This window comes from Gastrolobium bilobum, unplaced genomic scaffold (assembly GCF_033153095.1).
Source record: "Gastrolobium bilobum isolate Gb01-03AN ecotype WA unplaced genomic scaffold, APGP_CSIRO_Gbil_v1 utg1487, whole genome shotgun sequence".
Classification (NCBI taxonomy): domain Eukaryota; kingdom Viridiplantae; phylum Streptophyta; class Magnoliopsida; order Fabales; family Fabaceae; genus Gastrolobium; species Gastrolobium bilobum.
In genome coordinates, this window is record NW_026899081.1 from 613,271 (window position 1) to 664,193 (window position 50,923).

The window sequence follows — 50,923 nt, forward strand, 5'->3', positions numbered from 1 at the left end:
AATATGTTATTCGTGGAGGTTATTTTGTGGAGGTTTATAAAACCCCCAACAATTATGTATATAGTGGCATTTTCAGAGGACGCCACATTTTATTTCCATCTTTTTAAAGTTTTTATAATTTTCTAGCACGTTCTGACCTCCACACTATTTGTATTCTCAAAGTTTTTAAATTTTTTTCCATTATAACTTTTTTTAACGGATAATAAAATTCCCAAGTTTCAAAGAACGAATGGTTACATCCTCTCTGCTTCTTCACACGATGCCTCCTCCTCCCTCGCTTTCTACTCCAAAGTAACCTTAACAAGCTCACACACTCTCTCGTTCATTCTTGCCTCTGTTATCTTCGTTTTGATCTTTTCTTTGTTTTTGCGAATTTGTTGCTTTGAAGGTTCAATTCCGATTCCAACGATCAGGTTCTAGAGAGAAGCAGTAGTTAGAGTTTCAGAGAGAGCTCTGTTTCCAGCACTTCCAATAAGTCTTCCTCTTCCTCACTCACAAACAAAGACGGTGATTCATCGGAGGATGATGAGATCAGATCACGAAGCGTATCGTTCTCTGCAGTCGCTCGTTACCATCAGATGAAGTTCAAGGTTCCTTCTATATATCTTCTCATGGATTCTCTTTTATAATTTGTTCTTCTTCATTATCTGGAATAATTTGTGGAAGGCTACGAGGCGTGTTGAATCTCAGATGTTGTATGAGATTGAATTAAGAATTGATATAGAACTGGTAATTTTAGCTGTGCCTTCCCCTATGTGTTTTTTTTGCTTGTGAACGTGACTTGATTTTGGGTATTTTCTTCAATTTTTATGAAACTTTAATCAATAATATGTTCTCTGTTTTATTTGGTCATGACTCGTAGATTGTTGCTCTGATCCAATACTTTAACTTCTGACTTTGATGCAAATGCTGCATTCTTCTGCAACACTCTTTCTTACCTATGATGATGGGTTGTATGAAAGGTTTGTTATTATTATTATTATTATTATTATTATTATTATTATTATTATTATTATTATTGTAGTGACATTATTATTATTGTGGTAATGAGGTGGTAGTGCAGATGGGGAAAGCACCATGTTTTGATAAACATGGAGTGAGGAGGGCAGCTTGGACTCCTGAAGAAGATGAAGCATTGGTTGAGTACATTAAGAAGCATGGCCATGGAGGTTAGCGTACACTCCCCAAGCAAGCAGGTGCAAGTTCCTATCCCCTTTCATTCTTGTTCTTTTTCTTCTACGCATCTGTATTATGCTTGTTTTCTTTCTTAGTTTTGAGCTTTTGGAACTTTTGAAGGTAGGGGAAAATAGGGCTTACGGTAGAAAATCTTGGTAGGTGTCTTTTATTTTGATATTGCTTTGCTGCTGTAATGTCTGATCAATTTTGTTGGCTCTCCTGCATTTCCACTTTCCACCTCTCCAACACTCATCATGATTGGGCTGTAATTACAACATCATGGGGACACATACATCAATTGTTGAGTGCTAACTGCTAGGTACTAAGTTCTAATGCATAAAAGAGACTTTCAATTTCAATCATGAATTGATTGCTAATAAATATAACTGATGCATTCTGTGGTAGTATAGGTATTTTAGTAGGGGTTAGTATTAGTTTAGCAATAACTCACTTCATTCCCATCTTAGCAAAAACAAGTTCGCATTGGAAAGATTTTCCTTGACCTTTGCCTCCCCAGATACCACGGATGCGAGGAACCTGTAAAAATAATGAAACATGTTAAATGTGTTTCCCTATTTTATAAAAGTCTTAGGATAGTATGTGTGGGAATCGTATAACTAATTACATGCCTTGATGTTGGGCAGGGACATGAAGTTCTTAGTGATGTGAACAACGAGCTTGTCCATAAAACTGATTGTTTTACAATCATTTGTTCACATAATTAATAAGTGGATTCTGTTTTACAATATGCATCTATTAAAGCCCTCACTTTATTGATTATAAATTATTAACAGGCCTTTTCAGTATCAATAGCATCAAAATTATGGTCATAAGGTTAAAGGAGGGTGGCTGCTCTTCCTCTTTGGTTTTATTCTAACACCAAAATTTAACTTATATAAATTAGGTCTGCAACTATTTACCAAATTCCTCAACTACTCCAGCCAAATTCCATATTAACCTCCCCTATGTTGGATTCCTTTTTTTATTAATAGTATTTGATTCTTTTTGGACTCTGCATTACCTACGAGGGACATATATCTCTATTGGCAGACAGATACATCATGACCAATTCCATTCAGGTATTCCATGCCTTGTCCATTTAATTGGTTCAGTTTGGATTGTTATATTCATGGGTCAATTTGACAGATGAACATCCTTCCTTACCATGATGGGTAAGTTTAGCCCATTCTGATTTAATTTTTGAGATAATTTTAATTTAATTTATTTGATTATTTATGGTTCATATAAATAGGTGGTGGGCCCCTTCAAAATTTGACCCTGTGAAGTCACCTATGCTTTTCTTCAAGGCAGGCCAGCCGGTGATCCCTCCATTACTACCAGATCGAGGCCTGGATATGGTTTTGGAGCACATGGTAATTTCTTTGCATTCTATTCCTCTTCAATGTTAGGAACTAGGAACTGATGTAATCTATAGCTCTTAAGTTAACTTGATTGAGTATGAAACAATTACCAATTACAAGTATTGTGTTAATTGACCCTATAGTTTTTTGCTTCTGCTGAGTTTTGTACATTTAGTTCTATAATTATTTTTCCCGGCAATGTATAAAAGTAAAAACAAAAACAAAAGAACATGCTCATTTTTTGTTGGAGAAGGTGAGGTGAGATGCTTATGACAATTAGAGATCGAGTTTGTTCTCAATTGTTTGTTGGAGAAGGTGCTTTCCTCATTGTTGAAAGGAAAAGAAGATGCTCATTTTTTTGGTTTTGGAGGGGGGGGGTCCCTAGTTCTATAAAAAAATAAAACTATTGTTGCCATCGATTCTCTCGTGATTACATGGCTGCTATGATCTTGAATGTCAACCTCATTTAGCCTCCATCTGGTCTTTTTACGAAAGGACAGGCATGAGCACAAACATCTCTTGTTGATACTTGATTAAAGTATATAACTTTACTTCAAAAAACATGTATAAATGACCTCTTTATTGAAAAAGATCTATAGTTGACCTCTTTATATGATAGATAAAGGAAATTAGCACTGAGAATATAGATTGGTCAACATGCTCTTCCCTTTTCAATTGATTTTCAATTGATACATCTGTATTTGGGAACTATCTCGAGTATTAGCAGAATATTTATAAGTATCTCCTCGTTTTTTTCTTTTTTTTTGTTTCCTAGCCCCTTTTTTACCCTTGTGCGATGGATGAGAAAATTTTGGACTTTGATTTACCCGTGAAAATAAGATGTGAAGATCCTGGATGCGAAAGTTGTTAAGTAGAAGAGAAAAAATTAAAATAAATAAATAAATAAAATTTGATTTGATTTTCTGAGATTAATAGATTTTTATTGCTTTTGTTATTAATTTGTTTAATGAAAGATCATATTTTAGAAACCAAAGGAATTAATAGCGTAAAAGAGAATTGTTTATTGGGAATTTATGTTTGACATGATAAAGCTATTGAATTCCTAATTTGCATTCTATTCACTTCCAAGCTATTGATTGAATTAAGAGAACCGGTTATTTTAATGGAGTTATGTATAAGCTGGATTGTTTGAGCAGGGGTGCTGGTTTAGGATATCTTCATTTTGAGAGTTATACTGCATTGGCACCTAAAATTTGTATGCTTTCTATGTTTGAACAAAATCGTTGTTTGTTCTCACGACTCAGTATTTCCTGCATGTATGCTCCTTTTTTGTAAAATTATCAAGTTCTTCTGATCTGTATGGTTAGATTGTGAACGAATTGCTTATTTTTTTATTTTTTTGCAATCAGGTTCATTTACACCTTTCTTGGCCTTGGAGTTACGTTCTGTGTGATCACTTGTTCCGGTCACATTGCTGCTGAAACTGCTAATGGTTGTTGCCTGTATGGATAATTTGTTTGGATAATTTGTTTGGTTTTCGAAATAAATTATTGTTGATGAGATTCATTTTGGGATAAGTAAATTTTAAGTGTGGCTTGAATTTTTTTCAAATAATAAATAAATTTATACTTGAGAAGGTTGTCTTTTATTATTCAAATAAAATCATTTCTCGTAGCTCATTTTTTATTTTTTTTTAAATATAATAAACAAATTGTGGAGGTCTATGTCCTCCAGGAAGTGATAAATGTTGTGGAGGTCTATGAGTGACAGAAAGTCAAATATATTGTGGAGGTTACTAAATCCCCACAAATAATACAACATTTGTGGGGGTCTTAAATCTCCAAAAAGTGTAATATTTGTGGGGGTCTCGAACCTCCAGAAAATACTTCAACAAATTGTGGCCCTGCACAAAAACCCCCCACAAACTATGTTGTGGCGAAGGCAGAACTGGGGGTTTGGGTGAATGCCACAAATGTATTTTGTGGGGGTCAAAGACCTCCATAATATGAAAATATGACCCCCACAAAATGCTTGAATTTTTGTAGTGGCAGCATCCACATTCAACTTCCACCACCCTATCTGAGGAGGTTTCCAAAATGGGTTGTGTTTTGTAACACCCCGTGTATACCCGGTTTGTTAACATGTCATCGTATTAAGCCACGCTCTATGTAGCACCGATACGGACACGTGTCACGTGACACGACACGACACGACACGACACTCTGACACGTTAATTCTAAAAAATGTTAGATTTCGACACGTTAGGACACATTTTGATATTAAATAATATTTTTAATTTATGTAGTGTATATTCATCAATTTATGTAGTGTATTTTTAATATTATATTTGATATTCAATAATTTAACAAAAAAATGAAACTAATCTTATAATATTCATCAATTTTGCAAAGAAACATAAGATATCCTAAATATTTATATTAAACTCAATAAAATAGTAATCGTAATCCAACAAATCTACCAGTTGAAACTAAAAACTCAACGCAACGCAACATTTGAATCTTCTTTTGAATTTCTATAACGCGTGTTAGAGTGTCGAAAAGTGTCGGAGTGTCAGAGAGTGTCGGACACGACACGTCATAGTTTTTGAAGTGTCGGTGCTTCATAGGTCACGCTTAATTAAAAATGCGGAATAACTTTTTCTTTTCAATTATGACGTCATTATCAATTACCAAGTTGATTACTTAATCACTTTCAAAATATTGCATGTATGTAAATTGCAATTAGACAGCAATCTCCACTGAATAACCTCAGAATATAAATATGTGAGTATCTAAGTCACGAATCTACAACACGTAGTCCGGACATAATCCTGATACATTAATATAGCACGAAAGCAAATAAGACATAGTCAATCAATGTGGCATGGACAACTCCCATGCTCACCAAATAAGGCAACAAAGCCCAACAGAGTCTCAGCTCAATAAACAACATAAAGACAGTAAACATAAACAACATCCAATCATATCATCATAGCAGATATACAACAGTCAACTCAGCTCCGGTCTCCTGCTGCCCGAGGTTTCAACTCCCGAGTTACCTGAACCTGAAATATGTGCCCCAAACGTAGGGTGAGATCTCTAAACAGAAATATCAGTAAGGCAAGGGGTCTTCAAGGATTTTTCCACCCCAAGCTCACTTACATGTGAAATATAAGTTCTAAAAGCAGTAAAACAGTATAAGTTCCAAAATCAGTGCAATGCAGCAGAATAATCATGTCATGTGTGTCATCTATTCTACTGGCCAGAGAGATGCAGGACTTAAATACGTCTATTGCCTACATTCAGTGCAAGTACTACTTACACCCACCCACAGAATCACCCTATGGCATGTCTACTACATACACATGCTTACCGTCTAGGTGGAACAACACATGCATTTATAAGCAGTTGCACAATAATAGCTCAACAGCAACTCAAAATCAATACATGAAAACACATCATTCATATGAACCATCCCCCATGGGGTATGGTGGAACCAACAATGGCTAAACCGAGGACAGGAAAGCTTACCTCGCAAGCTAACTACCCAAGCCAAGCTCACACTAGCTCAATGCCCACAAACAGCACAATCAAAATCTGTTTATACAATAATTAATCATCAATAATCATTGCTCAAGATTCCATTAAGTGATTAAGGCTTTCTAACTCATTCTAAGTCATTTCATGCAATTTCTGCAGGAGGTATTCGAATACTCCTCGATGAGTATTCAAATACTCCAAGTCTCTAGAAAGTATTTGACTACTTTCACTTAAGTATTCGAATACTACAAAGTATCTGAATACCTTTCCCCCAGTATCCCAATACCATCAGGTATCCGAATACAAACACAACAGTATTCGAATACTTAATCACAAGTATCCAGATACTTTTCTTCCCAGAAAAGTATCCCCATACTCCGGCAATGAGTATTCGACTACCAAGGGATAAGTATTCGAATACTACACGAAAAGTATTCGAATACTTATCAGACAAAATGCAGAAACTCGAGCTGTTCACTGCATAATTCCATTTTTAAGTGTTCAAATGCGATTGGGAGTCTAATGACTCCCTAAACAGATGTTCATTAACATATTATGAACTCAGAATCTCAGTCCTTAACTCAAATGATCCAAGTTTTACTTTTTAAAGGATTAAACAAGCTTAAGTCATGAAAATAACAAAGAGGTGGTCATGGTATACTTCCAAAGCTCAAAACTCCGAAAATGAGACACACTAGGGGTCCTCTACACAGCACCACAACACTGACTTTACCAAGATACGAATTTGATCATCAAGCTTGACCCTTTATGCCAAAAGGTGGCTTCTTGAAGCTCAAGAAGCCAAGAACAAGGCCACACAAACCCAAACCCAAGAGGACAGCCCCCAAGTCAGCAACTCCAGAAACTAAAACCCAAAATGGAGCACCTTTCACTCACACAAACCTTGCACTCACTCCCTTAAACCACAATGATGAAGGAACAAGGAACAATGGTGGTCATTTAGGTAGAGTTTATGAAGAAGAAGGCTATGAAAGAGTAGAGGGAAGGTGGCAGCTGAAGAGTGTTCAAAAATCTTCACGTAGGCAGCCTCAATATGGCCTAGAATTTTGTGCAAAAGGATTATTTATAGCTTATTTAATTTTAAACACACTGTATTAGCTCCAATAGCTACACTTAGCATTTTAATCCCAAACTTAGAATTCTGAACCTAGCCATTTTTCTAATATTTGTCATATTTTTATTTTATTTTTCTCAGTACTTTTTTGGTACACGCTTTTGCTTAGCCAGTATCAGTTCTGGCACCAGTTCTCATTATTTTGACCCGAGACTTGTTATGCTAGCCCTATATATTATTCTAGTGGCATATACATACTTTTCATAATTTTTCAGGATACTTCAACGCTCCACATTTATACCGTGGAGCAGAACCGGTATCTGCACTTTTCGTCTGAAAAGCGACTTTCAACAATATTAATCACTTACCATGATTATTTAAACCTTCTCATAATTATTAGGGTCAATTATGAAATTATCTCATTAATCACATAATTAATTAATTAAATTCCTTAATTAACGGTGCGGGTTCTTACATGTTTCACACGAATAGGCTTTCCTCTAGTATTTAAAAGGAACGCCAATTTTATCTGGGAAATATACAAAGAAATCACCATGCCTGGATTAGAAGGACGAACAAAATCATTGTCATGAATAGAGTTATTCTTCCACTTCCAGAGAAACCAGCAAGAAACCATAAATATGTCTCTCCAGTCAAGCGCTTGTACATGATACCATTTCCTTTCCAGATTACTCCTAATCCACTGTTGTAGTGATGAGGAGTAAAACTCATTAGTGTCCCCATGCCCCAACCAATCCGTTCAGAGATTTTTAGCGTGTAAACAATCACGCATAACATGTAAAGTATCTTTCACTTTATTAGGGCAATTTGGACAGAAATATTTTAAAACAACTTAATTAACAAAAAAATGATCTGTAAATCGTCTTTCCTGGTACAACTTCATTATAACAATAAAAAATTTATTAACCCCAAATTTTTTGTTTAAGTTAAAAAACTTGTTTATATTAAGAGCTCGTTTGGATGGGTTTTTTTTTTTCAAAATCTATTTTTTTTCTTGAAAAAAAGCACTTTTCAGTTTTAGTTCATTTGGATATCTGCTTTTAAAAAAAAGAAGTCATAAAAAAAGTAAAAACCTACTTTTTTTAGAAGCTAAAAATTTTAACTTCTAAAAAAACAGAAGTCAAAAGCTAAATATTTTTTTCAAAAACTAAATATTTTTATAAAAATATAAATAACTTTAACTTTTATAAAAAAAAACTTCTAAAATAAGAAAGACGACCTTAAAAAGATTGGTTTATTAGAATGAAGTTGTACCTGTTGATTAAAAAGACGACCTTAAATACTGCATAGAGTAGATGATGTATGTGTTGCATCACTTGCTTGCTACAGGCTGCCATCTGGAAATAAGCCTTTTTTTCAACAACAAAAAAAAAAAGGCCTTGTAGGAACCTTTGGTTAAAGATTCTTAATCTTAAAAAAGTCTTTATATATATATATATATATATATATATATATATATATATATAAATATTTTGAGGTTTCAATTTTCTTATGCTATAGATATATCTTGTGTGAGACTCATGTTAATTGAAAAAAAAATATTGCACAAAAATCAAAAAGTCACTAATAAGAAAAATAATTCTCCTATAACATAAGAAAATTGTTTATATATATATGGGAAAATTGTGTGTCATTTTAAACGATGTAAAGTTGTGTCATTTTAAGTGAGAGAAAGAGATAAATCAAGAGGAGAGAGAATAGAAAAAAAAATAAAGGCGTGGATCTCACTTCTTTGTGAGAGTGAAATGACACAAATTGTGTCATTTAAAATGACAAACATTTTTTTCTTATATATATATTGGTAAAATCCTTTCTACAACCGCTTTATGTACAACAATGATAGGTATATGATTATTATTTTCCACGTTTAATGCTTTTATCTTTTGTATGGTTATGATTTCTCACATTTAATACTTTTATGTATATATATATATATGATAAATATTTGATTGCTACACAACAGCTGCAGAAATATAAACCCTATATACATTTCAATTTTCTGATGCAAAAGTAGGAGTACACAACTTAGGAACTCTATCTCTAGGAGGGAAATATTTAATATGATTCAGGACCACTGAATCTTTTGATGCTCCCTCTCATATCATTAATTTTTTCTTTTCCTTTTTATTCCTATTATTTTCTCTTTTCTCCAATTTTACTCTCCTATTTACACTAAGAGACCACATAAAAAATGATGTTCCCGACACACAATAAATAATCTCCTCTAGGACAATGCACGAAAAGTCAGACCTAACACATGCTGTGAGGCCTTCATATAGTAAAGTTGTTAGAGGAGCAATAATTAAGTTGAAATACGCTTACTAAAATTAGTAATTATTCATTCATAATGTAATTCATTAATCACTAATCGATAATGATTAATAATTACATGTCACATCACCAGTTATTAATATTATTAAAATAAAATAGGTTTTCATAGCGGATGGGAATAATGATATAAGTGGCAAAGACGGAGTTCTGAATAATATTTAATAATATCAAGTCTCATTAATCAAAACGGCAAAATATTAATTTCATAGATCCTTCCACGCGCGATCTTCATTTATTTATCCCTAATTATATAATTGTTAATCTACAAATTTTTTTATAATTGTTATTGTAACGACTCTTGATCAAATTATATAGTAATTGCAGCTTTTGAAGTGGTGAATGGATATTCAATAGGATTCCTTCTGTGTATACACTGACGAGGCTGCTTCTTCTACTACCAACACTACCCAAACCACTCATGACTCCACTGGCAGACTTAGGTGGGCATTTATGTTTGTAAGTGTGGACATAAGATTTTGGATTTTAATTTTTTTTTTTGTAGTTATGTAGATTCTTATTTGTCTTTTGGTTCAATATTTATATTAAGAGAAAATATCATTTTAAGTTTTTAACAAAAAATATAATTTTCACTTTAGTCTCTTATCAAAAATTAGTCTTGATGAGGTTCCTAAGAAATTTAAAGTGGATCAATTTAGTTAAAATCGTGGTCCTTCACAAATTCAAAAAAGAACTGCATTAGTCTCTCAAAAAGACTAAAATGAGTCCACTTTAAATTTCATATGGACCAAGTGACTATATTTTTTTATAATGGATTAAAGTGGGGACCAGATTTTTTTGTTAGAGACCAAAAAAGATATTTATTCTTATATTAGTTAGCAACGTAGCAACGTACAGAGATGATTAAAACAACGTAGCAAGGCAAATTGAGTAGAGAGAAAACTTATTCTTCCACCCGTGTCACGTACCCATTCCCATGATTTCTTCATCCTTTGTTATGGAAGTAATTAGATTATTAGCTATTCAAGCGTTAATTTAATCTTTATTTAAAAAAAATATTTCGGAGGCGCTGCCCCCGAATTCTCGCCACTAAATGTACGGACATAAAGAAATTTTTCTGAGTCCATGACTCAAAGACAAGTACTAGCATTATATTACATTATGATACGGAAAATTAAACTATAAATCGTCTGTCTTAAATAACACTAAGAAAAGTTTATCATAAACGAGTTTAATATTTTTTATGTCATAAATTGCCCCAAAATGATATTATTTTTATGGTCACAGGAGAATTATGCGAGGAAAGAAACATTAAACTCATCCTAAATTATGTGTTAAGTATGCAAGTTGATAAATGAAATATTTTAAAACAACTTAATTAACAATAAAATGATCTATAAATCGTCTTTCATGGGCCGGGTACAACTTCATTATAACAATAAAAACTTTATTTAACCCAAATTTTTTGTTTAAGTTAAAAAACTTGTATATATTAAGTCTTGTTTGACGTCAAGATTTGTTAATGCTCACGTCAAGATTTGTTTATGATTTTATATTATTTTTAAAAAATTAAATAACAACAAATTAATAATAGTAGAATGAAGTTGTACTTGTACGGTTGTACCTATTGATTAAAAAGACGACCTTAAATACTGCCTAGAGTAGATGATGTATGTGTTGCATCACTTGCATGCTACAGGCTGCAATCTAGAAATAATCCTTTTTTTTCCACACACAAAAAAAAGCCGCCTTATCAGAGCCATTGATTAAAGATTTTTAATATATATATGGATAAATTATTCTGCCTACTCTTATTTTACCTATTTTTGCCTTTCAATACCCTTTGATTACAACATAATTCAACGGTCCATATTTACGAAATAAAATAAACCATTTTTTCCCCTTTTTTTCTCTTTACTTTCTCCCACATCCTTTCTCTCTCCCTCTATGCCAATACATATACTTATTTCCCCCCTTTCTCGCGAGGTCTATATAGTTATGGTCAGAAGCAAATGTTTATAGTTGAAATGAACCTTCCATAAAAATGAAAGAATATAATTTTTCCAAAAGCTTAAGTTGACTGAAAAATGGGTACATACCCAACAAAGGGAACCCAAATCCACACAGGATGTACCATGAAACACTCATTTCTTAAGAGACTTACACCAATGAATTCTTCACCCCCATTTTTAATCCCACACTAGACTGACCCTTAATGTTAATTTAATACACACTCATCTCAAGAAATGTTATTGACCTAATAGGTAAAAACTTTGGGTTCTCGTTTACTAGCAACTCCGTATTAATTTTACCCATCAACATCACTATAGAAAACTTAATAATCGCTCAGGAATATAAATATGCAGATTTCCTTCAGAGAATACGATCCCCAATAGTTTTCATTAAGAACAAAGAAAATCAGATTTACCTATACCTATTTTTTTTCCCTTTCTCGCTGATGTCTGTAGAGGTATTGGTCGTAGAGGAAGAGAGAAAGGGGAGGAGAGAGAAAAGGTGTGGGAGGAAGTGAGGAGAAAGAAAGGGAAAAAATGGATTATTTTATTTCGCAAATATGGATCGTTGAATTAGATTGTAATCGAATGGTATTGAAAGGGGTAGGCAAAAGTAGACAAAATAAGGATAGACAGAATAACCTATCCCGTATATATATATATATATCAAATTATTTCACAAGTTGTTAAACATCCAACTAGTAATCCTGATCGTTGATTCTCATTTATTCATTGTATTTAATACTTTTATCCACTCATGTATGGTTATAATTCCTAACTTGACGTCCACCAACTTCTGAAATCATAACCCAATATATATATAATGATTTGTAATGTCATTTGAAATAAGGTTTGGTGCAGTAAAAAAATTTGCACTATGTATTCTCGGGAATACATAGCACAAATGTTAAAGTGATTTTTTTCCTTCAAAATTGTAACTATGATTCCCAGGAATACATAGTTATAACATTAAAGTTGCTTTTTTTCTCTATCTTTCGAACAACTTTTTAGACATTGTCGGGTGATGTAGAGAGAAAAAAACTTTAACATTGTAACTATGTATTCCCGAGAATACATAATTATAATTCTGAAAAGAGAAAAAAAAAAACTTTAACATTTGCAGTATGTACTCCTGGAAATACATAGTGCAAAAATTTTGATCGCACCAAACCTTACATCAAGTGACATTATATATATTCGACAAACCCATACACACACACACACACACACACACACACACACACACACACACACACACATACATATATGGGGGATAACATTTCTTCAACCACTTGAGATAAGCTTAATTATCTCAAGCTACCTTTTTTAACTATGTACTACCCGTAATAAATAGTTGAAAGGAGTAGATTGAGATAAACTTATCTCCAGTGACTGGAGAAATATTTTATAAATATATATATATATATATATATATATATATATATATATATATATATATATATATAAGGTGTTCATGATATTTTCATGCTTCAAATGGCTAATCAATTAGCATATCCCTACAACAACCAATCCAAAGATTCATAAACACTATTAACACATGATTAATTGAAAATACTTCAAACACCCTTTTCAACATGATGGCTGAGATGCATAGTCATAGGGATCTTGAAATTTTACAACTTTAATGCAAGCTCATGGTGGTTTCCAACTCTTAACCAACCAATGAACATATTGATATGCCTTCAGCATATAATGTTTTCTTGGCTTAAATGAGCAAAGATTTGATCTAATTGAATTAAAAAGTGCTTACATTAGCAGAAAAATTGATAATTCTTGCTCAGACCCACTTTCACTAAATTTCTTTTATTTTGCAGGAAAATTACATGAGAAAGGAGAACAACTCACAAGACAAAGATGAAGGAGATTACAAATCCACCGCGCCAGTAGCGTGGTTCTGGCGCCACAAGCGCCAGACCATAGGAAGATCTCTGTTTCACCGTGCCACTAGTGTGGATACCACGCCAAGAGCGTCGGGAGAACTCGAACCCACCGCGCTTTTAGCACGGATGCCACGCTACCAGCGCCAAAGCCTTAAACTTCTTCTGTTTCACCGCGTTTCTAGCGCGGATGCCACGCTACCAGCGCCAGAAGCACAAAATTGTTTTTAAAGATAAATCAAATTGTGTCCTGAAGAAGATTTTGTGGAGCTAAAGGAAGATTTGATTTGACAGTTATAAAAAGGGGTGAAAACCCTTAGAAGAGTATCTTTGGCTGAGGAGTTGTGAGAAATCAAAAAATTAGGAGAGTTTTTGGAAGCTCACGCTGGAGATCAGGATTCCAAAGAATTTGAAATTGAAGACAATTGATTCTTTCTCTTCATCTTCTTTTTCTTTTCTGTTCTTTTCATGAATTTCTTTTATTATTTTGAATTGTTTAAGTCAGATATGTCTGGCTAATTTTTTTTTGTAGTTAGGGTCAAGGATCCAATGTGATCCCTTTATGATTTCTGAATTATTTTTATAATTATTTTAACTCAATTAGTTTTATTTTACCTTGAATGAATTTTTCCATATCCTTATTAGAATTGATCACTCTTATAGGGCTTTGAGGGTTAGAGCTCACAATAGGCATATTAAGATTTTAATTTAAACTGGGATAAAATAACAATTTGTGCATGATCTAGACATAGGCTTACATAGGTTGCAGACTTTTGAATTCATGATTTAATGCTAGATTCAAGAGGAATTACTAGGACACCAGGATTCTAATTGGGTTAAAGGGTTAAACACACTAAGACATTAGGGTTTAATTGACTGATTTGAGAAAGATGAATTGTATGAACTGATGAATTAATTAATTATAAGAATTAATTCAGATTTCTAAAGGAGGGTCAAATTAAGGTGAAGTGTATCCTGGCTACATCTTCGTATTTACAATCTTTATCTCTTTCTCTTGCATTCTTGATTCTTCTTGAATGTTCTTGAATTTCAATGCATCTAAATTTAATTACTTTTACTTTGCTTCAAAATTTATTGTGTCAATTAAACTAAATTTTCCAAATTAAGGGACTGGTTATAATAATATTTGGTGCATTAATCCTCGAGGGAACCATATTTTCTTATCACTTTTATTACTTGAACGATCGGTATACTTGCCATAATCGCAACACATATCCCATCATCAAAACTAAACATAAATCTATAATCTAACAACATCACATTTCATCAAAATAATCAAGGAAATCTAATTCCAAACTTTCAAGAAAACTAACCATTCAATATTTGAGCAAGAAATTTTCCAAAATTAACATTTTGAGCTAAAAGTAAATAAACATGTGACCATCAGGTTTAGGCATCTACTAACACGATAAAATATTTAAATTGTCCACATGGTGGAGAAATAGGCTCACAAATACCTCCTTGAATTCGTTATAAAATTATGTTTCATTACTGACTCTATTTATATAAGGCATAATGATAATTTTTCTAAGAAAGCAAGCTCATATGTAAAATATTTTGGTAATAGAATCTTTTGGTTCTTAGGACGCCTATATCAATTTTTAATAGTTCTTTTCATCATTATAGCACCTCGATGACCTAATCCCATATGCCAAAGGGTTAATATTTTTGGATCAATTAAGAAACTTTTGATTAGTAACTATATTAGTTAATACCAAATTTATATATGTATTATACTCCAAAAGAGAAAGCTTGTCTGTTGGAAGGAGAAAGGAAAAAGGGAATAGAGAAGATTAGAGGAAGGGAAAATTGGAAAAGGGAAGGAAGAAGAAATTTTGTCAAATCACTGCTCTCCTTTCATCCTTGTGTTTGACGTTTTTATAGAGATCCTAGTCTCTATCTGTAATTCAAATAACAGAAGCAAATAACAACTAATCCTATCAGTAATTGAAATAACAGAATGCAAATAACAACTAATCCTAAGTTTAGGAGATATCCTATCAATTAGCCAACTAATAGCTTTATTTGATAACAACTTGAATTTAAATAATTATCTAATAATAATCCTAATGCTGTTGGGTTCTGTCTCTGTAGCCCCAAGACTAGCGAACGTAGCCCTTGAGATATGGTGGGCTCTTCCTCGTGCGTGTGGACCGGTTACTTGGATATTGGGCCGCTACATTCCCTCCTGCTTGCGAAGGATCCATGTCCTCATGGATAAGGTTCGGCTGAGATTGCGTCGCAATGAGCTGCTGACGCGTGGCCGATAATTCACTCTGCGCTGCTAGCTGTGATGTAGTGGGTGGAGTCATTATTGCCTTGGGAGCAGAGACCGAGGCTTGCATTGTATCCGTTGGTTGGAGAGACGTGTTTGCATTTTTCATTCTTCTTTCGTAAATCAAACGTTCCTCTTCCCAAGTGGAGTCTTCTGGAACTGAGTTAGACCATTGAACCAACACTTCCTTTACCTTGTTTCCTCGTTTCCATACCTCTCTTTCACCTAGAACAGCTACGATGGTTTCCATCGGCTTGTTTTCTTTTGCTCGCTCAGGGAACCGATGAACTTGAAATTTTGTGGAGGAGTTGAAGGGTTTCAGCAGTGAAATGTGGAAAACCGGGTGGATCTGTGAAGATTCGGGGAGCTTTAGCCGGTACGCCACGGTTCCTATTCTTTCCAGTACTTCGAAAGGTCCGTAGTAGCGTAACGCCAGCTTCTGGGAGCTACGGTGGTGCACTGACAGTTGTCGGTAAGGTTGCAGACGAAGGAGAACGAGGTCTCCTACTTGAAACTCCCAAGCCTTTCGTTTTTTGTCACTGTAAGCTTTCATTTTGGCTTGTGCTCTTTGTAGATTCTGTGTGAGGTTACTCATGACTTTGTTTCTTGTTGTGAGGTCCGAGTCTATGGCTTCCAAGTTGCTGCCACCTAAACAGTATGCTAGGAGATTCGGTGGGGGGGTGCCGAAGGTGATTTCAAAAGGAGTGAACCCCGTCGATCGGTTGAACGACGTATTGAAGTGAAACTCCGCGAAACTGAGAATGCTGGACCAAGTCTTCGGGTTGTCATGCACGAAGGCGCGTAGGTATTGTTCCAAACACCTATTTACTCTTTCAGTCTGTCCGTCGGTCTGTGGGTGATAGGCCGAGTTGTATTTAAGATTTGTTCCTTGTAGGTGGAACATGGATTTCCAGAAGTTGCTCAAAAAGATGGGATCGCGGTCTGAGATAATTGTTTTTGGAAAACCATGGATCTTTCCCACCGATTCCCAGAACGCCTTGGCAACTTTTGCTGCCGTGTAATGTGCCGGCAAAGGTATGAAATGTGCTCCTTTGGATAACCTGTCAACTACAACAAAAATAACACAGAAACCGTTAGAGTTAGGTAAATGGGTTATGAAGTCCATTGTTAAATCTGTCCAATTTGTGTCTGGTGGCGTGATTGGTTGTAGTAGGCCATATGGTGGGTGATTTTGGGGTTTTATTTTCTGGCACTCCTCACAGTTTTTGACAAAATTCCTGACGTCCCTTCATTCCTTTCCAGGTAAATACTTTGTTAAGGCGCATGAATGTGTTTTGCACTCCCGAATGTCCCCCCAGTAGGGTTCCGTGGAACTCATGCAACAATTTCTCCTTCAACGATGACTTCTCTGGGATGAAGATTCTGGAGTTATGTAGCAAAATTTTATTTCGCATTTTCCATTCTGTCCATTCATTTGGTTCTGTAATAAGCCCTTGGATGACTGTAATAGCGTAGGTATCCTCTGTTAATTCCTGCTGCAGTGTGGTTGTGATATTGCATGTTGGTGTGGTGATGATAGATAACTCTGATTGGGGTTGCTCGCTACTCCCTTCAGGGAATCTAGATAAGGCATCTGCAACTGCATTTGTTTTTCCAGATTTGTATGCTATTGTGTATGAAAAACCTAGCAACTGTGACAAGAACTGTTGCTGTTCTGGTGTTTGTACCACTTGTTTCATCAGGTGGAACAAACTTTTATGGTCTGTCCTGATAATGAATGTCGATCCCAGTAGGTACTGTCTCCATTTTGATACGCCGCATGTGATTGCATACATTTCACGAATATAGGTTGACTTCCTTTGCATGGATGGGGATAGCTTGCGACTATAGTATGCAATAGGCCTGTTATTTTGCATTAATACTGCTCCAATTCCTATTCCTGAAGCATCAGCCTCTAGAATAAAAGGTAGTGAAAAATCTGGTAAGATTAAAATTGGAGCCGTAGTCAAGAGTCCCTTTAGGATGTTGAACGCGTTTTCTTGCTTGTCACTCCAACTGTAGCCGGTTTTTGATAACAGATCACTTAGGGGGGCAGCTATGGATGCAAAGTTTTTAATGAATCGCCTGTAATACCCTGCCAAACCTAGAAACGCTCGAACTTGTGTAACAGTAGTAGGACGTGACCAATTTGCAATCGAACTGATTTTCTCAGGGTCCGGAGCCAAACCCTTCCCAGAAATTATGTGTCCTAGGAACTGTATTGTTTCTCTAGCAAACAGACATTTACTTTTCTTTGCAAAGAAAGAGTGTTGCCTTAGAGTAGATAGTACCTTTTCCAGATGTTCTTCATGTGCTTGCAGCGTTGGACTGTATATTAGTATATCATCAAAGAATATGACAACAAATCGCCTCATGAAAGCTGCAAATACTTCGTTCATGGTTGCTTGGAAGGTGGACGGGGCATTGGATAGTCCGAAGGGCATCACTAGAAACTCGTAGTGGCCATGATGTGTCCTGAATGCGTTCTTGTGAATGTCATCTGGGTGCATCAGTATTTGGTGGTATCCTGACCTCAAATCAAGTTTTGAGAAAATGTTTGAGCCGTGTAGTTCGTCTAGTAGCTCGTCAATGGTTGGGATGGGGAACTTGTCCTGTACTGTTACTGCGTTTAGAGCTCTATAATCAACACAAAATCTCCAAGACCCGTCTTTTTTCTTTACCAGTAGTACTGGCGAGCTGTAGGCAGAACGGCTGGGACGAATTATTCCTTCTTGTAACATTTCGGATACTAGCCTTTCAATCTCGTTTTTCTGGTGGTGAGGGTATCTGTATGGTCGTACCTGTACTGGTTTTGTGTTTGGTAGTAGGTGAATGTGGTGGTTGGTTGGTCTTTGTGGGGGTAGGTGGGTAGGTGTAGTGAAAATGTCGGAGTAGGAGTCGATGATGTGGGAAATGGTGGATTTGATGGGGGGTTGTGGCTCGGTGTTTTGGGTTTGGATGGAGAGACACATTAGGAAGGATTCAACAGGCTCTTGGCCTATAAGCTTATGGAGTTGTGAGTTGGTAATTGGGGTGGGAGTGAGGCTAGTGTTTCCTTTAGGAGAATGGGTTGTGATTTGTGATGGAAACTCATGGTCAGGTTTTCATAGTCGGTCATAACAGGTCCTAATGTTGACAACCATTGGACTCCCAAAACAATGTCAGCTCCGTTCAAGTCTAGGACATATAGGTCAATGTCAAATAGATGTACCTGTTGGAGTATGATTGGTACCTTTGCACATAATCCTTCACAGAATAGACTATCACCGTTTCCCACTTGTACCTTGAATTTCTTAATTGCCTGGATTGGTAGTTGTAAATGTTTCGCAACCCGGTTGGTGATGAAATTGTGAGTGCTACCGCTGTCGATCAGGATTTGTACTTTGAACCCATGGGCTGATCCTATCATCCGAAAGGACCTTGGTGAGTGGTGTCCAAATAAGGCATTATAGCTTATTTCTGTATAGGACGGAGTCTCTGGTTGTTCTTCTTCTCTTGATTCCGGTTCTGATTCTGGTGTATCTTCCAAGTCGACAAGTACGCACATGAATGCTGAACCAGGTTTGCATTTATGTCCGAAAACATATTTCTCATCGCAGTTATAGCATAAGCCTTTCTCACGTCTTGCTGCCATGTCTGCCTGTGATAGGCGTTTGATAGGGATTGAGCTGCTTGTTATTGGTGTTGTCTTGCTTATGGGTTGTGTGGGTTGCATGGATCTTGGTGTCCAACGTGTTATTCTTTCCTCAGATTCTGCATAGTTTCTTGCTAGTCCCCAGGCAGCATGGAAATCCGCCGGTAAATGGGCTTGGACGTTGCTTTTCACCTTTGGTTTTAGGCCAGCAATAAATATACTTTTGCGGAGTGTATCGGGAATGCCTGTTACCCGACAAGATAAAGCTTCAAAAGCTATTTGATATTCACGGACAGTACCCGTTTGTGTCAGCTTGCAAAGGGCCCCTGCTGGATCTTCGTAGGCCGTTGGCCCATATCGGCTTAGTATTGCAGCTTTAAACTCACGCCATGTTGTGAGTAACCCTTCACGAGAGAGGTTTCGGTACCAGCTGTTGGCGGGTGCATCAAGGTGAAAGGATGCTATACGGACTCGTTCGGCCTCTGGAATTGTGTAATAATCGCAATATTGTTCAGCCGAAAATATCCAATCTGTGGGATCTCCTTGGCCGTAGCGGGGAAAAATTAACTGTACTGGTTTAGGGCGAGGGGGATCTATTCGGTGTGGGCCTGGCCCCAAGACGCCGCCTGCGTTTGGAGTTGCCTGGTGTGTCTGGAGGATGCGGGTCATCTCGGCTTGGAAGCGTTCCATTGAACGATCCGTCATGGTATTAAACTGCTCGGCAGTCGTCTGTTGTAGCTGTTGAAGGAACGCCTGTTGACGTTCTTCTGTGGTTTCCTGTTGCTGCAAAAGACCATTTATCTGGTCTTGCATCTGTGTCATGCGTGTATTTTTTTCGCCCATGGAGGGGAGTTCAGGAATGAAAGCACCAAATGTTGGAAGGAGAAAGGAAAAAGGGAATAGAGAAGATTAGAGGAAGGGAAAATTGGAAAAGGGAAGGAAGAAGAAATTTTGTCAAATCACTGCTCTCCTTTCATCCTTGTGTTTGACGTTTTTATAGAGATCCTAGTCTCTATCTGTAATTCAAATAACAGAAGCAAATAATAACTAATCCTATCAGTAATTGAAATAACAGAATGCAAATAACAACTAATCCTAAGTTTAGGAGATATCCTATCAATTAGCCAACTAATAGCTTTATTTGATAACAACTTGAATTTAAATAATTATCTAATAATAATCCTAATGCTGTTGGGTTCTGTCTCTGTAGCCCCAAGACTAGCGAACGTAGCCCTTGAGATATGGTGGGCTCTTCCTCGTGCGTGTGGACCGGTTACTTGGATATTGGGCCGCTACATTGTCCTTCCCAAATACGATCTTGTGGCAAAATTTGAAAGACATGATATGAAGGTATTCGATATCTCTTTCTCTTGCATTCTTGATATTCTTTAAAACTTTGTAGACTTCTCTCTTTGATATAGAGTATAGTGTCACTTATTAGTGATTTTGATCCTCAAATAACATAATACAAGCTCTTCCAAAACCTTCAATCAAGTTTGTCATGACAGAAATTGTGCTGATGTTTGTCTTAAATAAGCTCCTTTAGAGCTTTCAATTGAATCTGCGTTATATGCATCAATCTTTAATTTATCTATCTACAAATGGAAATAAACATTTTCTTGAGTCAATAAAGAGAAATATCCAACCTCCAAGGGTAGCTCAGTTGGCAGCTGAGCTCCCAAGGGATTGCTTGGAGCAGGGATCAAACACTGCCTCAAGCAGTTTCTTGGAAAATCTTTGGGGGCCAGAGGATAAGCCAAAAAATCTTCGGTTGGGGGATTAGTCTCGTCCTTTCTCTGGTTGCGAAGCTTAGTGCACCCACTGTTACAATGAGGGGCTAGCCCAAACGGGCCGTACCCCGAGGGCATGGTGCCCGGAGAAGGTTGAATGGGGATAACTCCTAGCAATGTACCAAAAAAAAAAAAAAAGAGAGAAATATCCCAAAAATCATATCATATTTGATGTATTTAAAATATTACAAAATAGTAAAGGAAAGAGGAATGCAAATGAGATTTATAATATAAATCAAATACATTGAAACGTCAATAATAAACTACTAATTATTTTCCTTTACCAATAAAATGATCTATTCCATCAAAATATTAATAAAATAAATAAGTATGTACAAGTGCATGATATTAATAAGGCTAGGTTAAATAAATAATTTTTATGAAAATTATCTTAATATGTATAGTATTCTTTCCTAAATATTAGAATTTTTTTTTTCAACCTCAGCCATATATATGGCTATTGGTTATAACCATAATGTTTGTTATGTCTAAAATGATATTTTGGAACATCCGGAAATAGAGTTAAACTCATTGGTTAAGAATTGAAATTCATCCAATTGGAACATTCATTTTATGGTTTTTTTTTTTTATCAACAACTCACTATTATATTTAATTCAATCAAAAAAATGTATAAACTTCACTCAGAATATTTCTTGAACAATTTGACTCGATATTGTTATTGATGGAACATATTCAATTAGAGGCATATAAAAAATGTTTTCTCTAAATATCTTTCTTCAAATTGTTCTAAAGATTGATTGGATTTTTTCAATCATGGTGTATAAAGCTATAGTTCTTCAAGAACTATACCACAAATATTCATATATGATGACAAAGGGAAACCAATATTAATTGATTTTGTGCAATCCTTCAACAATGCTTAATGATGCTTAAGATGTATTTTCTTCAAGAACTTAATGAAATTAACAAATCCATTATAAGTTAAAACATGTAAGTCAACAATATTTGACAATAAAATTTCCATAAAGAGAATAAAAAACTCATTTATACTTGAAATAACATGAAGAAATTTATACGAAATAATTGAAATATGGATTAGATTGATCCAAAACAAAATGATAAGAATACATTACTTTCAATATAATCTTCAACTTGATATAAACATTGCAAGATGCTCACGCTTGAAGAAAATAAGGATTTGGCTATGTCACTAGAGACTTGATCGTGTTAATAACATGTTATAAAATAAAGAGAAAGAGAAAATAAAGGTTTAGATAGAGATCTAAGACAACAAGAATATAAAGTCTAGTTCTTCAGGAATTTTCCTTTTCTTATTCATATCTTCATAAGGAGACGTATATAAGAATCAAGGGAGAAGTTATAATGTACATAATGTGTGTCAATGTTATGAAACTCGAATCGGTGATCGAACCGGTCGAGGTATTGGGTCAGTGGGTCACTGCTTAAACCGGATAAATAAATATAAATTTATATTTTATATTCAAAATTTAAAAAAAAAAGATAATATAATCTAATATCATTTATTATATTAATATTTATAGAGAGAAAAAAAAATTATATTTATAATCTAATAAAACAATTTACTTTTATTATGTTCTGAATAAATACTAATAGTTCCCATTGATTTCAAGTATTTTCCATTTGTATGACCCCATTCTCCTTTCCATTTATTATAGTGAATAAAACCATTTGTATTTTCCAAGTGAACAACAAATGTTTCGTGTTGAAACATACAGCAACAAGTGAAATGTAGGATATGGGTTTGTAAACATGATGTCTCCATACAAGATGAACCAGTACTTCAATAACTCAATGTTCTCATACGAGATGGATTAGTAGTGTTTTCACTGCTTAGAGATGGGAAGCAACTGCAGTGCCACTTAAAATAGTTGGAACAAAACACAGAAAAGATTGAACGAAAGAGAGAAACTCGAACATGATAGAGAGAGAACCTGGGAGAGAGAGAAACTCGAACACCAATGTTGTGGAAGACAAAGCTCGAACATGAGAGTGAGAACCTTGGGAGAGAGAGAAACTGGAACACCATTGTTGTGGAAGACAAAGCTTAAGGGTTGGTTATTACGGGTTCCACATCGCTTAATTTAGAAACAAATATATTCTTTATAAACACTCAAAGGACACTCTTGCGTATGTAGTTGTTATTGGACACTGCGGGTTGCTTCCTCTGCGTCTCTTCTGGGTCAACCGAGTTGTTGGTTTTTGAGAAAACCGTCGGGTCACACCGGTTTAATCCGGTTGACTTGCATAAGCGATCTGATACGTTATTCGGACCGGTCAAAGGACCGATTCACCGATTTTTGGGTCAAACCAGTCGGTCTGATCCGATTTTAATAACACTGATATGTGTAGCAGTAGGTTAATACAGTACAGTTATTCATGAATGCTAAAGGTTGTAATCACAAAAGCATCTGATGACACCTAATAACCCCTACTTAAGGTAGTCAATATTCACAATGTAAAACGCGTGTTTTTCATAACAGAAACAAGTTTTTTTTTTACCACTTAACAAATGAGGGTTGATAAAGTCAATTTTCTTGCTCTGCTCAGTTTATCATATATATGCACGGAAACATGAATAGACTTCGCTTATTTCTAATAAATAAATCTAACAAAATCAAGTTACCAAATTAAGTGTTACAAAAGTACAATTCATAATTGAATAATAAAAAGTAGAAGCTATTTATGAAATATTAGTGTCAATACTTATAACTAATAATTAATAATAGGAGAACCATCAATTAAAATTATTGTTTTTAAAACCAGACTGTACCGAATTAATTGACATGGTCAATTTAATTGGGAACCGGATCACCAATCGATCCAGTGCAGTCAGTAGACAGTTGTGCAATTGAACTTGTATCGAACCATTGGATCGCTTATAAACTTGTGGTCTTTGTAAAATTTTCTAAAATATTTGAAGACGTGTAATAATGGGTTTCCAACTCATGTCAAGTTACGATGGACGAAGAATGTTATATTTATAAACTATTTTACTAAGTATGACTGGTCATATTTCAATTAAGAGTGTATGACCGGTCATACTTAGTGTAATTTGTAAAAAAAAATTATAAACAGATCATTTTCCATAGTGAATACCTACAACTTTAATCACTAGGCTCATTTGTTAAAATATTTGTATAGATATCTTATTTAAGCAGTTAAACCAGAGATAAAATACCTCGGCCAAGCCAAATGACCGGTGCAAATTACATAAGACACACAAAAACATTGTAATACGGCCTTTACTTGGCTAACTATATACATTGTAGTCAGCCACAATTTTGGACTTTTACTTGAGCCGTTATTTTATTGCATAACGTTCAGCATTTCAGAGACATGAATTGCTTATTTTCTCTGGAATAATTCTCACAGGTTGAGCCTTTCCTAAAGTTAGACCAAAGTTGTCGTCCATGTTCATATCATCTATTTTCACACCATCTTCAAGTTTCCAGTCAAAACAGTTGAGTAGTGAACCCAACATCAAATACAGCATCCTCAAGGCCAACGGATAGCCAGGACAAATTCGACGGCCAGAACCAAATGGTGTTAGCTCATAATGGCGACCATTAACATCAATTTCTGAGCTTAAGAACCTCTCTGGTGAAAACACATTTGCATTCTTCCAGATACTTGAATTTCTGCCAATAGCCCACACATTGACTAGCACGTTTGCATCTTTTGGGATTGTGTAGCCACTAATCTCCACATTTGCAATGGCTTTCCGTGGGATTAAAAATGGGACGGGAGGGTGCAATCGTAAGGTCTCCTTTATTACAGCTTGTAAATAAGGAAGCCTTGCAATATCTGATTCCTCAACATGTTTACCTTTGCCAATGGTTTGCTCCAACTCTTGTTTCACTTTTGACATAGCCTTTTCATTTTTGAGTAATTCTGCCATTGTCCATTCTACCGTTGATTTAATTGTATCCGTTCCCCCGAGAAATAGGGTCTAGTAAAACCATAATCATGGAGTGAACAAAATCAGCAATTGCACTCTTAAAAGCACAACAGTTAACTGTTGAAAAATCAGCAGTTGAACTGTCAAAAGCAGAACATTTAATTGCTAAAATCCCCCCACAAATAACATATATAAAAGCATGAATTCATTTAATCAAAATCATTCTTAGTTTTCTTTCTTTGTTGCAGACCTTGCGTCAGTGGGTAGAAATAAAATAGTTAATATTTTCTGACGTTCTTTAAGCCATTTCTTGTTAAAATAAAATAAAATAAAATCATTCTTACATTTTAAAATAATTAGATTATAAATTTATTAAAAATTCATGTCACATAAATTATATCTATAAATTAACCTAATAAAACACACACACATATACATTAAAGAGGAAGATTATATTTACAAACTTTTTGTTTACAAACTCTTACAAATTACACTAAGTCTGACCGGTCATACTTCAATCAAAAGTGTATGACCAGTCATACTTAGTGTAATTTGTAAAAAAAAAATTTAAACAGATACTTCCCCTATATTAAATAATGCATTCATTTAGACGAGTATAAATCAAAATTACTTTTATATCGTTGAATAAATTTTTATTGAATATTTATATTATAAAATTTATTGAAAGTTCATGTCACACAAATAACTATCTATAAGATTTTACATTAAATATAAAATAAATAAAATTTTACATTATTTTAAAGTTATTTAATATTTTATGAACATATAAATTAACATAACATAAATTTTTAAAATAGGTAAAAAATAAATATTATTTGATTATATTTTTATTATCTCGAAAATTTTATGAGATTTGACATAAATAATCAAACTAAATAATTATAATTTAACAATTTAATCAATAAAAATCAAATATTTTTATATTATAAAGTTAACGCAACCCCTCCTCCCATTATAATATCTCATGTTGCATGATATAATTATCTCATACAACAAAGACAAAATAGTGGAATCCATCATTTGAAAAAAAATGGACCACATTACTTTATCAGTTGCATGAGATAATTATTTCCCATAATAAGATTAGAGAAAATAGAAAGAATACCAGAGATAAATGTTCAATTTGGGTTCTGTCCATCTCTTGAGTGTTGTCTTGAGCAATGTTGAGCAAGGTATTCAGCATGTCATTGTTTGTGTCAAAACCTTGAACTTCCCTTTGCTTCAACCGTTGATCAACCAAACGGCTGCTGATGTCAATGATCTTCCCAATGTAGGAACCGTTGCGACTCTTAATGCGCTGTGGGTCAACCTTCCTTAGTGCAGGAAAAAAGTCAGCCAAGTTTGGTTTTCCACCTTCTTCCATGATATTCACAATTAACTTCTTGAACTCTCCAACTGAACCTGCAGACTGAAACAAATCTACAGAGAAAATAGTGTTTGATAATAAATTAATCGCGGTATTGAAAGTTGCTCTTCCAATATCTACTGCTTCACCAATTAAGCTGCTTTGTTGGATATCATGAATGAGTTCTTGCAACTTGTTACGCCTGAGTTCTTGACTTTCATCCAAAGACTTATTGGAGAATAACTGAGTATTGCATAGTTTCCTTAGGTCTCTCCACAGAGGCGAAACAGGCAAGAAGGCAATGCCATACTTTTCGTGGTTGTGAACTGCCGCAGCTTCGGGAACTGCTCGGTTTGACAAGAACTGATCATGGGTTTGAAGAACCTCTTTGGCCATTTCTGGTGAAGAGACAACTATAGTGGTTACTTGTCCTAACTTTAGACTCATTATTGGACCATAAATATGAGCAAGTTTGGCCAGTGATTGGTGGGGCTTTTTCCCCAATGCAAGGAGGTTTCCCAATATAGGAAGAGGTGAAGGCCCTGGTGGGAGCTTGTACTTTGCATTATTTTTGCCTCTTGAAAGCAGAGAACGCAAAGCTTGTGCAAGAGTGAATGTCAACACAAGGAGAAATACACAACTTAGGAACTCCATCTCTTGCGACAGTAGTGCAGGAAATTAATGAGAGCTAAGACATCCTCAAGTGTCTTATGTATAGTAAAGAATGGAAGTGATAAATAATTTTCCCTATCTAAATCATTAATTAAACAATGGTAGTTATGAATACCTTAATTTTTAATTATTAGTAATTGCTAAAGAATTAATGAGAGTGATCGATGATGTAAACGAGGAATTTTATCATTTTGTGATACTTCATAAGAAATATAGTGAGATCACATTGCACGAAGTGACACAACTTGATCCTTATAAAAAATAAAATAAAAATGAGCGATGTCGCGCGCGCGCGCTCTCTCTCTCTCTCTATATTTTTTCAATTGAAAGACGGCACGATTTATTTTTATTTTTATTTTTACAAGGCCTCCTCCTAACAGGGATGGAGTTCGCGTGGAATCTTGGCATTCCAAAAATAATAATAGAGGGTGACGTAGCTAATGAGTTAGACCGATCTACGATCTAGTCTATATTAGATCAGACTTGATCTATTATAAATAATAAAATAGAGCAGATTTAGGCTTTTAAAAAAATTATTTAGAAAACAGGTCATAGACTTTTTTGTATATATCGGACCTATAAACTTATAAGCCGACTTATATCATATTATTTATTTAAAATATAATAAATAAAATTATTATTTTAAAATTTTTGAATAATAAAATAATATTATTTTAGTTATTCTTTTAATTGTTGAATGTTTAATAAGTTTAAAGAGGCGAACAAACTTAGGCCAAGACTTTTATTTTTTATATATATGTCAGTCCAGACTTGTAATTTGAGGTCTACACAGGCTAATAAGTCAAGCCATATCTAATATTTTTTACACAAATCTTACCTATTTAAGCTAAAACCTAGCCTAGCGTATCCTATTTACATCCTCAGATGCAGCTAATGCAATTGAGATGCTGCAAGGAATTGCAATAGATGATAGAGACTCAGCCACAGTAATTGAAATATGATGGAAATCGAAAAACAGTAAAGAGAAAGGGAAGAGAGATTTAACACAATTATTTACCCTAGTTTACTCAATGTATATTACGTTTAGTTATGTTGCATCGACCCCAACACGAGACACGACATGACATTTCAACTCTTTAATTCTAAAAAATATTATATTTCGACATGTTTTGATATTAAATAATATTTTTAATTTATGTAATATAAATTATATTTAATATTCAATAATTTAATCAAAAAATAAACTTAAAATACTCATCAATCTTCAAAGAAACATGAGCAGTGGTGGAGCCACATATAGCCTGGGTGAGTGGGTGTGGCCTCGGTCTAGGCTAAATTTTAACAAATTATATTTATTACATATAATTTGGCCCGGATTAAAACTGTAATTTGACCCGGGTTACAATTTGTAATTTGGCCCTATGTAAAACTTAAAATATTTTTGGTGAAAGATTTGCGTAACTTGTATTAGGTTATGTATCTAATTTTCACTTGTATAAAAAAAAATTATTTTTAGTGAAATTAAAAAATGTAATAAAATTATAAAAACTCTTTTTAATGCTGCTTGCTCAGGTATTCTGTATTTGATATAATTTAAATATATTATGATATGAACTAACTAAAATTAAGAAAAATAAATACACATATAATTTTTTGGTCCGAGCTTAAATTGGAGCTTGGCTCCGCCACTGATTACATAAGATAACACAAATATTTGTATTAAACTCAATAAAATGTTAATTGTAATCCAACGAATCTAATAGTTGAAACTAAAAACGCAACGCAACATTTGAACTCTTTTTTGAGTCTCTGCAATGCGTGTTAGAGTGTCGATGCATCATAGACGTCCATCTTATTTCTACTATATTCACCTTATTGCCACTCATTACAAGTCACTTGATTTGCAATGGGATATAAAAAAGATTTAGAAAATCTTAACAGCATGGATCCAAACCCAAATTATTAAAAAATTTATTTTACAATAAATCAGAGGAACCATGCATCTACGGCTTTCTCGCCAACAAGATCTTTCATTAGTATGCAAAGCAAGAATTAGACCCAAAATTCAAAATCAAGGGACGGAAGCAGAAGCAGGGGTATGTCATTGCCTCGCTGGTGCCGCGTGAAGTGAATAAATGTGCTCATGGGCTAGCTGAGTTTGCTACTCATCTAGAACCCGGTTTGCATCGTCTTGATAGGCCACCAAATGGTGTGACGAAACTCTCTTAGATGATCGAATTCATGTTTCTCTTGATCGTTAGTCCTGTTCTGTTTTTCCTTGAGTGTTAGCCCTCCACATGTACCAAAAAAAAAAAAAAAAAATTCAAATCAACTTAGAATAGTCAGCGTGCCTAAGAAGGTTGATTTAGTCTTTAGATGTGGTTGTTAATTATTATTGTTATTTGTCAACGTTAAACACTAGGAGGAATACATAACTTAGAACTCCGTCTTTGGGATTGGGAGACAATGCAAGCGACTGAAGCAAGAGCTTACAGATGAACAAATGGCTTGTATAGGCGTGATTGGCCAGAATAATGCCATTTTTTTTAAAGAAAATATTATTAAAATAATATAACTTAAATATATACAGTGTTTTTTTTCATATGTGCTTCGTAAATGTAATATATGTCTGATCAGTCCAATATTATTGGCCTGATGACACACAATTGATAATAAAAGATATAAATGAGATGAAAAAGAAGATACTCTACGATAACGGTACTAGAGAGAAATTCGATATGTATTGATGAGGAATAACTTATTGAAAAGACATAGTCATTTTACTGTGGTATTTATAGTGCAATGGTTACTTTGGATTTATGTTGCATCGACACCGACATGAGATACGAGATACGATACGATACGATATTCTGACACATTAATTTTAAAAAGTATTAAATTTTGACATGTTATGACACGTTTTGATATTATATAATATTTTTAATTTATGTAGTGTATATTACATTTAGTATTCAATAATTTAACAAAAAATAAAGCTAAACTTGTAATACCCATCAATTTTGTAAAGAAACATAATATATTCCAAATATTTATATTAAACTCAATAAAATCATAATCGTAACGAATCTAATCGTTGAAACTCAAAATGCAATGCAACGTAACTTTTGAACCTTCTTTGAGTCTTTGCAATGAATACCGGAGTGTCATGAAGTGTCAGAATATCAATGAGTAACGAAAAGTGTCAAACACTACACATTAAAATTCTTGAAGTGTCGGTGTTTCATAGTTTCTGATAACAATATCTATTTTTATTTGGAGGTGTGAGGATGGCTAGTTTTTGCTTGTCAGACCATGTCGCAGGTAATGATGGCTAAGTTTTACGTAATGACCCAGCTTTTGCGGCAAGCAAATGCTATTTTGTGCTTATTGGCTCTTGTGAAGTAAGTAGCTGATCTCACCTCTGTTCAAACGGTTATTTAAAATGTGTACGGGGTTCTTTCCTAGCGCGTTTTCCCTTTTGTTTAAGCAATTTTTAATGGCCCTTCTTGATTTGGGCTTTTAGTCTTGGACTTTTAAGAAGGATCCAGATCAGTGTCATTCCTACGTAAGTGACGTGTTACATTTACAAGGCGGTATAAATAAAAGTGATCAAATCATATTACTTCGATAAATAATTTTCAAAATTACACTATTCTTAATTTTTCAACTCTAATACTTAGAATTAATACAACTTCAACAATTATAGCCTATATACTGCTATGTTTTATTTTTATCACATCCCCTTTTATAAATTGAAACTGTAGCTCAACCTTATACATGAAAGCCATGGCCAGCACAATTGAATACTGGTTCAAATGCTTATTGTATTTTTTTATTTTTTTTGGTGAGCAATGCTTATTGTATTTTATTGTAACATTAGGTTATCTTTTTTATTGATGAGCCGGACGACATTTCATAACAATTATGATTAAACAATATTGGAATTGAGTTTAAAATACCATGCATGTTTTAGTTTAAAATATTAAGACATTGAGTTTATATAGGTGATTGCACTTTGCACTTGATCTATTCTTAAAAATATAATTGTAACTGTAATAAATCTTGATCAAATTAAGCTTTGTGTGACAGGTTTTAATGGAATGTCGGACTCATCAACGCTAGTGTTAAAGCATAATATAAAATCTTTAAAAAAGCTGTCACCCAATATCTTAAGGTTTTGGGTTGAAGTGATTTTCTACACGATATCAAAGTTTCAGTGACCACAAGGTCACGAATTCGATCTTCACCGCCCCCACTTGTGAAATTAAATAAGTATAAAGTAAACCAAAGAAAAAGAAGAGAGAAGAGCAGAGCTGGACTTCATATTCAAGAATGAGAAAATGAATCGAAAGATTAAAGTTGCAGCAACTACACATATTTATAGTGAAGGCTGATACAAGAGCTAAATGGCTACAGCTATCAAAAACGATTATGGTAAAGGCTACAACTAACGAAATAACAAACTTACAACAAATCAGATAACAGAAAAAAAAACTGATTACAAATAAGTTGATGACTTAAAATAAATATAGGTATAATACCCCCGCTCAAGTTGGTGGGTGATATAAAAAGAGTAAGGATTTAATCTACTTTGAAGTAAAAAGACTTATATGTGTTATAAAGTTGATAAACCATGCTTAGATTTCTTCTCAGTGAATATTTTGTGTTTTTGTAGTTGAAAGTACAAGAAAAGAGCATAATTCATAAGCATAGGAGAAAGCCAAGGCTAAATCTTGAGCGCTACTAGTGCTAAACTCGCGCTAATAGCGCCAGAGGATTTTTATTCGTAGTAATGTCACGCTATTAGTGCGAGTTTAGCACTAATAGCGCTACGTTCAGATTCCCCTGTTGTTTTCTCTGCGCTGGTAGCAGTGGCGAACCCACTTGCGGGCAAATGCCAGCAAGTGCGGTCATAAAAAATTTTACTTCAGCTTTTTTTTTTTTTGGTTGTTGGTGCTTATTTGTCTCTTGGTTCAATATATATATATATATTAAGAGTAAATACTCATTTAAGTCCCTAACAAAAAACATGGTCCCCATTTTAGTCCCTTACAAAAAATAATAATTTCGAGGTCCCTAAAAATCTTAAAGTGGATCAATTTAGTTAAAATTGTGGTCCCTCATAAATTCAAAAAAGACCAAAATGAGTCCACTTTGAATTTCATACGGATCAGGTGACTAATTTTTTTTTTATAATAGACTAAAGTGTGAATCGAGTTTTTTGTTAGGACAAAAAAAGATATTTATTCTTATATTAGTTAGAAACGTACGGAAAATAATGTAGCAATGCAAATTGATTAGAGAGAAAACTTATTCTTTCTCCCCTGTCACGTACTCATTTCCCATGCTCTCTTTATCCTTTGTTTCCTTTTTCATTTTTATAAAAAGATATGATTGATTGCAAAAAAAATTCGGGGCAGGCATTAAATGTGCGGACATAAAAAACTATTCTTGGGTTCGCCACTGGCTGGTAGCATGAAAATGGCTCTATCAGCGCCAACAGCACGTGATTGTTTTAAATGAAATTGAATTTTACTTAAAGAAGAATCCTTTGGCCGAGATTGTGGGAAGATTTTGTGTATATTATAAAAGAGTAAAGGAAACCCTTGTTTGGATCTTTGGCCAGAGAGTTTTTGAGAGATCAAGAAATTGAGTGAGATCTTGGAGACTTATGCTGGAGATCAAGATTTCAGAGCAATCGAAGATTGAAGACCTATGATTATTCTTCTTCTTTCGCTTCTACATGACTTCATATATTTTCTTTTACTTCTTTGTTTTGTTTAAGCTAGCTATATGTCTGACTAGTTTTCTTTTGTAGTTAGGATTATAGATCCGATGTGATTCTGTTTTTGGTTTAATTGGTTTCTTTAATATATTATCTTAGTTTAACAATGTTCCTTGGGTGAATTGTTATATCCTTGTATGAATTGATCACTCTTATAGAGATTTGAGGGTTAGGGTTCACAATATGCATATTGGAATTTTTATTCTAGACAAGGGTTAAATACACATTCTTGTATGATCTAGACATAGACTTACTTGAATTGTAGACTTAATAATTTGTCAAGTTTAATGCTTAACCTGAAAAGGACCACTAAGACATTAGGATTCTAATTGGGTGAAGGAGTTAAAGTCACTAAGATATTAGGATTTAACTAATAATTAATTAGAAGACGAATTGTCTGAGATATCTGAGGTAGTTGTTATTGAAATTAAATTAAACGACTTAAGGAATATTAGACGTGAAATAATTCCTAACTGCAATCCCCGTCCTTGATATTTACAACTTAGTTTTCAATTCTTGCGTTTTTGCATGTTCTTGATTTTCGTTGCAAGTACTTTTAATTAATTTTATTTTAATTCAGAAATTATTCTCTATAACCAAATGATTTGTTCAAATTAAAGGGAATAATTAGGATAATATTTAGTGCATTAATCCTCGTGAATGATACTCTATTTATATTTTTAAAAAAATATGAGTAGATGTATTAAAAAATATGGTGCTCATTTTCATTATAAATACGGACATAGGTTATTTGGTTAATGTATCGACGAGTGAGAGTTAAAAACTTCTCTTCTCAATTTTTGTGTATCATCCAGTGAAAATTGTTAGGTGTATTTAGATTAAGGTTTGAGTGTTTGGGGTATTTCCACCTTTTGTATTCTCTGTTATTTTAGTGGCTATTTTTTATTTGTTTTCATCTATGTAATAGCTACCTTAAATAAATTTATTTTTTAGAAAAGCATCGTTATGTTAATATAACATTTTAAGCTTATAATCGTGCATGCAATTCTTTGGAAGATGTATAAAAGCCCTACAAACCTAGGTGGCATGTCCTTCTACCAATGCATGTTTTCTTCACAATTTTAATTTAATAATTATAAATCAGGACCTTAACTTGTAACTATAACTGCTATAACATATAATCATTAAGTTCTATGATATCTTTCAACGGAATCTATGAATGTAAGCATGAACCATTTACAAAGGTTATCCACCGAGTCCTTATTTTGTTTTTTGTTTTTTGCACACGTCTTATGGAAACTAGCCTTTTCTTTTCTTCCATTTAGAACCTGAACCTGAGGCTAAGACTAAAAGGTACAAGATAGTAAGTGAAAGGATAAGAGAGATTTCCAATATAAGAGGAGAGAAAAATGCTTTCTTTTCACTAAAGAGGGCAAAGAAATTTGAGCAAGCAAATTGGATTTCAAAGATGTTTGAACAAGAAATGAGATTGGCCAGAAGTGATTTATTGGCCGAGACTTTTATATGATCACTTTTTTCTCTATAAAGATGCACGGATTCTCATAAATCTTATCACTCAAAAGGAAAGAAATGGAAGTAGCCATTGACATGAATGCAGAGAAAGCATAGTTCCCTTTGGCTACAGCTTATTGGAGCTGACTCACTTATACAAAACTCATTTGTCTCGTACAATTTTGTTAATCAGCTCAGTAGGGTAAGTCAAAGTTAGTGTACTTCTATATAATGATCAGACATGGTCACATGGTCATGATCAACATCAATGATAGTTAAATATATATATTTTGGATAATATTTTCTTCTTTTCACATGACACAAGTAATTTTTCTACAAACACATAAAAGTGGACTCATCAATCCTCTTACTTTTTTTTATTTTAAAAATAGTGGCCTCCACAATTAATTGTTTACATGACATGACATGACATAAGAATTTTCTTACAACATAATATTTGTTTTTTTCATATATTTTTTAAAAAATTACTAAATTTCTTATAAACTAGAAAGAATATTTTTAAATTTTGTGAAAATTACACACGACTTATCCAAGATAAAATGAGCAACACAATAAATTTATCATATTATATTGGTTCATTAAACAATAGTTATGATCATGATTAGCAAACGAGACCTAAATTTTATTATCTTATCTTTTCCACTCTTAACCCCAACCCCCACAAGATTAGATATCAGGCTGTTATTAGGATAAGAGAAGGATAAGTTTATCCTATATATTAGTTCAAGCACAAATTAAGACAATTTATCCTATCACATCTATATCTATCTTATCATGTGCATGAAATAACATTTTAGAGTATACCCGCTTCACAAGTATTCACATCTATAGCCGGCAAAAAATAAGCTCAGTTCGGCGGGCTAACCCGCCTCACCCGTTAAACGGGGCGAGACGAATTGAGTTTTTTAAGTATCTCAAAAAACGGGGTGAACTTATTTTTTGGCGGATTGATATTGTAGGAATAAGTAGAGTAGTGTAAAATAAGCTCGGACTGACAGGTCAACCCGCAAATGAGCTGGACTTGACTGAGTTTTTTAGTTCACTTTTAAAAACAGAGCAAAACATATTGTCTCATTTTTTAACGGATTAATGGTAGGGCGGCATGCGACAAGCCCCCACTTTTCGACCTCTATTCGCATCACAGCACCTTATATTGGCTATTAACACACATGCGATCTCATATCGTAAATTCATAATGAGAGAAAATCATAATAGAGTCCCAAAGCAGTTAGAGGAAAGAATCTTAGGTCCTGTTTGATTGTGTTCTGGTTTTTTTTGTTCTTAAAACTGGTTTGTAAAATAGCTACGAAAACAGTTGTTTTTTATATTTTTTCTTTTTAAAAATTAAAAACCAAAACAGATTTGCAGAACACTATTCAAACATAGCCTTAATCTCTTTCACTCCTTCAACATTCTTTCCAATCTCATTCACTATATATGGACATTCAAAAGATTCCTAACAAGATCGACAAGAACAGCTACGGCAATATCTTCGCCACTGCGTTCAATGTAGGCACTCCCTTCCCTCGGCTCCCATAACTAGACAAACGAGTTTCGCCGCTGTAATGGACTCCATTGACACCGATAACGACGGGTACATTGAATTCCTAGAGTTCGCAATTTCTTCCCCTCACTCAGATTCTGAAAAATAAATTTCGAAAGATGATTTCTTTCTTTCTTCATTTATTTTCAAATAAGGATATTTTTTTCCTTCTTGAATTAAAGAAAACAAATCTTGAAAATCAACCACAACCAGGAATAAAATCACAACGACATATAATTTCTTTTACTGATATGTTAAACTGGGAAAAGAATCAAATAATAATCATGAAAATTATAATTAACAAGTTTAGAAATATTTTTTTACATTATTTATATATTTAATATTTATTTTTAAATTTGTTATCCGTATTATTTTAAAGAGGGATGTAAAGAAAATATATCTATGGCATGACAAAAGAAAAAGATAATTTAAGGACGATAAAAAATTTAAAATTTTAGGAGAACAGTTTTTGTATCATTAGGGGGTGTAAATGAACTAAGTCGGTCTACAGGGACCTACGTCTTAGCCTATATTAAACCAGACTTGACATATTATAAATAGTAAAATAGAACAAGCCTATGCTTTTAAAAAAATCAATTTAGAAAATAGACCATAGACTTTTTTATACATATCGGGCCTATAAGCCTACATGCTGACCTATATCATATTATTTATTTTAAATAAAATTATTATTTTAATAATTTTAAATAATAAAGTAATATTATTTTAGTTATTCTTTTAATTGTTGAATGTTTAATATGCTTAAATAGGCTAACAAACAGAGGTCGAAGCTTTAATTTTTTAAATATAAGTCAAACTATACTTGTAATTTGGGGACTGCACAAGCCAGGCCAGACACAATATTTTTTAAATAGGTCTTACCTATTTAAATCAAAATCTAGTCTAACCTAATATATTTACACCCATACCTATAGGGTTGACAAAAAGGAGCCTCGTAACCCATAAAAAATGAGTCGGGTTGGGTTGACAAAAATGAGCTGCCAACCCGACCCGAGCCAGCTCGAAAAAAATGAGCCAAATTGGGCCAGCTCGCGGGTTGAATTTTTATTTTTATTATTATAAAAAAATACAAAATATAATATATAAAAATGGACAAAACCCACCCACGCTGTCATCGTCTTTCTTCCTTCTCTAAAACCAAGTCCTTAATCTTCTCACATTGCTACACCATTTTTATATTGTTAGACATTGGCTCTGTTTGGTTCAAATATCTTACCCACTCATTACTAAGTGGTTCTGATTGTTTCTTGATATTGGTGCAAATTTGTTGTGAAGAAAATTCGAAACTAGAACATTTTGCGTTTACTTCTCATTCTGTAACTTTCTATTTTGCTTTTTTTATAAATTATTCTGTAAGACAATTGTATTGTTTAAGCTGATAGAAGTCGCATAGCTGGTGCATTAATATTACAAGTTCATTTAAATAGGCTGAAATGAGTCAACATGTGAGCCATTTTTGAGCCAACCCGCGAGTCACTTTTTGAGCCAACTCGCAAGCCACTTTTACGATCCAACTCATGAGCCATATTTTTTAGCCAACCCGCAAGCCAACCCTAACCATGCTCGGGTCAGGTTGGGTTGAGTTTTCTGACTCATTTTTTTTTTCCGAACCAACCTAACCGAACTCAATTTTTTTGGGTTGCACGCGGGTTGAACTGGGTTAGCTCATTTTGCCAACCCTACCTACCTAGAGCACAAAAATATAGCGGTTCCTTTTGAAAAAATATGGAAAACAAAATGAAAATATAAATTAAAGAAGACTTCGTTTTTTCTGCACTTACTGCAAATAAGTTATCTGCAGTAAGTTCAATACGACGTCGTTTTGGGGCGAAAATCATAGTGTTTTTGTAATTTTAATTTATTTCAGGATTATTATAGTCATTATAATTATAATTTTATAATCTTTCAATCCTAAAATGACGTCGTTTTAAAAGTAAATACAGATAATTTATCTGCATTAATTACAGAAATATTTTTCTGATAAAAGAAAAGAATAAAATGAAAAATCTTGTGTGAAAATACAAAAGGAACCACTGAATTTTTGTGCACTAGAAACCCAAAAACTTTTCGTGCAATTTATGAGAAGATTTTCGGTACAACAACCAACAGGTGTACTTACACTCTAATTAAATGAGGAAAATTCTTGAGAAGCGGAGGAAAATTTAAATAAAAATAGAAAAAAGTGATTATCATTTATATCATTTTTATATAATAATATATTGTTTTGATGTATTTTTCTTTTTCTTTTTTTATAAAATTAGGAAGAAAAAGAAAGTGGAGAAAAGAGAATATAAAAATATACCAAAACGATATATTTTTATTAAAAATAATATAATTTTGTGTCATTTAAATCGATAAATATTTTTATCATAATAATTCTATGATATAATTTTTATAAAAAAAGTAAAAATTTGGTTCTGTTACTAGAAGCCCAGTTTAGAATGAAAAAGCCCACACAAAAGAGGAAAAAAATAAAATGAAAGGAGAGTGTTGGGTTTGGGACTTTGGGTTGTTGAAAATTATTGATCCCATATACTGTACACGTTGTAACAGTAACACGCATATTTCACAATCCTCAGCATCGTCTTCAATTCAACAGTCAAAATCTGTGAAGTTTCTGGTATGTGCCCTATCCGTGTTTATCTCGGACCTTGTTCAATTTCCCCAGTTTTCTTAAGAATCACAAAATCTGCACTCTAATTACTGCTTTTCAATTTCTTTTGTTCTTTCTTTCCTTTTTGATCTCTTGAAGAATCAAACTAGTTATTCTGGCATATGATTACGTTGTAGGTTTTGAAGCAATAGTCCCGAATCCGATCTTTATTGTGTTTGGATCTCTATATGTGACTGTAAGTTATAGTGTCATCTCTCCTTTAATTACTGCAACTCCTTTATCAGTTTTTAATTTTCATTTCAAACTGCAACTGCACTTAAGTTTATTGTTCCATTTTAAATTCTTGTATAGAGAACAGGTTAGGCTTCATGGAAAGGGCTTTTGGGGATCATTGAAGAAGATAGCGAATTTATGGTTTCGTTTCAACTGTTAGTTCCAGTTATAGTTTGTTGTCTACCCTTTTCATAACTTCAGTTTTTTCGGATTCTACTTTTGTCCCCATAAAAACCAATTACTTTTGGGTTTACATTACCCTGCTTGATAGGAATTAATTATAATCTCTGGTTGAAATAGAAAAGAGGGGAAAATTCCATTGATGATTTGAGCCAAAATTTCCAAATGTTTATTTGCTTTCTTCTTCATTTTTTGCTTCCTTATTTATAATATTTCCATATATATGAAGAATCTGAGACCTCTGTTTAATATGCAGTATTTGCAAGTATTCAATGGCCTTTGTCGTTGTCGTAGAGTAAATGGAAGGGGTAGTTATTGCCCCATTTTTCCAAGTATATCAGATATTTGCTGGGGATTAAGTTAAAAGTACTCAATGGTAAACCCAAAAGTGTCTAGTCGGCCAAAAATATGCTACAGGCCTATACGACCTTCTGACCTTGACATTCTGGAGCATATCCATGGCAAACTATTTCCCATCAGGTGAGATCATGGTGCTGTTTCACTGCTTTAAGTATGAGCCCTGGAAATTGTGTTTACTTAAAAATCTTGTCAATTTTCAGGTATGAGTCTGCTTTTTTCCAGGATGTGGTAAATGGACACGACATTGTGTCATGGGGAGCTGTGGATTCTAATCGGCCTGATGGCCAAAGTGATGAACTCATTGGATTTGTAACAGCACGGATTGTTCTTGCAAAAGAAAGTGAGGTTGGTCGCTTTTATGTATGCCTTTTGTCTGATTACTTCAATCTTTTTTATGAAAAACTCATTTTGTGTATCGCTGCTATAAGTATAAATTGAGATGGAAAGGGAGACTGTGATCTGTTGTTCGATCTTCCACTACTCTGTGGTAAGACATCTTTCATGTGGTAAGTGCTGTTATAATGCTTGGATGATTTAGTTGGTCGCTTTAAAGGGGATTTGTTATGTAGCTAGTAGTTGTTGAAAAATTTATCCAAGATGCATTGAGCCAATCTTCTTAATACATTCCATGGTTATACACCAAGACAAACTTGATGAAAAGTTTTGTCTGTAATATCTGTGTCTGATTTAACCAATCATTTTGATCCCAATATATCCAAGACAAACTTGATGTAATACAATATTCCTTAATGTTCGCTGTCCAATTGGGTGGCTTGATTATTTTGTTGGTCTATTATGTTAGCTGTTGCATAACGGCCGAGTAAAATTAAGTTTGCAAGAAATATATACAAATTGTCCATAGAAAAGGCCCTTTTTAAAGTACAGATATTTGAAAGCTTATACTTTTACTGATAATTTTGAATATTATTCTTGTAGATAATGGATATGCTTGGTTATGACTCCTCCAAATCAGATCAAACTTTAGTTTACATTCTGACGCTGGGAGTAGTGGAATCATATAGAAATCATGGAATAGGTAGCACTTTTTTTCTCACTTCAATATTGTTAAAGTTTCTGTAATATAATTGGTAGCCTAATTTGTGCCTCATCTGCAGCTTCTTCTCTGATTAGGGAGGTCATAAAATATGCTGTAAGTATTCCAACCTGCCGAGCTGTTTACTTGCATGTAATTTCTTACAATAAGCCAGCAATCTATTTGTACAAGAGAATGTCTTTCAAGTGCGTAAGAAGGCTGCAGGGATTTTATTTAATCAACGGACAACATTATGATTCATACTTATTCCTGTACTATGTTAATGGGGGACGATCTCCTTGCTCACCATTGTAAGTACAAAATACCTTTTATGCCTTGATTTGTTCAGACTGGTATTACATGTTTTAAATGAACCTTTTGTTATCGATAATGTAAAAGTTATTGCACCATTACTCTTGAATTGGACCTGTGTTTCTAAACCTTTTGGCTTAAATAGATTAAGGTGAACCAATAGGGGTCTCCTCTATCTCTATTGATATATACATGTTTTGACTCAATGTGTGAAAGATATTTTGTTTCTGTGGTAAATTGTTTTGAATCGTATCATATCATAAGGTACATAAACTCAAGCTTAATAGTCTTAATTTGATGGTCAACTGACCATTGGCATTTTAAAATCATTGTCTCTGAAGGCCATGAAAGGAAAATCATGGTGGCTGATATCAAGATCTTTATTAGGAGTTAGCTGTTAATAACTTTCTACATAGAAGCTGGATAGCTACCTTTATATTCACGACACTGCCCCATATCTATTCTTGTATAGTGTGTAATGCAACTTTCATAGTGATTATTGATTGATGTTCGAAGTTAAAAGTTTAATAAAATGATGTAGTATATACTGCCCCTTCTAACTTCTTTTTGATTTCCAAATGGGATGGCCTTTAATATTAGTCAATATTCATCGTATATGTATGCCACTTGTATATCTTTTTGCAGTTTCTTTTATCCATTAGTAAATCATATCAAAATTTATAATTTCCATTTCACATTTCAGAGAGCTTCTCACTGCAATAGTAAGCTACTTGAGGAGTGGCATTAAGTCAGTGGCTGGAAGGCTGTGCAAGAGTGAAGACAGGAAGATCTCAAGGTGGGCAAAGTGTAAAGAAAGCCATTCTCTTGTATCAGCGACACATAACAAGAGAAACCTGGCAGTCGAGTGTACTGGATACGAGTGTGTTTAATTTTTTATTTTATTTTTAAATGTTTCCCGTTTCCTGTATCATCCAATCCCACTCTTGATTCCTCCTAGAAAGGTTATATTGAAACAAAAAATAATACTTACTCTAACTACCATGTCCTAATAAACGTACACATTTCCTGTTAGAAGGTAATAGTGTTTGTGCAAGCAATGACACTTGTGATTCGGTTGATCATTGTTGCAATTTTCTAAGGTAGCTGGCAGGCAGGCACCGCAATATTTGTAATTAGCCCAAATAATGGAAGCAGAAATGAAATCTCAAGATGGAAGGGAATTCTAATTTATAACGACTCAAAATCTCAAACAAATCAGCTTACAACTTCAGACCCGGTCTGTTTGGTATCTAAAGCCTATGTCTAACTCTAAAACCAGTCAACCAGATGTAACTATATGACGTTACTTATCACGTTTTGGAGTCAGTAACTCCAATACAACTATAGCTTGATCCTATATGGCATGTGCGTCTCTCTATAAACTCTATGGTGTATGCTTTGGTGAGTTATTTGAGTAATCAGAAACCTCCATCACCAGTGGATAAACGTCTGTTTTGGGATCATATTGCTGAAACACTATAACTGATGCAGAAGTGGAGAACTCCGAAGAAGCCAAGTAACTTCCAACAGGACCAAGCTCTGGGCAATCACTTCTGTCTACCAAAGGTGCTACTGGTGGCATTCTACCTACCAAAATCAGATTGCTCTTATTCCGTTCCCTCAATACGGTTACAAGATCTTCTTTGCTTTCCACCAACCTTTCCTCATATACTATAGACCCTTCGCTCTTGCTGCATACACTTAAGAACTCAGACCAAAATTTGTCATCCTCTTGTTTATCTTCATCGTGGTTAGTGCCATCAGCCACTTTTATTACCTTCCTGTCCTTGTTGGCTGTTACACCAACCAATTTGGCACCAAAGGCCAATGTCTTCCCAGGTGAAGCAACAAACTTAGTAACAGTGAGCAAAATCCCAGGGTGCTCAGCCATTCTCATACCATAGGCAAGTGCTTCACGGTCATCACATCCTCCAAAGAAGGCTACAGCAACGTTGTAGGACACATCACTAGCTTGTACCTGGCTTGTCCCTCCAAGGCCACGATCAACCAAAATTCCTATCGAGCAAGGAGCATGGCTAAGAACAAGGCCATTCATTACATGGAATGAGTTTCCCAGTGACTCCATAGTCCCATCAATACGTTGGTGTTTGTGGAATGGGAGGAGAATCATTGCTACTCGCTTTTGGTGTGCACTTGTACAAATGTCCTCATGAATGTTGTTGAGAGGAGAGATGGCTGTCATGGGACGAACATTGACACTACTTAGCTGCCCATAAGTCTGAAATGCAATGACCATTTGATCTTTGTCGTCATGTATTTTGTTCCAAAAGGGCATGCCATTTTTACGTGCCTTATGAACCATTGTGATAGCTGAAGGTCGCTCTGAGAGTTCCATCAAGTGCATGGCATATATGCATAACTTTCCTCGCTTCCTGGTTCCCCTGGAAGACTCTATAAGATTGATTAAGGTAGGAATGTTGCGAGTACTGTGGAAGCAAGCCAGCACCCGAAGCTCTGTGTCAGGATCTTTGCGCTGAATCGTTTTGTGCATGTAAGGTGATCCCCTGCGAGCTGGTTTATAAACTGCCATCACTATTGGTGTGGTGATGAAAGTGGTCAACAATGCCATTAGAACACAAATTGCAAATGCCTGGTCGTTCAGTACCTGTGCATTTTGCAAGCATTATGAATTTATGATTGATTAATTTCAAACTGAATGAATTGCTTTCATATGTACAAGATTTTATGAGTAGAAGATACCTTGCGATCCTTGCCAATGTTGAGAACAATGAGCTCCACCAAGCCTTTGGTGTTCATGAGAAATCCAAGGGTGAGGGCCTCTCTAAATGGCACCTTACATAACATTGACACAGTTAATGTGCCAATGATCTTTCCAAAGCAAGCAGTGAATATAACAAGGACTAGTAAAGCCCAAGAAAGTGCTCCACTTATGGTTGCCACATTAGTCTTCAAACCACTGGACACAAAATAGAGTGGCAAGAAAAGACCCATTACAAGGTCCTCTATCTTCTCAGTCAACACCCCAGCTAAGGGACCATCTTTGGGCATAATAACGCCAACTACAAAAGCCCCAAAGAGTGCGTGAATGCCAATAGTATCAGTGACAAAACTACAAGCCAAGACTAGTGTCAAGATGAAGCATATATAGATCTCCTTCACTGGTTCACCCTCAGGGGAACGCTTAGCCATTATTCCAAGCAAGGGTTTTATGGCAAAGATAGCAAAGAGTACAAAACCAGCACCACAAAGCAAGACCCATAAAGAAACGAGTGGGGATGTCTCAGAGCCAGAGAGAGCAATGGCAAGAGCCAGTAGTATCCAAGCTGCAACATCATTGACAGCAGCAGCTGACATTGCTATGCGACCAACATCAGTTGTGAGGAGTTTGAGCTCAGCTAGGATACGAGCAAGGACAGGAAATGCAGTGATTGAGAGAGCAACACCCATGAAGACAAGGAACGAGGCTGGATCAACACCTTTGGATATGGTGGCTCTAAGTGCAAATGATGTGCCAATGCCAAGTACAAAAGGTACTGTGATTCCAGCAAGGGCAATGCATAAGGCCTTATGACCAGTTCTCCTTATAGAACGCATGTCAAGCTCAAGACCCACTAGAAACAAGAAAAATAGAAGGCCAACATTGGCAATTGTCTCAAGAACGGTTAAACTTTTCTTGGGGAAAAATGTGTTTAGAAATTTCTCGCTCCTCCCAATTGCAGATGGTCCTAGTAGTATTCCTCCCTGCATTTATTTTTCAATGCAGAATGCATCCAACCCCACATTAAATTTGTGCATGAATTAGAATTTAAAAAAAAAAAGAGAGTTTAAATGGCCATGATCATGATTTGTGGATTTTGAGTTTTAACACAGGTGAGTGATGCAGAAAAACTCATCTTTAAAAACAATCAAGGTGGCATTTATTCATTAAAAATAATAAAAATCAAATAAAGCAATGAAGGTTACGGGAAGGTTATATTTATAAATTTTTTTTATTTATAAACTCTTACAAACTACACTATGTCTGACCGGTCATCATACACTAATCAAGAGTGTATGACCGATCATACACAAGTTAAAAAAAGGTTTGTAAACAGATCCTTCTCCGAAAGTTCTAACTCTAATTCTCATTCTCATGTCTTGTCAATAAGATAAAGAAAACTTACAATAACCTCTGCAATGACTCTGGGTTGTCTGAGAGGCGTCAAAATGAATGCAAGGAATCTGGTAAATGCAACCACCAAACATATCTGAACGATTAATAAGGGAAGTGCATAATCCAGCGGGTTTTCATGTTGGAATGCCCCGTTGGACGTGGCCTTCATTGGTGATGGACATGTTAAATCATGAGTCGCCATTTCAATTGATTCAGATTAGGAAAGGACCAAGATTCATGTAACACAGAATGAGAGCTTCTTATCTTTGCATGTGCCCTGTTATAATTAAGTGAAAGGAAAACACAATATATGTCAGAGATAGAAGGGACTTACAAGAAAGGAAAGGAAATACACTTGCTAATAAAGGTAACTGAGGCACATAAGTAAGAGAAGGCATGACCAAATTGGTTTGTGATGAAGTTGATTTGTGTACACACACAAGCGCAAATTCTGCTGAATGGAAAATTGGTGAATGACAGAAGGCAATGAAGCTTTGAGTTTGCTCCTGTTCTATATATAGAATCTTGTTACTCGAGTGTTTGTGACACCAGCGCCATTGTGTCCTTTCTTCTGATTGGAAATATTCGTTCCGTTCATTTTATTTTTAGGAAATCCGAAAGAAGGGTTTGATTCATAAACATTGAAAACACAAGCACTGTAAGTAGGGTGGTAAATGACCACGCCTGGGTCTTTGGGCCAATTCGTCGGGACTTGAATCTATGTAAAATTAATTATTGGAATCAGGTTTAGATTTTTATAAAATCATCTTTAATAAAAAAATTTAGGCTCTAATTTAAAAGTCCGATGTTAGTAATAGTTAGTATATTAATTTTTATTTTTATTTTATAGTTTTTATACTATTCATAATAACCTTCTTTCTTCAACTCATTTCACCTTATTTTATTGATTAAACAGACTTTTCGAATAATTTTGTTTTATATTATGTTGTTTGGATAAATATTGAATTTATAAATCTTTGTGAAATTATTGTTGTTAATCGTATATTTTGTTTGGTTAAATTTTTGTTGTTTTGTTTTTAACAAGTTAAACCAAGTTTTAATTTTTTTGTAAATAAGTCAGGCCACACACTGATAATTACATTTGCAACAGATAATAGGTTAGATCATACTAACATATTTAATACAAACTTAACCTTTTAATATCAAAATTCAGCAAGTAAGTGTTTGACTTATGATTAAGGATGTATTTTCCCTACCACAACCACTAGGAATATGCTAGAATATATGGAAATTAATTAATTTATGTAAATGCACCGTAAAAAAAGAAGAGTATTTTATGGATTGTCCTTTAATTTATTAATATTTTAAAAATTAAACCGACAATATAATAAAAAGTTGTTAGGTCAAAAACACAATTAGTTCACAGTTTGACTTTTTTAGCGTAAGTTGAATCTATGCATGTATTATAAAAAGTAACGGATTTTATATAAGAGGAATATTATATGGGATAGGATATTGTGACACCCAAGTTATGTTGCACTCATGTGACACTCAGTCAATTTCACCGTTAGATCGCTTATGTTGATCCAACGGTTATATTTATTTCCATCTTTGTATGGTCATGATTTTCCAAATTTAATATTTTATATTTATTTCTACCTTTGAATAGTTATGATTTCCTATATTTAATGCTTTCACTTTAAATTTGGGAAATCATGACCATACAAAGATGGAAATAAATATAACCGTTGGATCAACATAAGTGATCTAACGGTGAGATTGACTGCGTGTCACATGGGTGTAACATAACTTGGGTGTCATAATATCCTATCCCATATTATATTTATAAACTTTTTGTTTACAAATTCTAAGGGCTTGTTTGGAGCACCTGATAAAGAAGATAAGATAGGTTAACTTATTATATCCTACTTTTATCTCTTGTTTGGGGGGTCAATAGGATATGATTAGTTTATCTTATTGTCTCATTTTATCCTATCCAATACATGATTTCTTATCATATAGGGGGAGCTGGGTTAGGATTCAATAGGATAGAATACCAATATTGGATACTCAATATATCCTCACACTACCCAATATTTCCCACACTATCCAATATATTTGTATTTATTGCATCATATTTTGTTTTCTTTTTCCTTCTACATAATCTTATTATATTGCTAATCAAGTGCTCATCAAACACAGGACATGATATAGGCTTATCAGCATCATATCGTATCCTACTCTCAGCCCCATATCATATCCTATCTTTATCCTATCATGTCCACCAAACAAGCCCTTACAAATTACATTAAGTATGATTGGTTATACTTCAATCAAAAGTATATAATTAGTTATACTTAGTGTAATTTGTAAAAAAAAAATTGTAAACGGATCCTTCCGTAATACTATTCACATTAGTGTTAGAAGAAGGAATAACTTATATCAATATTCTTTTTAAACTTATGGATTTTAAGTAGTACAAACAATTCCCTCGTTAAAATTTCTCTGTTTTATACAATCTTACTATTAAAAAGACTTAAGAGAAGACTAATGTGAACAGTAAAACGATTGAATTACCATTCTCGCTTATTATTTTTTATTTTTTATTTGGGTAAACACATATTTTGGTTCATTAAGGATATAACTAATATTGAAATTAACCCTCTAATAGTAAATACATTAAAGTATTCTTAAACAAATAATTAAATTTATCAAAGTTAATTTATTATTCTTAGGGCCATTGATGTCCAATAAATGATATTGAAAGATCAATTTAAGATTAAATGACTGTTTTATATATTTTTTACTGAATAATAAAAATTATAATACTTATATATTTAGAGTATCAAAATGAGTTTTTACTATTTTTATTACTTATTATAAAAAAACTGTTGTTCAGAAAAATGGAGAAGGGATAGTCATTATTTGTTGTTTGAAAACAAAGCCGCCTCTGTTTAGCCAAACGGACCATCATGAAAATTGGGGGAAGAAAGAAAAAAAAGACTAAGGTGGTGTTTAGTCGGGAGCTTTTCAGCGGATATCTATGTTTCTTAAGTATGGCTTTTAGAAACACCATGTTTGTTTCAACGTTTTTCACCAAAAACCCATCTATCCAATTTGTCTGGATTTATGATAAAGATAGATATCCGCACTGTTTAGAAACCCAATTTGAAGGTGTGATTTTTCGGAAAACCGGTTATCTGACTTTTAATGCATTGTTTATTTCATAAAGTTACCTAATTTTCTCAGTAAAATTTTTCTCCACCAAACAACTTTTTTTTTTACATTTTTCTATCTATCTCATTTTATCTATCTTTCCAATCATTTCTCTCTATCTATCTCATTTCTCTACTATTCCAAAAAAAATTCCTGAATCAAAACGCCCCCTAATGAACTTTGTTTGATAGTTCTAAAACAGTTACAAGGATTCCCACTCAGATATGAAAGTTCTAGTTGGCTCCCACTAATATATGAAAGTTCTAGTTGGCTACTCAATAATGAGGCAAAAAATTAAGTGATGGCCCTATAATTTTTAAAAAATGCTTAAAATTTGCATAAATTTAAGTTCTAGTTGCTTAACATTTTTTTTTTTTTGTAAATTCTCATGTGAGCCAAAAATGATAACTTAATTTCACTATACATTTTTCAAATGATTCAAATAAATTTATCTTAAAGTATGAAAGATTCAGAAGAGGCATGTGGAAGTATAGTTGCGCGCGCATATATATATATATATATATATATATATATATATATATATATATATGAGATTTATTAATCTTATGTTATATGTATAGTGTGGGTGACACAAATATGTGAGGTTCACAATTTAAAAAGAAAAAAGAAAGAAAAAATTGGCACGAAATTTTATAAATGTATGATATAAGATAGTTTTTTTTTATATAACATGAGGCTATTATTTTCATATATATATATATATATATATATGGTTTGATTTTTCTCGTTGCATGAGATAAATTGTTTTATGCAACATACAAAAAAATGGATGAAACCTATTAATGAGAAAAATATTTATCATATATATATATATATATATATATATATATATATATATATATATATGAGTTCATTTTTTCTACAGTAACTGTAGATAAGTTATCTGCAGTAAGCCCAATACGACGTCATTTTGATGCAAAAATCATAGTATTTTTGTAATTTTAATTTATTTCAGGGTTATTATAGTCTTCATAACTATAATTTTTTTAATATTTCAATTACAAAGCGACGTCGTTTTTGAAGTAAATGCAGATAACTTATCTGCAGTAACTGCGAAAATATTTTTCTGTATATATTGTTTCTCATGTTATAGAAGATAATGTTATCTCCTGTATATATATAAAAGTGTGTGGTACCATGTGAAGAGAAAAAGATAATAAGAGTCTCACATAAGATATTATTGTTTCTTATGTTATAGGAGATAGTGTTATCTCCTGTATATATATAAAAGTGTGTGGTACCATATGAAGAGAAAAAGATAATAAGAGTCTCACACACTTTTATATATATATATATATTTGAAAAAATATTTATCAAGCAGCTTGAGATAGGTTTATCTTTGACTACCCTAAAATTACGTCATTTTATTTATTTATTTTCTTATATTATCTCCTACAACATATATATATAAAATAAAATTATCTCTTACAAGATATATAAGAAACAATAATCCCATATAATAATGGTACTTTGTGGGAGATTTGGATTTATTGGATTGACTTTTTATACAAAACAATTAAATAAATTATTTATTGAATTTTATCCTTTTGAACAATAAAAATTATGTCATTTTATCCACTTATAACTATGTATCTCGAGAAATATTATAATTATAATATTAAAGTTTTATTTTTTTTCTTTATTCACAAACGGTCAGCTGACATGTAAAGTGGAAAAGAGTATAATTTTAATATTATAATTATATATTTCTCAAAATATATAAAAGGAACTTAAATTCTTTAAAATGACAAAAGAACTTCCCATATTTTTTGTGGGGGAAATTTTTCTTTTGTTGCATGAATGACATTGACTAAAAATGCATGTCGGCTTCACTATTAATTTTTTCTCGCTCCACATTTTTCTCTCTCCTCGTTTGTAATGGCCTAATGGGTCAGTGGGAGATTATGTTTCTTTCCAATAAGAGGAGAGAATCTAATCCCATTTATTATATTCAAATTCAAATGAATTTTATTTTTTCTAAATCTTATTGGGGGGAGTTTGATAATGTTTAAATTTGTTAAACAGAAAAACAACAATAAAAAAATAATATTTTTCATATTATATGAGATAATTTTATTTTTTATGCACATAAAAAAATATGTGAAGTCTATATTTTCTTTTTCTCTCTTCTCTTCACACGTCTCACATAGGTTTCACACATATGCGAAGAAGATAATTTTATCTCTTATAACATAATAAACTTCAAACCAAAAAAAAATTATTGAACAGCAAAAGGCACGGCAGTGAGACATGTAATGTACTTATGACTTATAAGTTATAACTCAGTAATAACTTCATTCTCCGAAAGAAAAAAAAAAGAAAAAAAGAAAAAAGAAAGGAGAAGAAAAGGGGGGAAAATAAAAATAAATGAAAAGAAAAAAATTACTTAGGTTCAAAAAATGGTTTTTAAAATTAATTTTTTTAAGTTTAGTGTTATTTTGTATATTCCTTAGAAAAGAAGTTATGAATCCAAATGAAAAGTATGAAAATATTGGGGAATGAAATTAAAAAAAATGATATTACAAATTCGAAATAAAAAGAAATAAATAATTTAAAAATAAAATAAAGTAAAATAAGAGAGAGAAATACATAAGACAAAAAAAAAAAAAGATAAAAGAAGGAACAAAATAAATAAGGAAAAAAAATAGAGGAAAAAAGACATAAAAAAATAAGAAAAGGAAAAAAATCAATTTGGTTCATAAATTAGTTTTTCAAAATCAATTTAATTCTATTTCCAAAAAAAAAAATCAATTTAATTCAAGAACTGGTTTTTTAAAAAAAAAATAGTTTAAGAATTGATTTTTAAAAATTAATTTTTTTTAAGTGCAATGCAGTTCTGTTCATAGTTCAGTTTCATTTTTTTTTCCATACATTCTACTTATTGAGAATCACTTTAATGCACTGGAACCATCGAACTCGTTGCTATCTTTTACCATAATTAAAAGAAAAAAAATTCTCATTTTAATAAAAAGGAATAATTGTTATTTAAAAGACAGTGGGTAATATTAAATCACTAAGAGGT

The 50,923-nt window shown here is 33.5% G+C and overlaps 4 protein-coding genes across 5 annotated transcripts; 1 reads left to right on the plus strand and 3 right to left on the minus strand.

Annotated features, from left to right (window-relative positions):
- Positions 1–1,342: 1,342 nt before the first annotated feature.
- On the minus strand, positions 1,343–1,862 carry LOC133287066 (ribulose bisphosphate carboxylase/oxygenase activase 2, chloroplastic-like). The gene is made up of 3 exons (XM_061484621.1): positions 1,806–1,862; positions 1,628–1,713; positions 1,343–1,439 (listed from the first exon to the last, which is right to left on the minus strand). Exons 1-3 carry the CDS (start codon positions 1,860–1,862, stop codon positions 1,343–1,345), a joined length of 240 nt encoding a protein of 79 aa, XP_061340605.1.
- A 22,522-nt stretch (positions 1,863–24,384) lies between these two features.
- On the minus strand, positions 24,385–26,974 carry LOC133287047 (geraniol 8-hydroxylase-like). Its single transcript, XM_061484597.1, has 2 exons — positions 26,081–26,974; positions 24,385–25,005 (listed from the first exon to the last, which is right to left on the minus strand). The coding sequence occupies exons 1-2, from the start codon at positions 26,972–26,974 to the stop codon at positions 24,385–24,387; spliced, it is 1,515 nt and encodes a 504-aa protein (XP_061340581.1).
- Positions 26,975–38,310: 11,336 nt separating this feature from the next.
- LOC133287029 (histone acetyltransferase MCC1-like) lies at positions 38,311–41,663 on the plus strand. Of its 2 annotated transcripts, XM_061484579.1 has the most exons (8): positions 38,311–38,416; positions 38,587–38,645; positions 39,120–39,343; positions 39,424–39,568; positions 40,160–40,259; positions 40,339–40,373; positions 40,482–40,567; positions 41,272–41,663. In XM_061484579.1, exons 3-8 carry the CDS (start codon positions 39,237–39,239, stop codon positions 41,456–41,458), a joined length of 660 nt encoding a protein of 219 aa, XP_061340563.1. In that variant the 5' UTR covers positions 38,311–38,416; positions 38,587–38,645; positions 39,120–39,236; the 3' UTR covers positions 41,459–41,663. The 2 variants fall into 2 exon arrangements, with proteins under 2 accessions (XP_061340563.1, XP_061340561.1); XM_061484577.1 differs by having other exon boundaries at positions 40,339–40,567; positions 41,272–41,654.
- A 289-nt stretch (positions 41,664–41,952) lies between these two features.
- Positions 41,953–44,905, minus strand: LOC133287048 (cation/H(+) antiporter 19-like). Its single transcript, XM_061484598.1, has 3 exons — positions 44,714–44,905; positions 43,290–44,291; positions 41,953–43,194 (listed from the first exon to the last, which is right to left on the minus strand). The coding sequence occupies exons 1-3, from the start codon at positions 44,903–44,905 to the stop codon at positions 41,953–41,955; spliced, it is 2,436 nt and encodes an 811-aa protein (XP_061340582.1).
- Positions 44,906–50,923: the final 6,018 nt, after the last annotated feature.

What these genes read in the sequence shown, in the direction of transcription:
- LOC133287048 (XM_061484598.1), bottom strand. Translation starts at nt 44,905, where the DNA reads ATGGCGACTCATGATTTAACATGTCCATCACCAATGAAGGCCACGTCC. An exon ending in GAGTCATTGCAGAGGTTATT is followed by an intron (nt 44,292 to 44,713) that starts GTAAGTTTTCTT and finishes AAATAAATGCAG; the next exon opens with GGAGGAATACTACTAGGACC. An exon ending in ACATTGGCAAGGATCGCAAG is followed by an intron (nt 43,195 to 43,289) that starts GTATCTTCTACT and finishes CAAAATGCACAG; the next exon opens with GTACTGAACGACCAGGCATT.
- LOC133287066 (XM_061484621.1), bottom strand. Translation starts at nt 1,862, where the DNA reads ATGGACAAGCTCGTTGTTCACATCACTAAGAACTTCATGTCCCTGCCC. An exon ending in TGTCCCTGCCCAACATCAAG is followed by an intron (nt 1,714 to 1,805) that starts GCATGTAATTAG and finishes TTATTTTTACAG; the next exon opens with GTTCCTCGCATCCGTGGTAT. An exon ending in TTTGCTAAGATGGGAATGAA is followed by an intron (nt 1,440 to 1,627) that starts GTGAGTTATTGC and finishes TTGTAATTACAG; the next exon opens with CCCAATCATGATGAGTGTTG.
- LOC133287029 (XM_061484577.1), top strand. Translation starts at nt 39,237, where the DNA reads ATGGTAAACCCAAAAGTGTCTAGTCGGCCAAAAATATGCTACAGGCCT. An exon ending in GGCAAACTATTTCCCATCAG is followed by an intron (nt 39,344 to 39,423) that starts GTGAGATCATGG and finishes GTCAATTTTCAG; the next exon opens with GTATGAGTCTGCTTTTTTCC. An exon ending in ATATAGAAATCATGGAATAG is followed by an intron (nt 40,260 to 40,338) that starts GTAGCACTTTTT and finishes CCTCATCTGCAG; the next exon opens with CTTCTTCTCTGATTAGGGAG.
- LOC133287047 (XM_061484597.1), bottom strand. Translation starts at nt 26,974, where the DNA reads ATGGAGTTCCTAAGTTGTGTATTTCTCCTTGTGTTGACATTCACTCTT. An exon ending in AAATTGAACATTTATCTCTG is followed by an intron (nt 25,006 to 26,080) that starts GTATTCTTTCTA and finishes TGGTTTTACTAG; the next exon opens with ACCCTATTTCTCGGGGGAAC.